We start from the raw sequence: 70,412 nt of genomic DNA on the forward strand, positions 1-70,412 counted from the left end.
CCGTGTGGGCAGGAGGAGAGGCGGGTGGGCCTCACAGGGCGCCCAGGGCCTTGGGAAGACCCTCGCGCCGCGTCCACGCAGCTGGTCCCGCGAGGGCCCCTGAGGCCACCGCCCACGTGGCAGTGACCCGGCAGGTCCCTGCTGGCCGCCCGTCGGCTGCAGCCTGCAGAGCCCTCGAGGACCAGGCGACTCGGGCTCCTCGGGTGCTTTCTCCCGCCCAAGGGGCTTTGAGGAGTTAACTGTGCAAATGGGGTGCGCTCGGTGCACGAGAGGCGGCTGGTGTCCGTCAGGCCCCTGGAAAGGAGCTGTCTACCCTCCCTGCCCCGCCCTCCCCACGGGGGCGCCTCCCCCCCCTCCAGGGCGTGGGGGCCGCGGTGGGCACGGGGCTCCTCTGCACCCCCGGGTCTCACGCTCCTGCCCCCGCCGCCTTCCTCCCCTGGTCCGGCTCCTGAGCGCCAGCCCTGTCCCCATCCGTGTGCCCGGCCTCCCGGCCTCCCTTCCTGTTTCTCCCTCGGGCATGTCCTCTGATTCATCTCCTGCATGGGGCCGGGGGCCAGCACGGGGGGCCCGTCCTCGTGGGGGGTCCAGCTCCGAGTCATGGACTGACTCCATGTACTTTTGATGGTTTGGTTTTGACGCTCAAGGAACCATCTCAGAAAGGGGGGAACCAATGGCTCCCACCGTCCGATGGCGTGAAGCTGGTGCGTAAGGCGTGGTCTGTGTGCGTGAAATCCACGCCGATGGCTGTGGTCGCTGGCTGCTCCGGCCGTGGCCGATCGCGTCCTGGGAGCTCTGTCTGCACCACGGCTGGCCTTTCCCAGCAACCACCTGCCTGGATTTTGTTTGTTTTAGAAGAATCAAATTAATATTTTATTTAGGAAAGATGGCCATTCTCAAATCATATATAATTCAAACTTTTCCAAAGGTAAGCGCTTAAATCCTCCAGATGGATCTGAGTCACTTCTTGACTGAAACTCGTGGCGTGGGGCAGTCAGGGTGCAGGTGGTGGTGGGTCACGGGCAGGAGCCAGCAGGGCCTCGATTCCTCTCTTCCAGGGCCTGTATGGAGGGCAGGTCCGCAGGGCTGGTGGGCTGTGGGGGGCAGGTCTGGGGGTCTGGTGGGCTGTGGGGGGCAGGTCTGGGGGGCTGGTGGGCCACAGGGGGCAGGTCCGGGGGGCTGGTGGGTCATGGGGGCAGGTCCGGGGGACTGGTGGGCCATGGGGGGCAGGTCTGGGGGGCTGGTAGGCTGCGGGGGCAAGTGTCCATAGCTGGCCTTGCTCAGGAGCTTGGTCTGGGAGTCACCGCAGGGCTCACTGCAGCCACACGGAGAGGCCTGCTCCTGGGGGCAGCGGCCTCTGAGCTGTGAGGGAGGCCCGGGCGCCCACCTTCCTGTGTCAACACAGGTGACAGGTCACGAGTAACAGCCACTAGGGCCACTCAGCCTAGATCCTGCAGCAGGGCTCCTGATGCTGGGTGGGGCACAGATGCCACATTTCCCTGTGCCAGTGTGTGTGTGGGGTCACACGAGGTGGGGAGGGCTGCTGCAGGTGGAGGGAGGGGCTCGCTCCTTCCCTCCACTTCCTATCCCATCACCCCCATGCCCATGTGTCCCCAGAGGGTCCTCCAGCCCCAGCCTCATCTCCTCGGCCTGGTGGTCTTGCTGGGCCCCCTGCCCAGGTGTCCTCAGAACAACCCTGCACCTGCCTTTCAGTCCTCAGGAGTCATAAACTGACCCCGATGATGAAGGCCTTGGGCTGGAGTAATTCGTGTGGCTGGGGAGCTAGAGGGGAAGGGGGGTGCTGGGGAGCTGGGGGTGGGGAGCTGTAGGGGAGCTGAGGGGGCCTGGGGAGCTGGAGGGGTGGGGAGCTGGGGTGGGGAGCTGCAGGGGGCTGAGGGGGGCTGGCGTGGCAGGGCACAGGACGGCGGCAGCCCGTATGAGGGGTGAGTGATGGAGCGCCTCGGGGTTTCCCGACGGAGGTCCCAGGAGTGAATGGGGTGGGGGGGAGCCACGAGCACTGGGGGGCCATTGGAGCCCCCGGGAGGTTGCTCGGGCTGCACTTCGGGTAAGAAAAGGTGTGGCTGTGGATGGAAGCTTCATGGCTTCAGGGAGCTGTGGCCGGAGTCTGGGGCCGGGGTCTCTCCGGAGCTCGCTGGGCTGCAGGGGTCACGGGGCGCAGGGCTGGGGGTGGAGCACATGACCCTGTTCCCAAGTGACTGCTGTTCTTACAAGAGGAGGGACAGATGCCAGGGATGAGTGGACAGAGGTGGCCGTGCTCATGCCCAGGACAGGCTGGGACAGGCCGGGAAGCCAGCCCCGTGACACCCCCGCAGCCGACTCCCAGCCCCCCAGGCCCCTCTTCTTCCCACCTTCAGCAGTGGGCACCTTGGCTCCTGCGCCCTGAGCCCCCGGGACACCCCCCTGCCCCTCCGACTCCCCCAGCCCCTTCAGCCCCCTCCCCTTCCCGCCCCCTGCAATGGGCACCTCAGTCCCTGGCCCCTGAGTCCCCAGACCCCCTTCCACCCCCTTGCCCTCCCCTGGCCCCTCCAGCCCCCTTTCCCACCCCCAGCAGCGGCACCTCAGCCCCCCTTCCTGGAAGCATCCAGGTGCGTCAAATATGTAATATCTCCTGGTTAAGTTGGATTCAGCGCTGTAGTGTTTATTGTCTGTACTTTGCTCTTTTGCTTATGAAATATTTAAGGCACATGAGAACAGTGATGTACCCAACACCCACAACCCACCACTCCTCTTAAGAAATAAAACATGACGATCACACATGACGCTCGTGTGAGCCCCGAACCCCATCCTCCTCCCCCCGGGGGGCAATATTCTGAATTTGGGGCTTAGCTTTCCTGTGCAGGCTTAAAAGATACTTTCAGTGACGTGTATGTATTCATAAGCAGCATTTAGGTTTATTTTGTGTTTTTCTGACATTTCCGTGCAGCCGCACTACGTCACACATCTCTCCCCCTGTGCTTCTTGCCCACCCACGGCTCCTGTTTCTGAGACTCGCACCCGTGATTCGCGCCTCTGGGCCTGGGCCGCGTTCCCGGGCAGGGGCCGCCTGCCTGTCCTCACGCCTCCGCCGTGGTCTCCTGCGTCTGCCTTCCCGGCAGCACGAGTTCCACGGCGGGGATACCAGGAGGCTCATGATTCCGGTTTCCACGAACGCCCGGCGTCACCAGAGGTCACCAGCGGTCACACCCTGTCCAGGAAGCGTCCCTGCAGGTGCCGCCGTCTCTGCACACACTGGCCATCGTGTGGAAGGACGAGCACAGTCCCGGGTCCGGTCCACGCGAGCAGGAGGTGGCCGCATGCTGGCGTGGGAAGCGGGTTCCCGTGGGCCGCTGTGGCGCCTCAGCGGTCAGGGGCTTGGCACTGCCCCGGTGCCCGGAAATCACCGGTGGTGCTGCGGGAGGACAGACGGCGTGGGGCCTGGGCCCGGGGACTCTGCGGAAGGAGCAGTGAGGTGGGAGGCCGGTGCAGCCCAGGGTTGGGAGGTGAGACGTGGGGCACGGGGAGGGGAGGCCGTGGGGCCTGTGGAGGCGTCTCCGCGTCAGAGCGACAGGAGCAGAGCCGCCCCCAGGATGGCCGTCCCAGGCCTGGGAGGGCGCCGTGGGCTTGGGCGGTCCACGTTTTCCCTCACCCTCCCGTCTTCATTGTTCTCTCTAACAGAGAACACCCTCTTGTTCTGCCTCCTGTTCAAAGGAACGTCCAGTAAATGATGCACGTCTTGAGGTGGCAGTTCTGGGAGCTTTGACGCGGGCGAGGAGCCAGGCTGTGTCCCCAGGCCCGATCGCGGTGGCACCCACACGTCTCCAGCGCCGGGTCCCGTCTCCCCGAGGGCGTCTACACGGGGGAGTCCTGTCGGGGGTGCTGAGGCTGGCTCAGCTCCCCTGCAATCGTCCCCGCGGACGCGAGGCCATGGTTCGTCCTGCCGTCCTCAGTCGCTGTGCCCTGCGTCGGGATGGACCCGTCTCCTCACCTGTTCGCTTGCGGAACAACTTTGGTTGTTTCCGGTTTGGCCATTAGGAATAAAGCTGCGGCGAACGGTCAGGACCGGGTTTGCGTGAACACTGGCCTTCACACCTTCGGGGTGCACGCCCAGCAGTGGGGTGGCTGGGGCGCGGGTGCATGTGTATTTGACTTTGCAGGAAACCCCAAGCCGTGCTCCAGGGGCTGCACCACGGTTGCCGACCCAGGGTCTGGCTCACCCACCCGCAGCCGTTCACCGGCTCCTGGGCACCTGGTGCTTGCACACCCGGGGGGGGGGGGGGATGCCAGCAGAAGTGCGGCCGAGCTAGGGCACCGGGCCTGGAGGCTGGGACTGCATCCTCCCGGGGCTTCTGGGCCCGCCAGCCCCCGCGCTGTGCAGCCATTCACGCCCTGGCAGAGGTGCCTCTGGGGTGCCCCGTGGGGCAGGCTGCATGGCCTCTCCTGTACTGTCTGCAGGATGCTCAGTGGGGGACCCCAGGAAGGAATGACCCTGACCCCCCCATCTGCTAGGAGTCACATCTAACTTAAAGTAGAAGAAACAAAGGAGTGTGACACTCCAGGCACCCCTGCTGCAGTCACTGCGTGGGAGCCGGATGTCCTGCGTCAGGCTCATGGCAGTGAGGCTGTGGATGACGTCAGGCTGAATGGCCTCGGCTTTTCCAGGTGCATTTCCTCATCCTTGCCCAGCCGTGACCCGAACACAAGCAGACGTTCCTGTGGTCGGCGGAATCAGGCACAGGTGTGTGGGGGCACTTTTCTGAGTCGTGCAAATGTGAAACCAGAGATTTCACCTGTTGGAAGAATGAGAGGCATCTGCAGAGGCAGAGGAGGACCTGGGGGAGGAGCCTCTGTTTCGGGGTGTGTAGCCGAGAGGCGGCCATGGCCTGGGCGCTCATTGGTCTCGTGTGTGGACATAGTGGGGGGGTGTCCTTCCCTTGCAGTGGACGGAGCTCAGGGGGCAGGGAGGGGCCAGCTTAGCAGCCACAGCAGACGGTCAGCACCAAGGTGTGCTCCAGGCCGGTGGGGCGGGGTCGGACACCAGCGCGCTCCCCGGTGGCTGGGCCCTCCCCAACCTGCGGAGGGTCCGCGGCTGGCTCTTTCAGGCCGGACGCCCCCACCTTCCCCCGCGTCGGGCATCGGTCCCCTGGGGCTCAGGCCTTCGGGGTTGGACCAGAACCACCCCCTCCCAGCTCTCCTGGATCGCCAGCCGGCGGACGGCAGACGGCGGGACCCGGGGCTCCGTACGGTCGCACATGTCGTCTGCAAGGGCCCTTTTGTCATGTAAGGAAACAGCCACAGGTCCTGGGGTCAGGACGTCGATGCCTCAGGGAGGCTGACGCCTGCAGACCACGGGCACGCGCTCCGGCCCCTCTGGAAACAACAGCTTTGGGGCGGACCACGGAAATGCCTTTCCTGGGAGCGGGAAACGGGGTCGGCGGAGGGGAGTCCGTGCACAAGCCGACTCAGGTGCCGCTGGGATGAAGCCACGTAGCTGGGTCGAGGCAGCCTAGGTCACTGCTGTCCCTTTGCCTCCTCGTCCTCCGGGCGAACTTGCAGCCGCAGCTGCTTCACTCCACAGGCTGTGTCGTGACAGCCGCAGCCCGCAGGAGGTCGTGGTGCGTGAACGCAGCCCACGCAGGGCTTGCCCTCCCCAGTCAGGCACACACTTAGTCTCGGTGCAGAGGAACCCCCTGGCCAGCTGCTCTGGAGCCTGGCTTTGTGCTTTTGAGGAAGATGCTTCCAGAAGGCTGCTTGACAGGCATCGGCCTGTCCGCCACCAGCCCTGCCCTGCGGGTTCCGCAGTCAGGGAGGAGGGGGCTGCGTTCCCCGCCGTGCACCCCCTACGTGCCCTCGGGTGGGATTCTGACCGCAGGCAGTGTAAGGACCCGGGCCCTGCTCAGAGGGTCCTGTTCCCCAGCCGTGGGGAGTGTGGACGGGGCCCTCAGAGCAGTCCTTTCCCGGTGGCCTGGCCAGTGTGGCCCCAGCCAGGATGACTGTGCGGCCATCAGAGCTCCCGGGGGCCCGGCCGTGGCCAGGGTTTGGGTCTGTGTCTCAGCTCCAGCCCCAAATCCTTCCCTCCCTCCCCAGATGCTCCCCACCCCCACCGGGTCTGCTTCCGGAGAGCCCAAGCGCTACCCACCGTAGCCGTCCCTCGATGGCCGTCACGGAGCCGCTGCCCTGCTCCGGCTGCTATGCGGGAGCTTGAACCGTAGGCCGCCCGCGGCCCCCACGGCCCCCGCTGACCCCTGCGGCCCCCTGCGGCCCCCACACTGTTTGCACATTATCTTGCTGGTTGCACCAACCTGAGGCAATATTACCATCCCTGTTTCATGATGGGAACTGGAGCTCAGGAAGCGGCATAGGCCGCACCGCGGGCCGCGGGGAGCAGGGCGGACCCTGCCTTCAGGCCCCAGTGCCTGAGCCCTCCTGCCTCCCAGGACCCCCTGCCTCTGGGCTGCTGTCACTCCCCGTCTGTACCCGCTGGGCCCCTCCCTCCTGGCACCTCGCCCCTTCTCCCTGGGCGCCCCCGCAGGGCATGACCTCCATGGACACCCCTGCTCACCCCTCATCCCCCACCCCTGTGCGCCTCGCCGACCCACTCTGTGAGTTGATTCTAGATGCAGAAAACTGGCTGAGCACCGTCCGCGTCCGGCTTTCCCGGCGTGGCGGCTGTGCGCTGCCTCCCCCGGCCCACGTGCCGCTGAGACTCTTCTGCCGCAGAACCAGGCTCCGTTAGAGCAGTCCGGGCCTTCCTCGTCATTCCCTTTCAAGGTCACGCTCCTGAAAGTCACAGTCGTGCTGCTACAAGGAAGGGCTCCTGTTCCCGACAGAGGCAGCGCACAGCACAGCAGGACGCGGCGAAGGCTCATGGACAGCAGGAGCAGGAGGTTTGCCCCAGGACCGGAGAGTGCGCACCTCTCCGGGAGCTGACCGGGGCCGGGCCGGGCGTGGGGAGGGGGGCAGGAGACAGGCCTTGCTGGGGGCAGGCGACCGGGTCCGCTGAATTCCAGCCGCGGGCACAGGGTCTCAGAGCAGGCCTGGCCCCAGAGCCAGGACCTGGGGCATTTACCCACCGGCCGCCCCGCGTTCACGGACGGCGGCTCTGGGGACCCCGACTCTGCACCTCTGGGCCCACCCGGGGCGGCGCAGTGACGCCAGGCTGCCAGGGGAGCCGCGCCGGGGTGTGGGCGCAGACGGTCCCGCAGGGGCCCGGCCTCGCGGGATCCGGGACGTGGGGCTTGCCCTCCAGGTCGGAGGTCTAGCTCAGGGCAACCATCTCACTCACGATTTCAGTAACTTAGATTGCTCCGGGAGGTCTTGATGAAGTCGGGAAGAAGTTCGGAACTGAGACGCGGTGACCACGAGGTCATAGAAATGAGATTTCAAAATAAACGAACAAATGCAAAGGTGTGAATGGGGGACGCTGACCCGCGGCTCTGGGGGCCACGCGGGGGCGGCGGGTGGGGTGCCCGGGAGGCTGGCAGTGCCCCCGCGGCCACCCCCCCCTGCGCTCGCCGCCCCCCTCCCCCACTCTAAGGGCAAAGTTCAAGCCGGACGGGACGCAGGTGGCGACTGGCTGGGTCGCCCCCGTCAGGGCAGCGGGCTGCCTCCTGCGCTGGGACTGCCGTGTCCTGCGTCACACTCGCCCTATCCTGACGCCCTCCTCCAGCAGTGGCTTCGCCCGCAGTGGGTCGCTGCGCAGTTGGGGGCAGCCACCTGCGGGCGGGTGGTCAGCGCCCGGGGCCTTCATCCGGGGCCCGGGGGCAGGATGCCTGAGAGTCGGCCCTCGGCCACAGCGGCGACCGGACGTGACCTCTGGCCAGTGCCCCTGTGCCCCGGGCTCCCTCGCCGTCTCCCTTACCGCCTGCCTTTGTCCCCGCACCCCAGGTCCCTGCACCCCCGTCCAGGGGAGTCCGCTGAAGCCGGCCCGCACCTCCGTGAGCACGGGGCACCCCACGGGGCGGCCTCCGGGGCACCGGCCTCATAAATGCGCTCGGGCCGCTCTTGCCGCCCCCGCAGGACGGACTGGGTGGCGGGGCCGCCGGGCACCGGGTGCTGCCCCCAGCGTCGGCGGGAAGCCGTGACCCACGCTCCCTTCTTCCGTCCGCTCTAGGGACGTGAGGGTCTTAGAGAACAGGGAGCGGCCGCCAGTCCGCGCTCTCTGGGTCTGAGGGAGAGGCCTGGAGCCGGCGCCCGCGACGAGCGCCCGATGGCAGACACGTCCGTGGGGCTCGGAGACCCGCGCTCGGCTGCCCGCGGTACAGAGGAGGCGATGTCCGTAAAGGTCACCAAAGCGGGATCTACTTAGATTTTGACCAGGGGCGACGTGATGGGGAAGAGCTGACGGGACCTCGGCGCGGCTTTGTAAAGGGGATGAGCAGGTGCTCAGGGCTGGTGGCTCCGTGGGGTCAGGGAACGGGCCTTACAGAGGGCGGGTGCCTGCTCCCCCGTGGCTGGCGCTGGGCCCCTGGGTCCCCGGAACTTCCAGGCCTGATGGTCACCCACCCTTCCAGTGAGGCCCCTCCGTGGTTCTCGCGTGGGGCCGCTCAGGCCAAGGGCCAGGCCAGGAATGCAAGCTCGGAGCTCTTGGCGCCGTCCCCGCGCCCCGTCCTCTGGGAGGGGAGGGTCCAGAGCTTGATGACGGTCCGTCGTGCCCAGATAATGAAGCCGCCGTGAAATCCTGAGCTGTGGGGCTCGGGGCTCTTCGGGTTCTGGAGCAGGTGGCGGTGCTGGGAGGTGGCACCCAGCCAGGGCGGGGGCCCGTGCACATGGCTGCTGGTCTTCGTCCTTTTCCACGTGCTTTTGTGAAGTGAGGTAGCGGTGAGGCCCGTGTGTCCCCGAGTTCTCTGAGCCACCCTAGCAAGGCACCGAACCCCAACAGGGGGCCACCGGGACCTTCAGTCTGCAGCTGCTGGGTCAAAGGCACAGGTGCGGTTGGGGTCTGACAAGGGGGAGGGGCTGTCTCCTGGGACCCAGCCCGTCACCTGCGAGGTCTGATGGCACCTCCAGGGGGACAGCGTCACCACTGATTCGGGTCGTAGGCACCCAGCTGCGGTTGCAGGCTTGCTTGGTGAGGGACAAGCAGGGGGCATTTCCTAGCCGGGGCCTGGTCCCGGGGAACCCACGCGGGCTCGCTGGCTGAGGCTGGGGCCCGTCCCCAGGTGTCGCTGGAGCACGCGCGGTGCTCTTTGGGTGGCCTTGAGCCTCTGAGGTGGGCAGTGGAGGGTCAGGGTCACCCTAGGGTTGGCCTTGAGCTGTCAGAGACGGTCATGCCTGTAAGGCCCCTGCGGAGGAGGCCTGGGAGCGTGTGGCTGGCATCTGGTCGGGAGGGTTGTCAGCGCACCCACGGAGATGACAGACGTGACCGGGGCACAACCTGGCTCCTGGGACGTGGGCCTTCACCGCCAGAGCCATTCGGCGGCTGAGCCAGGGAGGAGGGAGTCTGGGCCGCGAGCGTCCTGAGCGGGTCCTGGGGGCGCCCACCCGGGAGGGGGTGGCAGCCGCTCTGTCCCGGAGGTGACCGCCCAGCGGCCGGGCACCAAGCTTCCCGTGTCACCAGACCCCACCCCGGCGTCCTCACTGCCCCTCTGTCAGGGGAGGGGGCTGCGCTGGGGGAGGACGCGTTCTGGTCAGGAGCGAGCCCTTCAGCAAATGTCGCCGGGCGCCTTGTGTCCCCGGGGTGGGGTGCGCAGGCCCGGGCGGAGGACACCCTCTTCCAGGAGGGTGTTTCCCCGGGCGGGGAGGGGGCAGGCCAGAAATTCACGGTGAAGGGGCTGAAGGTGCCGCACAGACGGTGCCCCGCGATCGGCACCGGCGGCCGGGACGCTGACGGGTTGTTCCAACTTTCGGGGACACACCTTTCACGGGAGGGCGCGTCTAGCCGGGCCACACGGTCGGGGGCCCTGCCGTCCTCGGGGTGGGCGATGGATGGAGGCTCCCTAGTGGGGAGAAGCGTGTCCCCCCAGACACATGTCCAAGTCCTGAGCCCTGGTGCCCGTGGTTGACCTTATTTTCTCTCCTACGGATCCAGCTTCCCCGTGTCCGGAGCTGCCTGGGCCGAGCGCCCAAGGGCCCGGGCGCCTGAGCGCTCTGCACGTGTGCCCCAGCCTGGACGCTCAGCGGCATTTCAGGTAGGAAAAGGGACTTAGGTCAAAGTTAACAGCCGCGCTTTGGGGCAGAGCAGACCCCTGGAGGGGCAGGTCCTCCGCGCCCCGAGGAAGCCACTGGAAGTGCTGCTGGTGGTGGCCTCATCCATGTCACACGGGCGGAGGGCCGGGGGTGGGGGGTCAGACCACTGGGAGGGACGAGCAGGGGGAGAGCCGGTTTCCTGGGAGAAGCTGGCCGGAGAGATCTGATCTGGACAGAGGGAGGTCGGAGGGAGGGGAGCTGCCGCAGGTGTCAGGGCCCCTCAGTGCTCAGGAGCCTGCAGACGAGGCACGTGAGTCCTTGGCTTGGGGCCCGACGGCGTGCAGGGCCTCGCAGGGAGACAAGGAACGCGCGTGGGAGTGAGAGAGTGAGTGCTGGGGGTGTGCAGGGGGGCGGGGGCGGGGCCACTAGCATTTGCCCTTTCCTGTGGGCCCTGCCTCTCCCTGCCTCCATGACCCCAGATAGACTTCTTGGGGCCCAGGACACGGTGGAGGGCCCTGGAGCAGTGGGCGACCTTGGGCCCTGGGCGGGTAGACGGAGCACCAGCCGCGAGGGGACCAAGGGACGCAGCCAAGACGCAGCCAGGAGCAGCCAGGAGCAGCCAGGACGCAGCCAGGACGCAGCGCCCCGCTGGGACCATGAAAGGCTGCCCAACCCCCAGGCACCTTCTCAGATGTACCTCCCGCCCTGGAGATGCCCCCCGCCCCGTGTTTGGGCCACCTCCATGGTTACCGGAGAGGAACAGGCCTGGCCCCTCTGCGGCCTCCATGGGTGCCAGGAGACCAGCCCTCCCCTTTGTCAGACCCCACCTGCACCTGTGCCTTGGGCTCGCCCGCTGCAGACTGAAGGTCGGGACCCCCTGTGGGGCTGGGTGACCTGCTGGGGAGCCGCTGCTCTACGACTTTCCCGCCCTGTCTCCCTGCGCAGGCGGGAGAGGCCGGGGGCCTGAGGCCGGGCCGCAGCTCCCAGCAGCGTGTCCGTCCTGGGGCTGGGCCTTCCAGCCTCCTCTCCCCCGCCCGCTGAGCAGAAGTACAAACAGCTCATTTTCTAAGCTCATGTTTAGAAATCACACACCCGCGGCACGATCGTCCGTTGATCGCATCCACGTTTTCAGACGGCTCCGTACTCGCTGTGGCCCGCGGGCGGCCGGGGCTGGAGGGCACGGCTGTGAGCCTGGGTCTGCAGCCAGCCGCGCTTACACTTCGGGGCCGCGTGGGAGCGGCTTCCCGGGAGGGAGTTAGGAGCTTCCTCGAGGCTGAACCTCGGCTCACGGGGGGGGGGGGGGGTGCACGCCCGCCACGTGGCCGGCACCTGCAGCCTGCCCTTGGCCCGCGGCTCTCTGTGGCCGGCAGCAGCGCGTCCTTGTCTGCCCCGGGCTCTCCGGGGATCACCGTGTTGTCGTCCTCTGGTCTGGTGGCGCCGCGTCCTGCGGCGGGCTCAGGGAGGAGCGGCGTCTCGCGGCCCTGGACGGACTCGCCGGCAGAGTCACAATCACGCCTGGCGCGGCGGGGTGAACGCCAGCCGCTGAGACGTGTCGCTCGGCACCTGCCCTGGGCCTGATGCTGCACTTGGTCTGGGTCCAGGAGGCCTTGCCTGTGGGGTCAGGGGGCCAGCTCAGGGTGGGGGAGCAGGGATACTGGGGGGGGGTGCATGCCTGCACTTCCCAAGGCAGTGGCCGGCTTTCTCTGTAGAACTGAATATACAGTTAAGTGTGAAATTTTTTTTTTTTTTCCTGGAAGGAGCAGCTTGGGGAGAGAGACGGAATGGGGGACGGGGAGCTCGGGAATGTGGGGGGATGGGGTGCAGCTGGGGAGATGGCCAGGACCCTCCTACACACACCCCTGTGCACCCTTGCCCCCGATCTGTGTTGGGGGGATCTTGGGGGTCGAGACGTCTGCCTACAGACTCAGTTCAGCAGAGGCCTTAGGACTGGCCAGGGACCCCGGAGGCCGAGAGGACTCAGCCTTGTGCATGGTGCAGGCTGTGGGTCCTGACCCAGGGGCTCATCAGACCAGATGCGCTGAGCGGGCCTCTCCGGTGGGGGTGCCAGGGGTTCTCTGCGTCACATGTGCGGGGGGCCAGGGTGCACAGGGGTGTGTGCAGGAGGGCCTGGGGGCACAGCCCCGTGGGAGGACGGGGTGACCTCTGTCCCTGCAGGTCCTTCCGTCCCTCCTCCTCCCTCCCCCTCCCCCAGGCTGGAGCAAAGGTGAGCAGGACGGGGTTTCAGGAGCAGGGAGGAGCAGGAGCTGTGAGCCAGGGGAGGACGGAAGGGCCGGGCAAGCCCGCCTGACCCCCGGATCACCCGGTCTACGCCGCAGGTGAGCGCTGCACACATCCCCCCCCAACCCCAACCCCCGGGGACCAATGACAATCCTCCAAAGCAGAGGTGTGGGCTGGGCGGACTCTGCACAGACACACGGTGCCCGCAAAATCCAGTGCCTGCAAAGGGTCAGCTTTTGGGGTTTTTTTTTTGAGGTATTTCAGGAGTTTTTCCCCTTTAGATGTTTGGTCAAATGTGGACGTTGGGTTAACGTTCATCCGGGGCAAGTCCGGCGCCGTGGTTCACTATGATAATCCTCTGAGCTGGGACGAGCTTCCAGCTCATTAAAGACTCGTCCGTTCGTAGGAAATAATTGCTCATTCTCATGGCTGTTGCACAAAGAAACTGTATCGGGTTCGACTTTGAAGGTGGAACTTATCTTAAATTAGAAGATCAAATTAGAGCCTGAAACCCAATACCATTGTTTACTAAAGCCTTTCCCCCCCCAGAAATTCAAACTCGTGCCAGGCTTTTTCTAATCAGCTGGACGCCCCTTTTGGAGAAGGAAGGAAGCTTTGTTATTCAGAGACAGTTGGGGAGAAAGAACAAAATTTACATGAAAGTCCAGGTGATTTGATGAATATTCATATGGACAATTTAATCAGTGCCTGTTCATTATCTGCATTTCCATGGGAAGCAGGTTCCTAGAATATAAATAAAGATCGAGGAGCAATTGTTTTGACTTTCATTTCTGTCTGCGACGGGGGTTTCTGGCCTCCTCCAGGCCCGGCCTCCGTGTGGCTGCGGAGAGGCCACGTTGGGACCCGGGACGGACGCCGTGGTGGCATCCAGATGGCCCAGGTGCCAGGGTCCTGGCCCCCCACCGTGATGCGCTGGGCGGTCACCCGGCACAGCGTCCCAGGGGATGCCCCTGGTTCTTAGGAATGATCCTAAATCAAATGCGTGGAGAGCTTGGCAGGGACGGGGTTGACGACTCGCCCCCAGGGGGGCGCCCTGGGCTGGAGGTGATGATGTCGGCGGTGGGGCAGACGGCAGTTGGGGGACCCCCACCCCAGCAGCCGGCAGCCGTGGTGATGGTTGTTCCCGGATGTCCTAGACGGTGGGGGCCGAGGCCCTGGGAGGGTTTGGGGGCTGGACAGGGGACGTAAGCCCCAGGTAAACCAAGGCTGACGGTGGCCGTGGGTTCACCTTCCTCCAGCTGTTCGGGCCCCACGCAAATCCCACGTTCATGAGGGTGTTGACCTCATCAGGGGCCCCTAAGCACGATCAAACTAAAGTGACACCACGACGCTTCACTTGCAGTGGTGCCGACAGGACAGAAAATGTCATCCAAGGCCCGCAGCCCTCGGGGACCCCGCGGCGCACTGCAGGCTTCCAGGGGCCGTTTGTCAGGTCGGGTGCAAACTGTCTAACCCTGCGGGTTCCCTTCTAGAAATTGGTCCCAGAGAAATTACCAGACACCATTTTGCGTGGGACGTTAATTAAAAAACTGATTATGATAACGAAAAAAATTAGGAACAGTTTAAATGCTTGATGATCAGAAGCGGGAGAGCAGTATTAGGGCATCTTAGCAGATGAGCTGACCACATGGGCAGTGAGAATCGTGCGGAAGCTTCCTGCGGGGCCACGGCTCAGGCGTTGGCGGGGGCTCGGGCTCTGCCCAGGAGTTCTGACCTCAGCGTGCGTCCACCAGCCGCCGGGAGGCCGGGAGAGGGCATGCGGGGGGACAGGGCGGGCGCGGCGGGAGCAGCAGGTGCGCACCCGGATGGTGCATCCTCGGTGTCACAGGCAGGAGCTCAGAGACTCCAGGGAAGCTCGAGCGAACCGCACGGGGTGGGCCAGAGTCTAACCCTGCACCGGGGTCGGTGCCTGCAACCAGCTTTCCCCCCGCGGGGAGTCGCGGGTTTTCCTTCTTCTCCAGGCCTCTCTGAGCCTTTGCGGTTTCCTCCCGCTATGGCTTTGGTGATCTCCAAGAAATGCAGGCGATGGCACGCAGAAGCCCGCCCCTGTGGTGCGCCTACTTCTGTCCACCCCCCGCGCTTCCGCTCTGGCCCCGGCCCGCGGCCCCGCCGTCTCCCCCAGCTTCGGAAGAGGAAATGCGCCGCCGAACCCCTCTGAACCGGCTGCTCCTGGAAGGCGTCAGGAAAGATGAGCGTCTCTCCGAGCCCTTGCGTTGGGATTAGGAAAGAGAAATGATTCAGGGACTTAAAGATTTAGCAGCCTGGTTGTTACAGTCTTGGAGCAGAAAGATTAATGAGCTAGTAGCTTAACATATGTCACAGAAAAAGAACAGCCATTTAGTTTCTAACTTTGTAGAATGTGAACCAGCTCCCATTTTGCAAGAATAGCTATTTTGTAACATGATTTTTTTTTTGCTCTCAAATTAGCTGATTAAAATAAACCGGGGGAGTCACCCAGGGATAAAGAAGGTGGCTCAGGGACAGCGTTCCGGTGCATGCGCGGCCGGGGGAGCCAGGCCTGTGCCTTAAATACAGGACTCGCGGTTTCCAGGCCTCTGGGTGACCTCTCCCCTCTTCTGGGGTCAAGGGCAGGGAAACTCTGGAAATTTAAAAATATGCCCACGTGGGGGGGCACCTGACTGGCTCAGTCAGAAGAGCGTGTGACTCTTGATCTCGGGGACGTGCGTTCGGGCCCCACGCTGGGTGTAGAGATTACTTAAAAGTGAAATCTTAAAAAAATGTGTCCACAAATTTGTTAACACTCCTCCCTTCAAAGGTGAAGGCTGGTTCAGCGAAGGCCCCTCGGCGACCGGGCAGCCCCGGGGCAGACACGGGCCAGGACCCCCCGCAGCGCGGCCCCCAAGTTCCCGCGCCCGGAGCCGCTGTGAGGGATGCTCGCTGGCGGAGGCCGCTGAGTCCTGGGCCGATGGGCTTCGCAGAAGCAGAGAACACCTGTTGCCCACCTTGCTGCATTGACGCCCACCCCACCTCTTTCTTTCTTAGAGTTTTAAAACAGTCTATAGATATTCTAGATATCATGTCGTTTTGTCTGGAGATAATTCTATATCTTTTTTTTTTTTTTTTGCATTTTTACAATAAGAAGTTGAAGGACGTCATGGACGAGTGGGGCAAGTACCAAGTGCCTGGCACTCCCTACGAGGACACGGTGTGCTCCTTACCTCAGGCTTTTTAACCCACACAAGACCGAAGCCCTCTGTGACCCCTTCCTGGCCTCCCCAGCACCACTGTGTGCCAGGGAAACTGAGGCACATTCAGGCTGTGGTTGTAACTGCACATGGCACAGATGTCTGAGCTCGAGGGCGTGTCTGTGTTTGAAACCTGCACGTCTGGGAGTGTTTACGTCTTTCCCCATCATTGCCCCCTGCAGGAGGAAAACAAAACAAAATTAATTTAAAATTTTAATTAATTAAATTAAAATTAATGAAATTCATTAATTTCTCCCTAATGAGAGAAATTCAATTGCGCGGAATGAGATTTCTCATCTCCCTCTCCCCTCCCCAGAACGAATCCTTCCTCTCCGGGGGGCGATGCTGGCGTCATGCAGAGTGGGTGACGGGTGGGACCGCGTACCTCACCTGGCCTCTGCCTCTGGTGAAGGAAGAAGGTGGGAGAGGACGGGAGGGTGGCCCTGTCGGGCGGCTTTGTTTCCTGTTCTCCCACTTTATAGGGTGACACTGAAACACCCTCCAGGGTGGGAGCCTGCCATGCCCCCACATCCCAGCCCTCGTGGGGTCCGACACCTGCTTTAGTTTTCGCCACTCTGATGTCAGTGCAAGGGCATCTCTGTGTTTTAATTAATTAATTAATCAATCAATCAATTAATTAATTTTATTTATTTATTCCTGAGAGACACAGAGAGAAACAGAGACATAGCGGGAGAAGCAGGATCCTCACAGGGAGCCCGATGTGGGACTCGATCCCCGGACCGGGATTACGCCCCGAGTCAAAGGCAGACGCTCAACCACTGATCCACCCAGGCGTCCCAGCATCTCTGGGTTTTAATCTGAATGTCTCAGCACGTTCAGGCGGCCTCCCTTGTGAATGGCCTCATCACAGCCTTCGTGCGTTTTGTCCACCGCGCTCTTTCTTATGATTGATTTGCAGGAAAATCCTTATCCTTCCCAGACACTAATTACTCATAGGTTGCACACACTGCAAGCGATTCTTCTCCCAGCCTGTGCCTTAATTGTTTTCGATTCGTTTATGATTTCTCCTGTTACACCAGAATGTTACACTTTGGCGTGGTCACATCCATGAGTCTTTTCGTTCACGGGTTATGCTTTTCTCCTTTCTTTCCATGTATTCCATTAGAATGTTCTTGTATATTTTTTTCTAATCTGCTTTTCACGTTGGGCTTTTGATACAGTGGAGAAGTGGGCGCCTGTGATGTCCCCCAGTGTGGGGGGACAAACGTCTTGGAGTTATTTATCGAATGATAAATAGTCCTTTCTCCCATTTGATCTGCAGTGTCCCCTATGCTGTGTGGCAGCTGCTGTCCACGTGTGCACGGGGTCTGGTGGGCTGCTCCTGAGCTTCCTCATCTGCTCTGCTGACCGAGCTGGGCACGCTGGGCCTTTCCAACTCACATCGTGATGACTGCATCCTTATGACGGGTCTCCATGACCTCACGATGACGTTCCTTCTTTTTTTAGAATTGTCTTGAGTATTCTTGGACTTTCACGCTCTCATATGGATTTTAGAATACATTTTACTAGTTAGACAAAAAAAAATCTTTTAGGGTTTTGATTGTATTTGCATTGAGTTTATAGACGAATTTGGAGAGAATCGGCCTCCCCATGAATTTAGGTCTTCCCATTCGTCAACACCAGATGTCTCTGTACTTAGTCATGTCTTTTCTAATGTCCATGAGTAATGCTTTTTATTATAACTTTCTCCATAAATATCTGGAGTATCTTATGTTAGATTCAGTTTTAGAGGACTATAGTCTCTTTTATTTATTTGCTATTGTGAATGGGATCTTCTTTAAGTCATATTTCCTAATTAGTCGTTGCCGACGTGTAATGACGCTTTTATCTCTGTGTGTTGAGCTTAAGCAGTGGCCTTGCTGAACCTTCTATTAGTTGTAATTATAAATTTCCTTTTATCTTTTTTTTTGGAAAAAGTCATAAATATCTGCTAATGATTGTCTCATCTTTTATGATCTATGTACCTTATTTTTAAAAACGCACATATTTCCTTGGTGGGAACTCTGGTATGATGTTAACTGGTATGGGAGTTATCAGGTGTGTGTCTCATTCCCTGGCAAATCCCACTCCGTGGTCTTTGCAAATGCTCCTGGGTGGTCTTGGAGAGCAGGAGACTCCATCAATAAATGGAGGAAGAATGAAAAGAAGGACTCACCAGGCAAAGGAAGTAGCACAGAGGACCCAGATGTAGGGTATGAGGATTTGGAAGTGTTTACTGCAGCTGCATAGGGAGTGTGAGGTTCAGGGATGGGATTAAGGAGACACGTCCAGAGATGAGGTGGGAGGGACTGTGTTATAGGGTTTTCAGTCAGGAGTGCCAAGATAAATATTCTTAAATCATCCTTTCTATGATAAAATTTACATGAATAATTCACTGGATTAAAGTATGGAAATCAATGGATTTCAACAGCTATGTCCGATCACGCCGCCATCACGACAACCACGCCACAGAGCAGTCCTGTCGCTTCACCAAGTACCTGGTCCTCCTGCAAGCCCCAGGAAATCTGCCTTTGTAGTCTTTTGAGTCTGGGCTCTTTCACTTAGCATCACGGTTTCGAGATTAACCCATGTTTTTTGTCTGCATCCATAGTGTATTCTTTTTTATTGTTGAGTACTATTCTGTTTCATGAATAGACCGTCATTTTTTAAAAAGATTTTATTTATTCATAGAGACACAAAGAGAGAGAGAGGCAGAGACACAGGCAGAGGGAGAAGCAGGCTCCATGCAGAGAGTCCGAAGTGGGACTCGATCCAGGGTCTCCAGGATCACACCCTGGGCTGTAGGTGGCACTAAACTGCTGCACCACTGGGGCTGCCCTAGACCGTCATTTCTTTAGCTCTTCACCAGTTGATGAGAATTTGTGTTGGTCCCGGTTTTTGGCTACTATAAATAAAGATGTTATGAATATTTGCAAGCATGTGCTCATGGGGATATGTGTTCATCTCCTATGAGTAAATACTAAGAATGGGACCACCAAGTTACATGGTGAGGATATATCTAACATTATAAAGAACTGGCAAATGGAACTCCAAAGTGGCTGCGTCATTTTGCAATTTTACCAGTAGTGAAACATTTTAGTGGGTATATAGTGGTATCTTATTGTGGTTTTAATATACATTTCCCTCAAGACAAATATGTTGAGCATCTTTTCTCATGCTTACTGCCATTTGCATATGTTAGTTTGTAAAGTATCTGTTCCACTATTTTCTTAAAATAAAATAGTTTTCTTCTTGTGTTCTTATTACTGAGTTGCAAAAGAGTTTATATATTCTGATTGCAAGTTCCTTATCAGGTATGATTATGTAATACTCTTTCCTAGTTAGCTTGTCTATTAATTTTCTTAATAGTTTTCAAAGAGTAAAAGTTTTACATTTTGATGAATCCAATTATTCAGTTTTTATTCTCATGGCTCTGCTTTCTGTGTCCTATGTAAGACATTGTTGCCAGCCCAAGCCGAAAGACTATCACAGCAGTGTGATGGTTTTAGCTCTTCGTTCAGCTCTAGGATCCATTCTAAGTTATTTTCCTATATGATGGTGAGATATATTTGTGATTTGTTTTCCCAAGTGGATAATCCAACTGTTCCAAGACCATTTGCCGGATGTTCACTTTTGGATCTTCTTTTTCTGTGCTTCATTTGGGAACTTCATATTTCTAGTGTTTAAGTTTGCTAAAATTTTCTTTCAGAATGTGCAAACTGCTGTTGTTCCCATCTAGTGTATTTTTTAAATAAACGTTTTGTTTTAGATTTGGAGAACTACTGCAGAGATAGTTTGGAGAGGGATTGCTTGCTCCACGCTGTTTCCTCTACTCTTAGTGCCTTACATTTGTAATGTGCTATTCATGAACCAATAGCAATATGTGATTGTTAATAGAAATCCACACTTTATTCAGACCCTCCTGTGAAAGTCCTGATGTACAGCCTCTATGGGAGGCTCCAAATTTTTCAAAGCAAGATATTCTCATCTCTTCAAGAAGAAAGGCATCTTTGTCTGTTCATTTTGTGATGTACAGGTTATAAGTATAGCCATTTCTAAAATTGTGCCATCACTCAAAAGAACTAATTAAAGCAAGTTAATTTTAGAAAGGGAGATATATTAAGGAAAAGCTCTTGCTCAAAAGCATACAGATCAGCATCAAGGTAAGGACTTCCCCTCTCACCACTCCTTCTCAACATTGTACTGGAAGTCCTAGCTAATGCAGTATGAAGAAAAAAGGAAATAAAAGTATACAGGTTGGGAAGGAAGAAATAAAACTGTATTGCTTCATAGATGAGATGATTATTTATATGAAAAATCTGAAAACCGAAACCAAAACACAACTCCCGGAACTAGTAAGCAATTATAGCAAAGTTTCAGGATACAAGATTAGCATACAAAAGTCAATCACTTTCCTGTGTACCATTAATGAACAAATGGAATCTGAAATTAACAACACATTATCATTTACATTAGCATCTTCCAAAATGAAATACTTAGGGCATAGATTTTATAAAATATGTACAAGATCTAAAAGAGAAAAACCAAGCTGTGACGAGGGAAATCAAACAAGACCTAAATGCACGGAGAGGAATCCCATGTTCATGGATAGGAAGACTCCTATCGTCAAGACGTCCGTCCTTTCCAGCTTGGTCTAGAGAGTCAGCACGATCCCCATCCCAATCCCAGCAAGTTGTTCTGTGGGTGTGGACAGCCTGATGCCAAAGTTCAGACGGGGAGGAGGCGCAGGCCCAGAATCACCCACAAATACTGAAGAGAAGGACAAGGTTGGACGTCTGGCACCGCCCGACCTAAAGACTCTCTGTGAAGCTACGGGTGTCCAGACGGTGTGTTGTTGGTGACAAAATAGACCAATGTCCATGGATCAGAGCATCAGGCCCACGTAAATACAGTCGACAGATGTTTGACAGAAGAGCAAGACACTCTCTTTGGCAGGTGGTGCTGGAGCAGCTGGACATCCACTTGCAAAATAATGAATATAGAGCCAGACCTCAGGCCTTCACAAAAGTTAACTCAAAATATATCGCAGACCTAAATGTTAAACATGAAAGTGTAAAACTTTGAGAAAATAAAATAGAAAGTGTAGGTGACCAGGGGTTGGCTGGGGGTTTCTACATAGAACACCAAAGGTACACTTTATGAAAAAAATAACGAATAAACTGGACTTCATTAAAGTGACTCTGTGAAATATAATGTCACAAGAACGTAAGATAATCCACAGACTAGGTGAAAACATTTACAAAACACACATCCAGTAAAGGGCTGTTATCCAAAATAACCAAAGAACACTTAAAATTCAACAATAATAAAACAAACAGCCTGATTTAACAATGGCCAAAAGACTTGATCAGAGACCTTGCCAAAGAAGATATATGGGTGGCAGGTAAGCATTTGAAAGGATGTTGAATATCATACGTGATCAGGGTATTGTAAACTAAAAGAACGATGAGATGTTACTTCACCAACCAGAGTGGCAAGATCCTAAACAGTGACAATAGCAAATGCTGGTAAGGATGTGGAGCAACAGGGACTCTCATTCGTCCCTGGTGGGGATGCAGAATGGTTGAGCCAGTCTGGAGGCAGTTTAGCAGTTTCTTACAAAATATGATTTAGCGATCACACTCCCTGGTATTTGCCCATATGAATCAAAAACTTACATTCCCACTAGAATCTCGTGTTTATTCGTAGTTACCACAGCTTGGAAGTGACCAGGATGTCCTTCCGTCGGCGCATGGATAAATAAACTGTGATCCATCCAGACACTAAATATCATTTCTTGTTAAAAAAGAAAGAGGATCAAACCATGAGAAGACAAGGGCCATCCTAAATTCGTAGTGCTAAGCGAGAGAAGCCAATCCGAAAAGGCTGCATAGACATGATCCCAACCATACGACGTTCTGGAAAAGACAAAACTGTGGAGACAGTAGAAAGATCAGTGATTTCAGGGGTTGAGGGGAGGGAGGGGTGACTAGGGAGGGAGCACAGAGGATTTTTAGGGCAGCGAAGCTACTGTGCATGGTTCTGTGATGGTGGATGCACCATTTGTCATTACACATTTGTCCCAACCCATAGAGGGTACAGGCCGAGAGTGGGGCTTGTGTGAACTATGGGCGTGGGGTGATAATGGTGAGTCAACGTGGGTTCACCTGGTGTGGATGCGGGTAGTGGGGGAGGCTGTCCTGGAGGGGGTGCGGGGTGTGTGGGAACTCTCTTACTTCTCCTCAATGTTGCTGTGGAAACTGCTCTAAGAAATAAAGTCTATTAGTAAGTAAAAGACTCCAGGAAAAAAAAAAAAAAGTGTGCTGGAATTTCCATTTGGATAATGTCGTATAATAACTTTACAAAGTCACACACTCTTGAGCGATTGTTCTCAAGGATCTTTTTTGGGGGAGTGTTTTGTCTAGCCCACTTTTCTTCTTCCCAGTAGAAAGGTTTTCCTCCCTAAATCTGCTTAGAAGGATAGTGAATTAATTGAATTGCTTTATTTATACTGTCGTGTTCACTTGATGACTGCCCTGTTTTTTTAGAACTCCTGAAATAACTTAGACAAATTAATTAAGATGACAAGTTGAGCATGAATATTACATTTCCTTTTTAGAATCATGATTTGGGTAGACTGTAATTTGAATTTACTGCATTTTAATTCCTAAAATACTTTTTCAATCTCTGGGGAGGGGAAAAGCATCTTTTCAGGGATCCGTCCTTGTCTTGAGCTGCTAGATTTTCGGCCGTGGACGCGTCTGTCTTGAAGAGGCTCCAGGGTGGGTGGGGACGGGGAGGCCTACAGGTGGCCCCTGGTGCCAGCAGCTCCTGCTGCGCCTTCTCTTTGCAGGCCACTGAGCTCAGCCACCTCCTCCTACACGGAAAGGATGTGACAGGAGCCTCTGAGCCTGGACCTGGACCCGAGTGTCAACCCGGGCTTCTGGGGGTCCGAGGATCTGCAAACGCTCTGTGACGTTCGGGCAAGCACCACGGTGACTCCTTTCCCCCAAGAAGCTGACGGCCCCAGCACGTCAGTGAGCCCTTCAGAGGAGGCAGGAGAGGGACAGGGACCACCCCTCACCGTCCTCTGTGGGCAACACCTGCGGAGTCCCGCGCCCCTCTCGCGTGCGGGCTTCTCCTGGCTCTGGGTGGGGGGTGATGTGATGACGATGGTGGTGGGGGCCTGACTCAGGCTCCACAGGGGCTCCCGCCCGCAGGCTCCTGTTGCTGCCTCTCCTCTCAGGGCAGTCACCTCAGTGGCATTCGACGGCGGTCACCAGGTGAGGGGGTGGCAGGAAAACCTTCGTCGCTCTGCTTCTGTGTGAGGGACGAGGTGATTGCTGCCCGCTGCGTTCCGGCCCCACGAGCCCCCACAGAAGCCACGCGGCATCTTGAGGAACTGGCCTCGAGCCAGCGGCCTTGCCCAGGGACGGCCACCGCGGAGGGAGGCAGCTCTCAGGACTCCTCCCCGCCGTTGCCCCGGGGGCTCCTCTGATCCAGCACAGCGGACCTGGGCCCCTTGTCCACGCAGCCCTGCACGTGCACACATCCCCACGTGTGTCTCGCTCTCCCAGTCCCGTGGGCCATGGGGCGTGAGTCCCTGGGAGAGGTCCCGTCCTGCTGGGTGTCGCACCCCAGCACCAGCTCTGACGCTCAGGGGTGCACAGGGCCGCCGCCCAGCCCCGGGTCCCACGGCAGCTCCTGGCCCCCTGCAAACTGCTGTTCGGTTCTCAAAGTCTATTCCATTCCTGCTGACGGTCGATTGTTTTTAAGATTCACGGCCGTGGAGAAGGAAGCCTGTAGTTGGAGAGCAGACCCGTCCTGGAAGATGTGGCCCTCGGGGCGCTGCACGCGGGCCTCTGTGCGCAGCCGCGCCTCCTCCCAGGCCTGGACGCTCCCCTGCCGTCTGGCTTCCGCTGGGCCCCGTAGGAGCTGTGGGGGGGCCAGGACACAGTGTGTTCTCCACCGCTGCACGGGGCCTTTGCACCTGCCCCCACTCCTGTCCCCACTCCTGCCCCCTCCTGTCCTGGACCTACCCCTACTCCTGTCCCCACTCCTGTCCCCACTCCTGCCCCCTCCTGTCCTGGACCTGCCCCTACTCCTGCCCCCACTTCTGTCCCCTCCTGTCCTGCACTTGCCCCTGCTCCTGCCCCCACTTCTGTCCCCTTCTGTCCTGCACTTGCCCCTGCTCCTGCCCCCTCCTACCCCCCTGCACAGGCCCCCCTGCACCTGCCCCACACCGGCCTTGCTCCCCACCCCCAGCTCCTGGCCCCGTGGCTCTCTCCCCCAGGGTCTCCCCTCGAGCTCCGCCCAGCAGAGGTGACAGCCCTGCTGGGATGGTCTTGGCCTCCCCACGCCCGCGGAGCAGACCCCTTTCTGAAACCTGCGATTGTCCCCATTTGCACGCGCAGGTGCACACCAGGCGAGCGGGACAGGGCTTGCTCGCCGTGCTCACCGGGGTTGGCACCCTGGCCGGCAAGCCCTCTGCGCCTCGTCCTTGGCGGTGGCAGCCCGGTGCCAGCCGTCCCTCGCCCGGTTGCCCGGCTCCCTGCTGCCCGGGGCCTTTCCTGCTCCGGTCGCACGGGTCTGGCAGCAGACAGCTCGGGCGTCAGGGTGCACCCCGACTCGTCCACGAGCGGCTGGGGCGCGCGGGTTGCTGGGAGCCCTGTTCTACCCGCAGGTCTTCCTTCCTCGGTTTGTAACCGGAATTGCGAAAATCTCATCAAAGAGAAAGAGAAGCACTTTCAGCTTCTAAATTAGGGAATTTATGGTAATAAATCAAGACTGCCTACTGTAATAATCATAGAAAAACATGATAATATGATTTACTCTTCAAAGCATTTCTAATATAATACTAGAAAAATTATATTTCAGCTAATATCTGGTTAGCCTGTTGTGAGTGTATGAAAATATCTCTGGAAATATTAATATATACTGCCAGCTTCAGCTAATTAGAGAAATAGTTTTAGGAGGAACGGCCTCCTGATAATTTAATCATGGTGCGGTCTTTGCAGAAAATTATGGTATTTGTTATTAGTTCCTTCTGATTTTCCCAGGAATGAGAAATCTGATATCATCTCTTACCACGTGAGCCCAAAATCAAATTTTATGTAATTGTGAAAATGGTTCTGATCTGAGTGCTCTTGAGCCGGGTTCCGGGGTCCTCCCCGTCCCGCAGACCTGCCGGGGGGCGTTCTCGGGCTCCCCCCAACCCTGCTGGGCAGCTCACCGCTGCGGGCCACGACCGTCGCACCGACAGCTGGGAGTCAGGAACCTCTCAGGAAGGGTTTCTTGTGCTTCGACCTCAGGAATGGTCTTCTCACCAAGACGTATTGGGACTATTTTTTTTAAAAATGACATTAATCACAGCATTTTTTTCAAAGTAAAAAAGTGGGCTGAGCCCGAGCGTGTCCCAGCTGTGACCAGATGAGGGGCTGCACCCCGCGACCCACGTCCAGGGTGATCGCACGCAGGCTCTAAGGCGGGGGTTTGCTGAGTTCTTACAACAGGTGTGGTTAACTTTAAGCGAAACACGCAGAAGTCAGTCATTTGTATTAACGTGACCTCGGTTTTGGGAAAACCATCTGGGCCAGAAGAAGGGGGAGGGAATATTTCAGCCCAGGAGCACCCGTGTGGTCCGGGGGGAGCCCGGCTCGCAGGGCGACGTGTGGGGACCCAGCTCCGGTTTGCCGCCGCCGCCGCCAGCGGGACCAGGTGGGCCAGGCGTGGACAAACATCAGCGCGGGTGGGAGGCGAGGTCCGAGTGTGGATGCATCTCCCCAGGGTGCTCCTCACCCTATGAACCGGGAAGAAAGACAAGAGGAGAAAAAGAAGCTTCTGGCTCCGAGCCGGGGAGGGGGCGCCGCAGCTGCTGTCTGCCCTCGGGCCGGACCCAGCCCCACCCCGCGTGGGCAGCGGGAGAGCCCGAGCCGGGGCGCAGAATCACAGACGGCCTTTCTACGGTTCCCGTGTTCTAAATCTTTCCGTAGCAGGTGTAACTTGGGTAATGGGATGTTTGCCCCTTGCTGACACCCCCGCCCTAAGGCCCCCTGGATCGGATGTGGGGACGGGGTTCCCAGCAACGTGACGCAAAGCCCCGCCGGCCACCCGCTCCTCACTCCCGTCGGCAGGGACGCCCGTCACTACGGCCCGTGCGGCTGATGGTAGGTGAGGGGCAAGCCCCAGACTCCATCCAGGTCTGCTTTCTAGAACTCTCCATCTCTAGTACCGGCTGACTGAGACCGAGCTCCCCCAACAGAGCCTGGGACACGGGCCTGAACTGGGTTATCAGGCAGGTACTCGGGGCCCCGGAGAGCAGGAGTGAGAGGGAAATACAGATGCTACCACGCTGTGGCCGTGGGTGCCGGACTCCGTGGGGCCTCTGACGCCCCGTCTGGTTGGGGGCCTCGGGGAGAGCCCGGGCCACGGTGGCCCTGTGGTTGCGCACACACACGTGCACCTCCTACAGGCGACCCCCTGCCTGGTGGGAGGTGAGGGGCTGAGCCTGGGGTGTCGGGGGCCCAGTGCACAGCGCATCAGGGCAGGGCAGGCCCGGCCGCTGTGGGGTGGGAGCTGGAGGTGTCTGAGCGCTGCAGAGGCATCCCCGCCCCCCCCCCCCCCCCGGACCCGCACAGCGGGGGGTCGGCAGCGTGGGCTGCTGTGCACCCCGCAGAGGTCCCGGCGTAGGGGGAGCAGGCAGGGGCCTTCGTGCAGGGGAGGAGCCCCTGCCTCTGGGGACAGGCACGTCGTGCCGCTGAGCCCAGCCCGCCCTCCCCTCCTCTGGCCCAGGCAAGGCTACCAAATCCTCCTTCCCCCTTGGGCGCGGACCTGCCTCTCGAGCTTTCCGTCACCTCTACCTCCCATACCAGACGGGAGAGGTGGCTTCTGTCCTCTGCTCCCGCAGCTTGTTTCTGCATAAACGGTCATCACGTTAGATCCCAGGTACACACACGTCTGTTTTCCTCGCAGGCGGCGGGTTTCTCGTGGGCGGAAACTGGACCTTCATCCTCTGAGCGCCCGGCATCTGGCCCAGCGGCCGGTCCAGCCAGGCGGTAGCTGCTGCACAGAGGTAAATCGCCCTGTGCGGTCATGATAGAGAAATCCGTGCTTTCATATGAATAAGTACGCAGGACCCGTAAATATGGGCGCATGTGTGTTCTGTGCTCCTGCCCACCTACCGTCCGTGTCGCCGTCTGCCTGTGACTGCAGGACGTACACCCTGGCCCGTGTTCAGGACGACAGGACAAAGATGCGCTGCTGGCGTGACGTCCCCGAGAGCCCCAGACACGACCAGTCCTTCCTGCCCCGGGATCAGGACTTTGAGTCTCTTTTTTTTTTATTTTTTTTATTTTTATTTTTTATTTTATTTATTTATTTATTTTTTTAGGACTTTGAGTCTCAATCATCTTTTTTTTTTTCTTTAAAGATTTTATTTATTTATTCATGAGAGACACAGAGGGAGAGGCAGGCTCCATGCAGGGAGCCCGACGCGGGACTCGATCCTGGGACTCTGGGGTCACGCCCTGGGCCCAAGGCGGCGCTAAACCGCGGAGCCTCCCGGGCTGCACAGCTGAGCTTTTTCTGAAGGTGCCGGTATGTACATTTCCCCGGGGAAAATCTCCCAAATTTGATCAGATTTGTGAAATCCTCCGTGACCCAAACGAAGCTGAGAAATGCTGCCTCGAGGCTGGTGTCTAGGTTATGCCCGTCCCCCCGCCCCCCCCCCCCCAGGGATCCATAGTGAGTAAATCCACATATTTTACTGTTTTCCCCTAAAGGAATGAGGACACTTCCCTGGAAGGAGGCAAACTTTACTTTTTGGAACACGCGACCCCTGGTGGCGGCACATTTTCATCGCAGATCCGGACTTTTGAACAGTGACTGTATTTGGAAAAAGGATGGAGCCAGTGGCTTCAGCGGCAGCGGGGCCTGAGGGGTCCCCCAGAGCCCCAGGAAGGATGGCGAGCCCCGGAGTGGGCCGGCCCCCACGTCGCCCTCGCCAGTGCCCGGCCAGAGGCGGAGGCATTCGCACGGACTCAATTTGTTGAAAAAATCGTATTCTTTGAAAAAACACTGCCAGCGCTATCCTTACGGTGTTGAAATTCCGGCCTTAAAAGCCCATGTACAGGCACCCGAAGACTCTTTTTCTGGCCGAGCTTGCTGCCCGTTCTGGATCCTGCCCGGGGCCACACGCGCACAGACGTCGTGATCACCCCCAGGGCGCCTGACGGGACCCAGGAAGCCCTGGTCCCCCGTGGGGGCCGGTTGTGGAGGCTGCGCCGAGCCTCCGCCCTCCAACTGCCTCTCAGGGCGGCGCCGCTCACGCAGGAGCCATCCCGAACCTAAGACTTTAGGGAAAGGGAAGGGGGCTAACGTTTGCTCGTCGTGGGGAGGGCGGGTGGGTGGGGCGGAGGGTGCTGTCACCGTGGGCGGCTCACGGCGGGGCCCACCCGGGGACTGCGGCTCCCCCGCCAACCCCACTGGAGCTGGTTGTGAGCATCACCCCCGGGGACCCACACGGCCCTTAGGGAGTGAGGGCTCCCGCCTGGCATCGCAGCCCCCACCCCCGGAGCTGGTGCTGCCCCGTGGTGGTTGGTGACCCGGGCAGGTGACCCCCCGAGCCCCGAACAGTGACACAGCGAGGGAGCCGCGCGGCTGGCGGGGCGTGTGGTCACATCCTCCGAGGCGGGCCCTCGGGGAGGCCGTCTGTGTGCGGGGAGCCCTGTCCCCAGGGCTCGGGAGGGGCTGCGGGGGGCGAGGGGCAGGCCCGCTGGCTCCGCAGGAAAGGGGAGGCCAACGCTACCGTTTCTTCCAGAAGCCGAGCAGGATGAGCTCTGAGAAGAGACCCCTGAGCTTCGCATCTGATGAGCGTCCAGCGCGAAGACGACATTGCTCGCCCGCACGTCTCCACCCCAGGGCAGTCCACACGCACGCGGCTGTTTCCGGCGAATCCTCGCGTTCTGCGGGGCAGGGGGGCTATTGCTCCAGGGGCAGAAATAGCGGCGTGGGTACCCCGTTCTCCTGGGTGACAGAGCGGCGCAGACAGGGCCCGTGGGTGAATCAAGAGCAGGTGAGTGACCGTGGGGCCTTGTCCCCCGAGTGGACGCCTCACCGTCTCCAGAAGCAGACAGCTCTGCAGACTCGAACCCGGGGCTGCGCGGCCGAGCTGGGGCGCTGGGGCCGCCGGGCGGGGGCGCAGACCTGTTCCCAGCGCCCAGCCGGGCCAGGGCTCCGGACGGAGAGGGGGATGCCCCCGCCTCCACGAGGCCACGCCTGCCCCTGGGCCCGACGGGCGGCCTGCAGCTGGCCGGCCCCCAGTCACAGTCCACGTTGCTTCCACGTGGCTCAGTGTCCCTTCCTGCGTCCCCCACAGTCAGGGTCCAGGTTCAGAATCCACTGACGCCTGACTCCGTGGGAAGGCACCAGGCGGAGGCCGCTCCTGCAGAAGTGGAGCATCTTCGGGGGCTGTCAGGTGCTGCCCGGACCCCTGCCTTGTGTGCAAGCCCCAGGAGGGTCTGGAGGCCCCACGGCCCCTCGCGTGGGCCAGCGGCCACTCCCCGGTGTCAGGAGCTCCGCCTGCTGGCACAGGGTCATGTGTGCGGCCCCCCAGGGTGGAGGGCCGGAGCCCGGTCTCCCCTGGGGCCCTTCGCGTGGTCCCCGTGCCCCTCAAACTGGCTCTGACCCTCCCCGAGGTGGTTCTTTGGCAGCACCCGCCGGGCGACCTAGGTCAGAGGCGCCGGGCCTGCTCCTGGGCCGTCTCTCCCGTGTCTCTCGGGAGGGGTCTTGGCCGGGCCGTGTTGCACCTGGTTGTGCTCCCACCGACACCTGCTCCCTCCTGGGCCTGCTGTGTCCGGGGCTGCATCCTGAGCTCCTGACTCTGGGCGGCCCCGAGACGTCGAGCGTACGGGGGACAAATACCTACTGATCGAAGGATGGACGCACAATCCACAGCGACCAGCCCAGGACCAGCCCCTCACCCGGGGCCAGTCGGAAAGCAGCTGCGCCCCGTCACACTCGGAGGAGGGCAGCCCGGGGTCGGCAGCAACTGGTCCGGGAAGCCTCACGGCCACCCCTGTGTCGTGAGCCCCAGAGACCCGGCACCTGCTCGGTCCCGACGTCCCCCCTGCCCGTGGCCGCCGCCGCCCGCACGTGGCCCAGGGGCAGAGGTGGCCGCGGGGCCGGGGGAGAGCCGGGTGTGTGGGCCTCTGGGTGCGCGTCAGGGGTCGGAGAGGCGGGGCTCCGGCTCCGCTGCAAGGCCCCTTCCCCTCCGCGGGTATAACGTCGGTTCTTGGCTGTTTATGCCTCTGCTTTTGAGAAAATCAATAAAACGTAGGGGACGTATATTTAGTGGCGCCCTTATCTCCGCCCGCAGATAAGGCCGGTGCGTGTGTCTGGGTTGTTCTGGTTTCCTGCGAGTCTGTTATGAATTTTCTCTTGTGTCGCGGTGCTGGAACCGTCCAAATGTCTGTGAACGGTGGCATCAAAATGATGGTTCTAGAATATTGACTCTGACGTCCTGCAGGAAATCAGGTATATGATCTCATGAAGCCGTTCTGCGGAGAACGTGCTCTCCCGCTACCGTTGTAGAAGCCGCGGAGACGCTGCCATCGATCGCGTTGGCTCAGGCTCAAGGGGGCCGCGCAGAGGCCGTCGGGAGGTGCAGGGGCCGCCCAGAGCTCCTGCCGTGGGCCCGGAGCCCAGCCGTGCGCAGGTCCCCACCCCTCACGCGGTCCTGCCACGCTCCGCCCGGGCCCGGCATCCGTCCCAGGTGGTCGCTCCCTGCCATCCCCCCCGGCCCCCCCCCCCGGGTCTTCTAGAACCCTCCATCTCACCCGGTCCCCGGAGGGCAGGACGGACACACTCGGACCATCTGCCTTGTCTGGGGCAGGGGCCCACCCCGCTTTGCTGTCTCCCCCTCTCTGCGGGCGGTGACCCCGACCCCGACACGCGGCCCACGGCCCCTTCCCTGTTCCCTGCTTGTTTTCATGTAGGGCTAGTGTCACACTTTCCATTTCTTGATTTTATTCTTTTAAAAATTTAATTTTACGTGAGACCTCCCCTCCTGCGCTCTTGGCACAACGCGGCGCTGTCGGCTGTCGGTGTGACGCCGCACAGCGGAGCTCCGGGACGCGCTCATCCTGTTCAACGGAAACTCTGCGCCCACCGGTCAGGGACCGTCCGGGTCCCCTGTCCGCACCGCCCGGCCCCACCCGGCCCGGCTTGGGCCCTAGGAGTCTGTGTTAAATCCTTCCTGCGCGTGGCATCACTCACCTGTCCTCCCTGAGGACAAATGTCCTCAAGCCGCTGAGGACTTGCCCGGGTCTCTGGAGCGAGGACCCGTCTGGGGACGTTGTGTGCTCGCTCCCCACCAGCAGGCCCCACACGGGCGTGTGCGAGGGGGTCTCAGGAGCTCCCAGGCCGGGGTGAGCCAGCGAGAGGCAAGAAGCGAACCAGGTGAGGGGCCCCCACCGTGGGCCCCTGAGCCCAACCCGCGGGGCCTCCGCAGGGACCCCCAGGAGCGTGGGGCTGGCAGACTGGCCCCCTTCCCTGCCCTGCTGGCCCAGGGTGGCCCCCGGAGCACTTGCTCCTCGGGCCTCTATCCTGCCCCGCATGTCCCCAGAGAGGACCCTGGTGGGGACGGGCGCTGCTGCCCGGTCCTGGGCGGCGAGCCCCGAGGGCCTTGGGGGCACTTGTAGGCTTCCCTTCGCTGTCCCGGGACGTCTGAAGGACCTGAGCAAAGACGGGAGTTGGTTGGTGACCTGCCTGCATGTCAGCTGCTACCGGGGGTCAGCGCGCAGTCTGCGTGGTCGCTCGTGAGTACGAGGGCAGCGCCTGAGGATTGCTTCACGCATCCCCAGGGACCCCCGACTTCCCGCCAGTCCCCTCCCAGTCACGGTGGGGCCTGGCCATGTCCCCCCATCCAGAGGGAATCGCTGTGAGCAGGTTCCATCCTCCCCGGGCCCCCCAACCTTGTCGGCTCTCCTCCCCTGGGTGGACGGGGCTGCTCGCCCCCAGCAGAGCCTGGCTGTGGGCCCCGGGCCCCGCTGGGTGGGTTCACTGCATGCACACACATGTGTATGTGTGTACATGCGTGTGTATGCGCGTGTGTGTGCACTGTGAGTGGGCGTGTGTGATGAAGAGGTCTTCTGGGGCCCGTCCCCACCTCGAGAGCAAGTGACTGACAAAAGCAGCCTAATTTCATTGTCACTCAGAAGAAAAGGTAAACCCAGAGCTCCAGGGTGCACGGGCACCTTCGCGTGTCGATCCGAGGTTCCCTCTATGCCTGGTGCCCGCGTGCGGCGTCCGGAGTTACCGTGACCCCTGCCGCTGGATCTTCCGGGGACAGAGCCGGCTGCTGCGAGTGAATCAGAGAGAATCAGGAGCCAGGAAATTATTAAAGTATCGGCTTTGCATCTGCACGGGCTTACCCTGCGACGAGGCTAATTTAATTACCTGGCACCCTGCACGTGCGCTCTGTCAAGTGGACTCTTCCAGAAGCACCAGACGTCTGTGCTCTTGCTTTTGGAGGCTTTCAGGAGCTTATCTCCAGCTCCCAATAGGCCCTTAGGTTTTAAATCCCCAAACAAACAGAGTTGAACATCTGAGTCCGCACATACCACCCCCCGCCCAGGCTGAGCATCCCCAGAAACACAGGGTAGGTGGGGCTCCCTGGTGTGAGCGAGCCCAGGGCGCCTTCTGGTTTTACTCACAGGCAAGAGTTGGATCACTTGTCCCCGGTGTGGATGGGGAGTGGTACGGGACGCAGTACCTTCCAGAAGGGCGGCATGGACAGAGTGAGGTGTGGTCTGATGCTTCAGGCAGAGGAGGAGGCCAAAAGGTGGGCGGGCTGGGCTGGGATGCGGGTGCAAGGGAGGACTGGACTGACATGAAAGCTCTCATGTGCATCTGTGTGCATCTCTGTGTGAGCACTGGCATGCACCTGTGTGTGCATACACATGTGTGCATCTATGTTCACGTGTGTGCATCTATGTGTGAGTACCCGTGTGCGCATGTGTGTGCATGCACATGTGTGCATCTATGTGCGAGCACCTGTGTGCATCTCTGTGCATGTGTGAGCACATGTGTGCATTTATGTGTGAGCATCGGTGTGCACTTGTGTGTGCATGCAAATATGTGCATCTATGTAAGCACCTGTGTGCATCTCTGTGCATGTGTGTGAGCACATGTGTTCATCCATGTGCATGCATGTGCATGTACCTGCGTGCACCTCTGTGTGCACATATGTGCATCTCTGTGCATGTATATGTCTGTGTGTGAGTACCTGTGTGTGCACCTATGTGTGCGCACAAATGTGCTCGCGCTGACCTTCCTGGTTCAAGAAAACACTTTTATCCACGACAAATGCCAGTGAATTGCCTTTCTCCGAGGAGGGAGGGAGACGCGAGTCTCCATGTTTCTGTCTGGAGCGGCCTCCTGGCCTCAGTGCTGCTGACGCTGGGGCCACATGGCTGTGGGGCCGCCCTGGCCACCGCTGGCTGTTAGCAGTGTCCCTGCTCTCTACGCCGGGTGCCAGCAGCCCCTCCACACCCCTCCCCTGTTACCACATCACCAGGTGTCCTGGGGGCGAGACCGTCCCTGCCTGACGACCAGGGACGGAGAGGTGTACAGAGTGCACGCTCCCCAGTAGGGCCTATAGAGGGGTCTCCGGTGCCGCGCGGCTGTGCCGCCAGCAGTGACCCCGGGGCGTCACGGCCCACGCGGGGCTGTGGTCAGAACCTCGAATCTCGCAGAGGCCAGCGTTGAAACCATGACTCTGTACGGGGATTTGACAGTTAAAAAAAGAATCAGGCTGGCCTGTGAGGTAGCAGCGGAGACACAGGAAAACGAGTCCGCAAGCGGGGTCGCCCCGCGGTTCGCTGCTCCCGGACGCCCCTTCCCGTCTGGTCGCGTCTCCTGTTCACCGCCTCCCGTCGGGAGGGTGCGCACACCTGAGTCTAACTGCTTCCGTGCGGCTTCACTTCTCTGTTAGGCCTCCCGGCGCATACAACGAAAAACAGCAACATCGGAAAGTGCGCAAACCCTTTCTCCCATTACTCTGGTTTGGTCAGTTAATTTGCAGATGCTCAGAGCAGGACACGGCGGGGAGCGGACGGTTCTCCTCCCCTGTGCCCGAGCCCCGCTGCCTGATGCACACTGCGGGTTAAGAGGGCACAACGTCCGCTTGCCCTGGGTCCCGCCAGCCCCTTGGGTTTTGGGGGGCCCCATACGTGGGTACACGGGGACGAGCGCTGGGAGGCAGCAAGACTCCGAGGGGCTGCCGCTGGGCCGTTCCTGCGGTGGCTTGCTGTCCCCACAAAGGTGTCTGACTCAGGGTCTGCACCTACCTCGGGCCCTCGGGGGGACGGTGGCCTGCGGGGCTGGCTCTGCTGGACTAGGGTCCCTCTGCAATGTCACCTACTGACTGCAGCCTGGAAACGCACGTCCTGCGCCCCGGCCCGCTTTGGGAAGCCCACTTCAGCCGCTGTGCCCTCCAGGTCGCCCTGTGTTCTCGCGGCGGCGCCGTCAGGGACTCTGGCGGGGCAGGCAGGGAACCGTCTTTGGGGAGAGGAGCGCTGCTGCTGTGGGACCGCCTGGCCTGGCCGCCACCTGCACCACGAGGTCTGCACCTGCTCCATCACCTGCTCCATCTGCAGGGGCCTCGTTGGGGGCGGGGGCGGGACACGACAAACAGACGTGTCCCAGTCCCTGGGGGGCACAGTTCTCCTTCTCACCCCAGACTCAGCAAGTTGTTAGAAGTAGAGTTTCCACAACCCAATGCTGGGAGCTGGTGAGCTGTGCCCGATTCCTGGGAGCAGAGCGGCTGGGGGTGGGGGGGCGGCCGAGCTCACCTGGAAGGAAGGCCAACCCGACGGCCCCCCAGCCCCTGCGGGCCCCGCACTCGGGCTCCGGTGAGTCTGGCGGCTGGCCTGGCCCTGGCGGGGGAAGGCGGCCGCCCTGTGCGCCCCTTGCCTCCCTCCCTCCTGGTCCCGACACCCCCCCGCCCCGGTGCTGGGCCCGGGCATCACCTGGGCCTCCTCACCTACTGGCCTCAGCCCCCGGCACCGTGCGGCTCTCCGCACCAGGTTGGCCGCTTTGGGGCCCTGCCTCCTGCGCTTCTGCGGATTTGGGCTCGGGGCCTCCCAGGTACCGTCCCAAGGCCCTACCCCCAGGCCCCCGGGCCCTGATGCCAGCCGCACCGCCTCCCACCCCTGGCCCGGCCAGCTCACCTCTCCCGTTGCTGGAGCCGCTCCCTCTGCCTGGGCCCTGGCTGGCTCCCCTGGTCTGCAGGAGGGGGATTGGGTGCAAACTCACGGCCTGGAGGCGTGGCCCCCACAGTGGAGCTCTTTCCAGCCACACTCCTGCTGCCACCCTGTTCCCGTGCATGTTTGTTTTCCAGAAATACTAGCTCTTCCGTCCACCATACATGCAGGGGGGGGTCTGCCCCCCGCCTGGCCAGTTCTCGCCTCCAAACCCATGAGTATCCCCTGCCCCAGATCCCAGATGTCTACCGAGGGCCCCGGGGCTCGTGTGTTGTCGGGACGGTGTGTCCCTCCCTCGCTGAGCTCTGGGGGCAGGGGGTCCATCCCCATGTCCCTGCACCCAGCCCGCAGCCCGCAGCCCCCAGGGTGGCCAGGGCCCGTGAATGCCTCTGGAGGAAGGAGGGAGGAAGCAGTGCTTACAGGAGTCAACTGCCAACGTCGGAGACCCAGAGCAACGCAGAGTCCACTCCTGGCGAAGGAGAGACTCGTCCCCTCAAATGTGGGGCAGGTGGTCCGTGGGGGCCATGAGGGGAAGCGCAGGGGCAGCCTCGTCCTTCTGGGGGTGCACGGCCGCCGGCCGCCAGCGCTGCAGTGGGGCTCCGGGAGCCAGCGGCGGTGCGACTCCTGTGCCCCCAACTCCGACTTCGAGGCCACGGACGCGTGAGCTGTCCCTGGCGCCCCGGGCGGGGAAGGTGCCCCCAAGCAGCCGTGGAGGATGGCGCTCGCATTACCAGAGGGACAAAGTCACGTGTGCTTGGAACGACGCGGTAATTGAGGTTTACAGACAGGAATCATTGGTCCCAGCAAGTGGAGGGGTTTGGGGGGAAGAGGCGGGCCGACGCCCCCTGGGGGACTCCGACCTCGGCTGTTTCAGGGAGTGCAGCCGCGGGATTTTGGAGGGGAGGCCGGGATGATCGTCCACACCGGGCGGCCTTGCCTGGGGCGCCGCGGTCAACGCGCGTGTGGACGATCGATGAGGCTTCCCGCGAGCTCCATGCGCGGGGGTCCCACGCGCCCAGCAGCACCCGCACACTATACGGCAGCCGCTTCGTTAATACTGGGACCCCTTCGCCGCCCTCTCCTTTCTGAGCAGGAGGATGAGCCGGTTTGCAGAAGCTCCGGCCGCGTCCCGGGGAGTCTGGTCTGCCTGGGGGTGGGGCGCGGCGTCCCCCGGGGCTTGATGGGCACCGGGCCAGAGCTCCACACGCCTTCGGGGTTCCTCCGGCGTGAGATGAGGTGCAGCACCCGTTCGTCCAGAGAAAGGAGATCCGTGGATGCGCCCCGTGTTGGAAGGCAGCGAACACCCCGAAACACGCTCCAGACCCGCCTTCGAAAGGCTTCACGTTTTCACCACGGAGGCTGCACCTCTGGAATCAACTAGTACCTGCGGGACGCACGTTTGTACGGAGGGACTGTCCGCCGAGGCGCGGAGCTGCGCTCTGGTTGGAGGTGGGGGGGCCGACTCCCTTATACGTGCGACTGTGGCTGTTTACACACGCACTGCTCCTTACACACGCACTGCTCCTTACACACGCACAGCTCCTTGCACACACAACGCATTGCATATGCACAGCTCCTTACACACGCACAGCTCCTTGCACATGCTCATCTCATTGCACATGCACGGCTCCTTACACACTCACATCTCGTTGCACACATCTCATTGCATATGCACAACTCCTTACACACACATCTCATCGCACACACACAGCTCCTTATGCACATCTCATTGCATATGCATGGCTTCTTACACATGCACAGCTCATCCCATTAGCACAGCTCCTGTGCAAAGCTCAGCTCCGGGGCGCCACTGTGTGCAAGCCCTCCTGGCCGCTGGGCTCCCGCTGGCCCCCTGGGCTCCCGCTGGCGCCCTCTCCCACGAGGATCATGTATAGACCTGCCCTGTAGAACAGGACAAACATAGGAGGGCCTCAGGAATGACTCAGTAAGTACATGTTAAACAGAAGAAAATGAAACCAGCCTGAGCCCAGGATGAGGACAAGGGCTCCATGACGGTCAGGGGAGCCCCGGTCGGCAGGCAGGGACCCTCCTGGCCCCTGTGGAGGGAGGAGCTGGCTTCGCCCAGGCGTCCTCAGGGGTGGTGCCCATGGTCAGCGGCCAGCTGGCGTCTGGGGGACGGCGTCGTCCCTCATGTGTCCCCGGTCCAGATGCGGCGTTGGCTCATTGCAGAGCTTCTCCTCAAGAGGCACCAAGTGGCGTTCAGAACAAAAGAAGAGGTTTCATTTTTTTAAAAAATTTATTTATGATAGTCACACACGCAGAGAGAGAGAGGCAGAGACACAGGCAGAGGGAGAAGCAGGCTCCATGCACCGGGAGCCCGACGTGGGATTCGATCCCGGGTCTCCAGGATCACGCCCTGGGCCAAAGGCAGGCGCTAAACCGCTGCGCCACCCAGGGATCCCTAAAAGAGAGGTTTCAATAGCAAACATCTTCTCGGGTCCTCCGCCTTGCGCGCCTTTCTCCCGCTCCTTACATTTGCCAAACGGTAAGACGTGCCCTGAGATGAGGACGACATGGCCCGCGGCCGCAGATGGGACACGCAAAGGGAGGAGCTCTCCTCTCTCACACGCCCGTGACCCCAGAACGCCGCCAGCCAGGAGCAGCCCTGGAGCTGGCCAGGGGCACAGAGGTGTGGGCGAGGGCGCGGGGCCCTCCGTCTCCCGTCCTGCAGGCTGGGGGAGCCCGTCTGCTTGTGTGTGGCGCTCCCGTGGCCCTGCAGGACAAACCAAGCACGCCAAGGAAAGGAGGGAAATTCCTGGGGGATTCCAGGCACCCGGCGAGGACTTGATGTAAGTCCGTGACACTAATGGTCCCGCAGGCCCATGGGGCGCGGCCGGCTACACGGCTGTTTAGTACGGGACGGTACCGCCACGCAGAGGGGGGTGGTCACCCCGCAGGCGAGAGGCGGGGAGGGATCCAGACGAGTCCCTCATGAGCTCCCTCCGTCCTCCTTCCGGACACACAGAGAAAAGGAAGTGGTCTACGCGGCCCCGCTTACTGGTGGTTCCAGCAGTGGCCTCAGCGCCCCCCGCCCCCCACCGGCATCGGGGAGGCCCAGGGAGGGCTGACGCACCCCGTCCTTGTGCTGACATCCCCGGGGCCTCAAGCGCTTGCGAGCGCCCGGTGCCCCGGGGTTCTGGTGCCTGACGTCGAGGGCTCTGTCTGCAGCGGGGCCAGCAGCTCTCCCCGGAGTCGGGCTCCGAGGCAGAGGGCGACAGGCGGGCGCGGCAGGCGGGCCGAGCTCTGAGCTGTCGGCCTTGCAGAGAGAAGCCAGTAACCGGGGCTCCGCACCTGACCTGAGTGCAGCTGAGACCCCCCCGCAGTGGAGCCGTGACCCCCTCCACCCGGACTCGGGGTGGATACCAGCGGACCTCCAGATGGAGCCTCCCCTGCCCCGCGTTGGGGGGGGCCCTGCCTCAGCCGTGCTCACCCCGCGGACGGACTCCTTTAGGGGGCTAGGCCCTCTCTCGGCCTCTGCAAGCCCTGCTCCCCCGGCTCGGGGCCTCCCCCTGCCTGCCGGGCGCTGCGCCGCCAGAATCATGACGCACTTACCCCCGGCAATTAGACCTTCGGTCCCCTCGGCCCCATCCTGCGTCTTGACGCTCGTCTCTTGCTGGGGACTGGCGTCCCGTGCGGCGCACCCGTCCTGCCCTCCGACTGCGCGGCCGCCGGTGTCCCTCCTTGTCCGTGGGCTGGTCTGGAACTCCGGTACCCGCTGCCCGCGGGATTGCAGGTGGATTGTACCTGGGACACGGCTGGCTGGGCGTTGGCCACTTTTCACTTACTCATCCACACATTCACAATTCCTGATCGCACCGTGCGTGGGTTTAATTCTTTCACCCCTGTAATATCTTACTGGTTTCTTTATTAGTTAATTAGTTAAACAAAATCCCTGACACGTGGGGTGTTTTTTTTTAAACATTTTATGACAGGAATAATTTTGCCTTTATACAAAAATGTTATCTTCTAAAAATATTTGGATGAGAATGTTTTGAGTGTGTGTAATTCATCCCGCTCCTCAAATAAATGTCATCTAAATATTCCAACACATACTTGTAATTAGGGCCTTTTGTAGATTTTTTTTTTTCTTTTCTTTCTTTTTTTTTTTTTTTTTCGGTCACTGCCATTCTGATGGGGAGTTTTGCATCACCCTGACTGGGCTCTGGGACACCCGGATTGCTGGTCAAACGTTACTCCCAGGTGTGTCTGTCTGTGAGGATGTTTCTGGAAGAGACTAGCACGTGATTCAGTAGCGACAGAGGAGGCCTGGTCTCTGCAGCGTGGTGGGCCTCACCCAATCTGGTGAAGGCCCAGATGGAACAAAAGAGCCGAGGAAGGGCTGACTTATCCCTCTTCCTGCCCTGGGATGTCCGCGCCCTGGTTCTCAGGCCTTGGGACTGGGACTGAGTCCCACCACCGGCTTTCCAGGCTCTCTGCTGGCAGATGGCAGGTCCTGGGACTGCTCAGCCTCCATCACCAGGGCGCCAACTCCTACAATAAGTCTCCTCCTCCCTATCCCTCTGCATCCTGTCGTCTGTGTCTCTGTAGGACCTGGACCAATCCAGCTGTCCTCAGCGGGTAACACGGGGCCGTAGGCACGAACCACACGAGAAGCAGGAGGAAATGAAGGAAGAGCTGCCCCTCCTCCAGCTCCAGGGCGGCAGCGTCAACGCCTCCGGCGGTGACATTATGTGAGAGCTCAGCCGTATTCAGGGGGCACCTGCCGCACTAGTGCTGCTTCTCTTTCTTCTGTTAGAAATAGAATTAAATGCTCGTCCTTCCTCCCGGTCCTTCCTCCCGCGGGGTCTCAGGAGCAGTAGGTCCCTCCAACCTCCAGGGAAAGGGACCCAGGTTTGCAGCCGCTGCTGCTTGGTGCCTCCGGCTTGTTGGAGGGCCATGGGGTCCTGTTCCACGCTTGTGCCCGGGGCCCTCCATCCCCGGAGACGAGGCAGCTGTTCTCTGACCTGCTCCCACGGTGCTTAGGTGGGAACACCACGACGTTCGCGTACGTTGACTACTCGTTGGGGGCTGCTGGCATTTGGGATATTCCGTGGGCCGTGACTTAGAGCTTCAGGTACGATGATCAGAATGGACGCCAGAGGATTTAACTGCCGTGAGGCCATTAGAAATTGTTTTCCACCGGTGAACCGAGGGGTGTTCAAGATCATCGCATGGTGACAAGGAATGTGCAGACCCTGCCAGCCTTCGACGCGGTTTGTGGTCAGCGAGTCCGGGGGTGTGACCCCTTCAGTGCATCCGTTGGGGTCTAGACCCCGTGGGTCCTGCCCACCACGCCTCTCCGTCGCCAGCAGGACTCAGGGTCTTGACCCGACCGCACATTGGGTGCTGCTGCCAGGGGTCAATGCATCTACGTCCCTGTGGGATCCTTAGGCCAAGGGCCTGCTGGACTCTGCAACAGGGGGAGGCTACCCGCGGGCCACGGGGCAGGAGAGGCGGGGGTGTGTGCACGCGTGAATAAATAAATAAAGGTTTGCACACTTAGCCAAGTTTGCCTGCCGGGCGTCACCGGGCCGTTCCGCCTGGCGCCGCGGCGGTGCTCACGCTTCTGCAGGTCACGCCCCGCGGGAGGTGGCGGATGGATACTCTGTCCGCGGAGCCGCGGGCCGCATCATGTTTTATGTTTGGCCTCCTTAGGTGGGAGATCTGTAATGGCTCCTGATCACGTTCAGCAGAGATCAATAAACCTTTTCTTTAATGGTCCAGGGGAGAAATAATTTAGTCTGCGCAGTCCTGGGGTCGTCTCTGCTGCCAACTGCTCGATTCTGACGTGGGCGAAGCCCGGTCAGCGCGAAAACAGATGAGCGTGGCCTGATCGGACAGAATTTATCTATCACCCTGAGCTTTGAGCTCCCTGTAATTTTCATGTATAGGAAATACTATTTCTCCTTAGGTTTTCAACTACTTAAAGTATAATAATCAATCTCAGCTTGGCAGCCATACAGGGAGAGGAGGTGGGCTGGATCTGCCCCGAAGGCCGTGGCCTGCTGACCTCCGACGTGACCCGAAGCGCGGTCTGCTGACCTCTGGTCTTCAGGGCAAATTTCAAGCTCCTCATCTGGGTTCTCGTGTCCTTGTTGGTCGGCCGTGAGCACAAAGAGCCTACCCAGGAGAGCATCTAAGGACCCCATGTGTGGCCCCTTCTGCTCTCGATCTGTCTCCCGGCCCTGAGAGGGAGCCCGTCGGTCAGCAAGTCCCCGCACCTGTGCCCTGAGCCCCTCCACCACCCGGACGTTGGCCATGCGGCCTGGGAGCAGGTGACACGGTTTCACCCCCAGGGCTGACTCTGTCACTGGCTCCCCTTGCTTCCCGGTGATGGAGGGGAGCAGCCCAGCCCCATCCATGTGCCCAGGCCCCTCATCCCCCGTGTGTCCAGCTTCCGTGGTGGCTCCTGCGGGGTCTGCACTGAGGCCGGGGAGTCCTCGCAGCCCGGGGCTGCCGCCCCACAGGCGGGTGGGAGGGACCATGGCTCAGCTGTCTGCCGCCGACAAACAAGAGCCCTTGGAGGGTGTTACGTACCTTTTCGAGGCTTGTTTGGGGGCCTCCTGCAGCTCAGGGCACCCGGGAGGGTTGAACGCGGCCAGAAACGACAGGGCAGGGGGAAGGGGACCTACCTCCTCCAGTGTTAGCCTGTGCCTGCCCCCAGCCCCCTAGGCCTTCCTCAGCCCCCCCTGAGCGGGAGGTCAGAGGTCAGGGTCAGAGGGTGCAGACCACAGGGCGGCCTCTTGTACGACTTGGCGGCCACGGCTGTCCAGGTGGATGGCAGTCCTGGCACTTGCACAGGGGGTGGGACTGTTTCAGAAAACCAGGAAATATTGGAGGACACGTTCCCCTGCTCCCTACAACTCGCGGAGTCAGCATTCGGGAAGACAGTCACGGCCGGTCACGCCTCACCTGAGTTGTCCTTGTCGGAGGACAGATGCGGAGTGTCTGGGAAGGGGGCCAGTGGGACGGGGGAGGCGCCAGCTCCCGGGCACCGGGTGGCAGGTGGCGGCAGGAGGGCCTCGTCCGGCGCAGGCTGGTCCGGCCCTTTCAGTCACGCCTGCGAGAGCCCGTGTGCTGAGCAGCTACAGCGGGAGGCGTAACGTACCGTCCTGACGCTCGGTTGACGCGAAGGGGGCCTGGCGGGACCGGGGATGGGCATGAGGGCGGCCCTGGCACCGGCTGCCCCTGCTCCACCTTCCCACGCCGCGTGCTGCCTCGGACCCGCGGCCCCGTCGGCGTCGCCTCACCGGTCGGATCGCAGGAGCGCAGGGCTGCCCGGTGTCACTCTGGTCACCGCGTGTCCCAAGCTCCCGGGGCGCAGGCTCAGGACACAGAGGGAATTACGGGGTAAAGGGCGAGCAAACGCCCTCGGGGAGCGTGGGTGTGATGCCCAGGCCCCGAGGAACCCCCCACCCCTTCTGGCTTCCTCAGTGAACACGGGGACAGGGCCGCCGACAGGCTGGTGGCTCTGGAACCTGACGGTCGTGCCGGCCAGTCGGGGAGCAAGGGCTGTTCCGGTGGCCTGGGTCCTACGGTGCGAGGGCCCTGTCCTTGGGAGTGGACGCTCAGCCTCGAGGGCAGAGGCCGCCGTCGGGTGGGGGCGGCAGGGGCTGCAGGACTGGCTCCTCCGCCCTCAGGGGGCTGGGGGCTGGGGGGAGGGGTCTGCAGGGACAGGTGCTCCCCGCACAGCTGCTCTGACCGTCCTAGACACAAAGCAGCAGGACGGAGCAGAGGCCCCACCAGAGGCCACCCCCTGCCCGCAGAGTCCCGCCACCCTTGCCCACACTGCGCTCACCTTACCCACCCGCGGGGCCCGGCGACACTGCAGTGTGCCCAGCTGTGCCTCAGCCCCCATGTTCCCTCTGCTGCCCCCCCACAGGCCCCGATGGCAGTGTCCTTCCTCCAGGTCCCTTTCCCCTGGGGGCTGGCGTGTTCGGGGGAAGGGAACCTGGTGTAAGTGACATTGGTGTGTCAGTGTGTCCATGTGACCAGGTGTGTCTGTGTGACCGTGTGTGCCCATGTGACCGTGTGTCTGTGTGACCACGTGTATCGTGTGACCATGTGACCATGTGTGTTCATGTGACCATGTGTGTCTGTGTAACTATGTGTGTCATGTGACCAGGTGTGTCTGTGTGTTCGTGTGACCATGTGTGTGTCCATGTGCCCATGTGTCTGACCGTGTGTCTGTGACTTTGTGTCCGTGTGACCATGTGAGTCCATGTGTTCGTTTGATCATGTGTGTTCGTGTGACCGTATGTGTATTGTGTGACCATGTGTATCCGTGTGACCGTGTGTGTCTGTGTAACTATGTGCGTCCGTGTGACCAGGTGTGTCCGTGTGACCATGTGTGTCTGTGTGACCGTGTGTTCGTGTGACCATGTGTGTCCATGGGACCATGTGTGTGTCCATGTGACTGTGTCTGACTGTGTGTCTGTGTGACCATGTGTGTCCCTGTGCCCACGCATGTGCCCATGTGATCATGCATGTTCACACCTGGATCTTCACACTGCCTGGGTGTGGAAGGTGTGACCGGGGGTGGCCCCGTGAAGGGAGCAGGTTCTCTGTGTGCAGACTCAGCCTCCGCCCCAGGACACGAGCAGTCGGGGCTGCGGCTGAGGGTGGCTGAGCGTCCTCTGCAGCCGTGGCGTGTAGACCGCGCTGTTCCCGGCGTCCGTCTGTCCTGTGTCCTAGGCTCTCGCTGATGCTTGAGGTCTCGGGCGGGGCCTCTGTGTCTTCTTTCGGGCGCTAAGGAGCTGGGCCGGTGCTGGAGGCACGTGGGCTGGGGACAGTGGCGCCCCTCGAGCTCCCCCCTCGCTGGCCGTCGGGCCGCCGTGCTCTGGGGCTGAGCCAGGTTCGGGGGCACCGGTGCCCACAGGGCTGCATGATCTCGCTGTGCCGGCAGGTGGATCTTCCAGAAGCTCTCAGAGCAGCCGCCTGAGACCAGGCTTGACGAGTAAAGGACACGTTTGCCTCAATAACCGCGAGGGCGTGGAAGTTCCAGGCGCGCTCCCCACAGGGAGAGGCTCCCGCGCGAGCTTCTGGCAGGCTGGTGCAGGGGTGCGGAGCGCGGTGAGTCCCCCACATGACGGTGGGGCGGCGGCAGGTGCAGCCGGGGCCTGACGCGGGCTGACGTGGGCTGACCTGGAGCTGCGTCTCCTCCTCTGCCCAGGGAAGCTCTGGAACCTGTGGATTCTCTGGGAGCCCAGGAGGCAGCACAGGGGATGGGCCGGCCTGCACCGACCCTCCGGGAGTGACCGCGACAAACGCCCCGTGTGCACGCACAGCCTCTTGAACGCAGCACCGCCTCGCCGAGGGACTATTGTGGTTGGGCCCCAAGACAAACAGAGCTGCGGGCTCCACTGTCTTGAACCACAGGAGCTCCTTCCAGGATGGGGGCCTCGGGAGGGGAGGGGGACATGTAGCAGGTGTCCCCGAGGTGTGCTTACTGGAAGGAGGAGGAGGGAGCAGAAGGGCGCTGCGGGACGGAGACTCAGAGCCCTTCCTCTCGGGCCAGGGCGGGGCAGCCAGGCCCTTCGTCCTCGGGTCCCACACCAGGGCCGGGGTGCTGGCCACTGACAGGCGGAGGCATGCTGCGGAGGCCACAGTGTCCCTGGGGCTGCAGCCTCGGGCTGTGTTCTGTGGCTGCCCCGACGTCGGGCCCCCAGCCCCCAGCAGATGGTTCTGGACAAGGGCTCAGTAGCAGCAAGAGTCCATCTTAAAGTGAGATGCCTGGGTCGGGTGGTGGTGTGACCCTGTCCCCCGAGCCTGGCAGTGCCTGCCCCTGCTCGGGCCGTCCAGCCTCCAGCCTGTGCCCACCCACAATGACTGCAAACAAGGGGGTGACTGTGCACAGGCGAGGGTTTGGAGGTGGACGCCAAGCCCCCCAGTGAGCAGCTATGCAAGCACATGGCTGCTGAGGGCTGTGTGTGTGTGTGTGTGTGTGTGTGTGTGTGTGTGTGTGGTGCTTGTGAGCTGCAGGTCCGGGGAGGGCTCCTGGATCCTGCTGTCCAGCCGCACCTTGTTTGCCGCTCAGGGGTGTGAGTCGCTTGGGGCACAGGCCGTGGTCCTGGGTGGAGGAGAATGGCGCCTGGGTCCTGTTTCGGGCTGGGAAGCAGCTTCTCCTTCCCCTTCCTCGCTCCCCCCGTGAGCTCCGCAGGATCCTGCCTGTCGGTGACTTGGGAGGGGGCTCCTGCATCCTTGTAATTGGTGGACGGCTGCCCCTGGGAGCCCCTGCGGTTACCGAGGTGGAAGACACCCAGCGCCTTCCCCATCCTGCTCTGTCTTTGGTTGGAGTTTCCATGGAAACTCCCGTAGCAGGAAACACAGGCCCATGAAAGTTTTTCAACTATCATTATTTTAAAGAATCTCACTCCCCCTTTCTTGCCCTCATTCGGATGACTGTTTCCATGGAAACTGGAATAGAAACTGCTGGTAGGAGAGGAAGTCAAATCTGGCCATTTCCCACGGCTGGCTGTCGTGTCTGTCGGCAGGAGCTCGGGGATGGAGGGTGTCCGCGTGGTGGGGAGGGCTCGGTCCCCTGGTCGGGGCTGGCAGGCTGCACCCCGTGCAGTCCTGGGGAGATGCGGCTGCACCAGGATGGAGGCAGGGATCCGGGACGACCCCTGCTCCCTGAGGGCCCCTCTACCTAAGCCATTGGAAGGTGAGACTACAAAGGGAAAACTTTCAAAGAAGCCTTTTAGCCCGAAGTACCCTGGATGCTGACCCCCAAGTGCTCACAGAAGTGCCTGCCAGGTGCCCCAGGCACATGCCCCAGTCACCCGAAAAGCTGGTCCCCACCTGGGGGGTGGTTACTGGTACTAAACAGGTGGACTGTCATCCATCCCATGCCTAAGGAGACAGTCCTGGGGCTGTGGGCATGTCCCTCAATCAAACCTTGTATGTGAGCAGCAGTGCAAGTGAGCGTGTGCATCGATACGCAGAACACAGAAAAGAGCATCCCTCGAGGGCCTCACGTCCCAGGGCTCTGGCAGGTGGAGCCAAGAGAGGCGGTCGGGAGAGGCCAGGAGCAGGGCACCCGTTGCCTCCCAGAGCTGCACGGCAGGCGGGATCCTGGTTATTTGTGCGACGAGCTCGTTGCCCCCGTGGAGGGAGTGGAATGAAGAGTTCCCTCGCTCCCAGAGGTGCGTCCACCTGGTACCCAGGAATCCATGAAGGTGACCTCATTTGGAATAAGGGTCTTTGCAGACATAATTACAGTAAGGATCTTGCCGTGACTCCTGCTGGACTTAGGATAGAGAGAGGAATAGACAATTCAACGACAGTAAGCGGGGACTCGAGTGTCACGCGGTCGGAGTGGTTGGAAAACCAGACAGAAGGTACAGCGGGAGACGGATGACGTGCACAGCGCTGTCCGTGAGCTGGACCCAGCAGACACCTGCAGGACGCTGCAGCCAAGAGCAGGACGCACGTTCCTGTCCAGGGCACCTCGGCCGTTGTCCAGGGTGGGCCTTGTGCTTGGGCACAGGGTAAGTCAGCATGTCCTAAAGAGTGAAATCACACAAAGTATCTTCTCCGATGATAATGGAACAGAGCTAGGAACCAGTCAGAGAACGGAATCTGGGAAACCCTCAAATGCACGCAAATTCCACAACACTCTCTAAAGTAGCCACTGGGTCGAAGAAGCAATCCCGGGGAAATGAGGACATACTGTGAGATGCGTGGAGATGAAAACCAAACATACGCACACTTAGCGTGTGCAGCTTAGACCCTGCTTAGGGGAAAATCTGTAGCCGTAAGCACGTGTGTGAGGAAAGATTTCAAATCAATAACCTCACCTTCTGCCTTCAGAAAATAGAATAAAAAAAAGATAATTGGGGAAAAAAAAAGAAAGTAGGATAAGGAGACCACATGAATCTAAAGCAAGTGGAAGAGAGGAAATAGTTCTGATTGGAGTAGAAGCAAATAAAATGTAAAATAGAGAAAACGACAGGGGAAAAATAAGTAAGACCCAAAATTGGTTCTTTGTCAAGATTAACAAAGCTGACAAACCTTCCGTGGGGCTGGCCGGTGAAAGCAGGTGTGGAAGACGCAGGCTGCTGACTTCGGGAGGGAAGGAGGCGGCTTTGCTGCCACCTCACAGAGACGAAAAGGATCCAAAGCAGTTGCGTGTCAATTAATCACACAACCGAGACGAAACGGACAAATTCCTAGAAGGTGCAAATGATCAAAACTGACTCAAAAAGAAGTAGAAAATGAAACTAGACCTATAACAAGTCAAGAGATCACAGTGAAAATGCTTCCTCAGACGGAGGGCTGGTCCGCTGGTGAGTTCTAGAAAATACTTGCAGAAGTATCCACGCAAACCGTCCAGAAGCCCCTCCAGGGATGCCCAGGAGGGAGGCCTGCCCCACCTGTGCTCCGGCGGGCTGACCACAGCGGTCACCAGAGCGTTCCGGGAAAGCCACAGACGGATGCTCCACAACACGAGCACAAGACCCACCCACGCAACAGCAGCAAATGGAATCGGGAAACGTGTCAGAAGGACACGTGGCCACGTGAGGTTCACGTCAGAAGCGCGGGGCTTGGTTAACACCCGAGGGTCAGTTCCCGAAATGCAGCGGGGCCCAGAGTAAAGGAGGAAACCGCACGGTCGTCTCGCTGGGCGCGGAAAAGCCCTTTGACAAAATCCAAGACCTTTTAACGAGGAATACAGTCAACAACCACGTGGCTAAGGACCCGCCGGGCCCGGTGACGGCCGCTCACGGAGGCCCCCCAGCTGCCCTCAGACTTGGTCGGGCCGCAGGAACGTTGGCTGCAGGGGGGCAGGACGTGCTCTGCTCTCCTAGACGCCCCTCGCTGCCCTGGATGGGGCTTCCACCCGCAGGGGCTGGCGTGGGGGTGGCCCTGCCTGCCCTGGAGCCCATCCTGCTTTGGGAGGGAAAGAAATGACACTTACTGCCTCCGCGGGTCCCCAGGGTGTGTGATCCGTTGCTCCTGTGACCCCATCCCTCCCCGCAGTGACTCTGCATCCCGGATCCTCCATCTACCTTATCACCTGCACCTCACAGTTGGGTCAGGACGTCCTCTGTGTGCCGCCCTCCGCAGACGACGGGAAGCCAGCCCGCCAGCAGAGCGTCCCCGGCCCCCAGCCCTGCAGGTCACCCAGCGCCGGACGGTCCACCCCCAACAGCTGGGAAGCTGCGCTGGGTACGTGTCCATTGGCCGTCGTCCTACTTGTTAGGTGCGGGCGGGCGCCACGGGGTGTCCAGCAGGAGGCTCCTGTAGGCAAGGCCCCACTGGTCCTTTGTGTGCCGAGTGGTGGCCAAGGTCCCAGGCTGTGTGGCCAGCTCAGGTGCTGATGTGGTTGACCTGGGCCAGGACTCGGGTTTGTGTCACTTGCTGTCACGGGGTGATGGGACAGCCCGCGGACGGCTCTCAGCTCAGGGCCTGGCCAGCAGGAGGACAGCGCCGGTGGTCGTCCCCCGTCACTCGGCCTACGACTGCGGTCACACAAGCCCAGGGGATGCCGGGGACCGCAGTGTCGTGCAAACCGCGAGTGCCCGCAGGGACAGTGCTTGTCGGCTTCCTCCGTCAGTGGCACTGAGCCAAACCCGGAGTCTCCGTCGCTCTTGGTGCCTACAGGTTTGTGACGCGAGGCGGTGGCAGGCGGGGAGAAGGTGTGGGCGCTGCCAGGGCCATGACTGTTGACATTTCCCTCACCCCCGCATCACAGCTTCATTTTAATTTCAATGATCTGGCTTCCTTCCTGGTTAACATTTGAATACAAAAGCATCAACTGAATTTTTAAAATGTAATTAAGCTTCTTTTATTTCTGCTTAAGCACTTGAGGGATGCAGAGGGGGGGGGCTTCTCCCAGGAAAGCCTCAACATCCCCAGGTGCAGGTGGGGCGGGCGGGCCTGGCCCCCCCCCCCCAGGGCCGCAGCCCGTGACCTGTCCTGCTCCGCCCCCCCCCCCCGCCTCCCCCCCCTTGGCCCATGTGCGCAGGTTCCCAGCCCACCTGTCCTGCTGCGTAGCTGCGCTCTGCACCTGCCTGTGGGTCCCCTGGGGGCCTGCGCTCCCCTGGCCCGCCCGGCGCTGGGGTCGGTCTAGCCAGACCTGCGGGCACGGATGCCACCGCTGCGGGACCTCCCCGCCCCCTCCCACGCTGCCCTGCTCCCTTCAGACCCCGTGGGCCTCAGGTGCTCCCTCCAGGGGGGCCCCTTCCCTGTCCTGGGGCCTCCTGAACCCTCCTCTCCGGCCAGAGGCTCCCAGAGTAGCCTGGCGGCCCCCCAGGTGGCCCCCCACGCACCTCAGACACCACTTCCTCAGGACCCGGTGCACCTGCAAACACACATCTTTTTTTTTTTTTTTTTTTTTTTTTACATTTTTACTGATTTGGCAGGAAAAATGGCATTTGTTTTATGCCAACACCATATGACACACCTAACGGTGACTCTCCCGATGAGCTCGTCTTAGCGGAGCGCTCTCCAGGGGAAGCTGACTCGCCCCCCCCGCCCCCCGCGGCCACGCGCACACCCAGGCTGCCAGGGTGCCAGCGCCTACGGTCCCCTGGTCCCCTCCCGTCTCGAAGTCCGCGGCTGTGCCGTGTTCATTTCCGACGATGTAAGGTCACAGGGTCCTACTCAGTAAGACCTGGCTTGGATTCTGACTCAGACAGGGCAGCCTGCCCGGAACTGCGGAGCGACCTCAGTTTTGTGTTTTGGGTTTTTTTTTTCCCTTTTCCTTCATCTCCTTATAAACATGATGGTTTTTCCGCTGTGGCTGCTGTCACGGACGATCCCCAACATGGGTCTAGGAGGTCGGCAGCCTGAGCGGCGGGCGGGCAGGTCCTGGGGGGGGGCGGGGAGCTGCTTCCTTGCCCCCCACCCGCCAGGGCTCCTGGCCCCTCATCCCCACGCGGAGCCCACGGGGTGCAGCTTCCCTCCCTCCTCTGGCCCCGGGGTCTCTCATTTCCTCCCGTGACCCCGACTCTCCTGCTTCCGTGTCCCGAGGCCCAGGTCAGGGCTGACCCCCAAGTCACGATCGTCCGCTTGACCATGTCGGCGAAGTCCCTTCCTCTGTGGAGGGTGACGCATTCCCGGGTCCCGGGGAGCAGGTCGAGTGGCTCCGGGGCACCGTCTGTCCCTCACACGCCTGCGTCTCTTCCCTTCCTCTGACGCGTCTCGGAAGGTTTTAGAGGTTTCCCAGCGAGTGTCCCAGCTGCGTTGAACCCCCCCCCCCCCCCAAAACATTCGTGTTCTGTCGCTGTAGTGGAAGGTCCTGGGATTTCCCGCGACTGGTCATTGATCCTCGCCACCACAGAGGAAAGCGGTGGGTCGTTTACGTGGCCCTATGCCTGCCGCCTTCGCCGAAGCCTGTCCGAGTGCCCCGGCTCTCGCAGTAGGGCCTGGAGACGGCGCTGCACGCGGGCGGTCCCACGGGGCACCGGGGCCTTGTCACGGCTCATACCTGCTCGCCTCGAAGTTTCCTGGTACGCGTCAGGCCGGGCTGGAGCGCCAGGGCGTCCAGGTGGCGCGGGGGGACGTCCTGCAGGGCCTGTGCTCAGGGACGGGGCCTCCCGCCTTGTCTGCCTCCCTGGGGCGGCTCGGAGCCCGCCTCTCTGCGTTGTTGGGAAATAGGTGCACGTGTGTCGCCTTGTCACAGCCGTCCCCGACGGTCTGGGCCTCACCCGACGTTCGCCCTGCAGAGGCGGCCAGCAGCCAGGACGGCAGGGTGGGGGCCCACCTCCTTCTCCGGTGTTCCTGCTGGCACAGGGAGCCACCACGATGGCTGTAACCGAATCTCTAGGCGACGGGACATAAAATATTTATGTCTATATCAGGGAAGACGAATTAAGCCAATAATAAAAACAGTCTGGAGACCAGCGCCGGCTCTTTTATTTATGAGAGGCCCCCTTCCCCAGAGGCGGATGTGGGGACAGGGATCGGGGGCGGCAGGCCTTCCTGGGGCGCCCGGTCCCCGCAGCCCCCGAGCCCCCGAGTATCTGCAGCTGGGGACCCGCAACCCCCGCGGGCGGGCAGGGGGCGCTCGGCTCCAGAGGCCCTGGTCCTCCCGCCTGGCCGCGCTGGCCTGGGGCAGCCCTGGGGGTTGGGCCAGGCAGGCAGAGACCCCTGCGTCGTAAGAAATACGGGAAGGCCGGACGCGCAGCGCAGCTTCCCTGGGGGGCTGTTGGGAGGGGGCCTGCGTGCACATCTGTGTGTCTGTGTATGTGTGCGCACGCGTGTGTGTCGGTGCGAGCACGTGTGGCTGTGCCGCTGTGTGCACGTGCCCGTGTCTGTGTGCGTGCATGTCTCCCTGTGCACACGTGTCTGCGTGTGTCTGTGTCTCTGTGTGTGCACATGTGTGTGCATGTGTCCATATGCCTCGTGTGTCTCTGTGCACGCGTGTGGGTGTCTCCCCCCTGAGGCGTGGGGAGAACTCTGCGAGCTTGGTGTCCCGGCCGGAGGCGGAGGCGCAGACACAGCTCAGCCGTGGGCGCTGCCGTGTGCCGCCGATTTTGTCGTATTTGCTCCCTCGGTGAGTGCGGTGGCCCCACACGCCCCCGTGAGCTCCAGGGCCTCTGTCGGGTTGGGGAGCCCTCCCCACGGGGCCCTTGGTTCTGGCGCCGCTCCGGGCTCCCCCACCGGCCTGCCCAAGAAGTGAGGGAGGTGGACGGTGATGCTCGGGGTGCCCGAGGCTGTCACAGGTCTGCCCCGGGCTGGTTCGGGTGACAGGCGGGCGGAGGCACCCCCGGCGGTGGGGTTCAGTCAGGAAACTCTCGGGGGCACATTCTGCAGCGGCCGGGGTCGCTGAGGGCGCCGTGGTGGGGAAATGGCTGACAGGTGCTGAGTGTCCCCAGGGACCCTGCAGGGTCGGCCGCGGCAGGCCGGGTGCTGAGGTGAGCGCGGACGGTGCCGAGCACGGGTGGGCCCGCGGCAGCTGCGCCATCGGTCCTGCCCCCCAGCCCCGCCGTGCGTCCTGCCGGCCGCCCTCCCACCCACCTCCCCAGGGCCCACTCCCGGGGGCAGCAGGGGCGGTCCTGGTCAGGAAGGGCCTGGGAAACCAAGGAATCTCTGCAGCTCCCCGAAACTGGGCCATGGGGTGGGGTCGGGTGGGCCGCGTTCTCCACGGCCGTCGAAGCGTTTCTCCTTCCCAGAGATGCTGATGTGAGCGCACGTCCACACACGCAGCGCACACGCCCAGCCATGCACACGTGCACGATGCACACGCACGCACATGCACACACAACACAGTGCACGCACCATGCCCTGTCGCACACGCACACTCACCTGTGCACACACCTCATCCCCCAGCACATGTGCACACGCTCCCATCACCCAGGGGCCACCCTCCAAGTGGGCTTGGCGCCCGCTAGCTCTGCTGCCCCTCACGACCGCGCCCGAGTGCCCACGGCGCAGCACGTGCTCGGCTCATCGACGGCACGTTTGTCCGAGGGAAGCCACAGAGGACGGTGGGCGGTGCAGGGAGACGAGGGACCGGGGTCAGCACAGGGCAGTTGAGCAGCAGCAGCAGCAGCTTCATCCACGACGTTGAATTTATATTTTTAATTTGAATTTTGTTGCTCTTGTGCTTTGTGTTTAATTGATAAGTATGTTTTCTGTTCGAGGTCACATGGAAATAAAAGGAAAAGGAGTTTCTGTCTAGCTGAATATTTATACGTATTAAAATAAGACTGTGAGGAACTGTTTTGAGTCCACCTGGGGCTGGAGAGCCTGTTTCTGTGCCGCGTTGCCGCTCCTCGGCGTGACCTGAAGCGCCCTTCGCGGTTTGTGACGCTGTCGAGTCGGGACGGCCGCTCCGTCCTTGACGCCTCGCCTGCGGCGGCTTCGGGTTCTTGCGACACGCACTGCGCGGTCGGTCGGCAAAGCCTAACACGCTGGCCGGGGGGCCCGAAAGCGTTTGCTGCCCGTCCCTCCTGCAGCGGGTCCCCTGTCGCTGCCGGGCTCCAGTCACCGCGTGAAATCAGAAAATAAGACCCAAGGGCGGCTCCGGGCCGTGATTCTGACCCCGGGTTGCAGGGCCCCACAGCACCGAGCTCTCTGCGAGGTCTCAGGGGCACCACTGCCGCTCTGGTCCCCCCAGGGGACATCGAGGTGACACCTGGGCCCGACCTGACCCATGATCAGAGGCCCCTGTGCCCCCTGTGGGTCCCCGCTGCCTGCCGGAGACGCCCTGCTTCCCGTCGTGTGATTTGTCTCAATTACAAATTCATCACTTTATTCCCCGAATGTATTTGTATAACTGACCACCTCCCGAGTCACGGGGAAAGGAATTTAAGACATTTTCTCAGATTTAAATGGCAGTTTAATTAGATGTTGTTGAGACGCGGGCGGACGAAACTATACGATTTCTTTGCTCTTTTCTTACCTAGAAAAATAATAAAGCAGAACGTGTTTATTTGATAGAATGAAAAAGGTTTTCTCTGGACAAGAGCAGCCTCGGCTTACCTGGTGCCTGGAGACTCCGCGGTGACCGAGGGGCCTCCCTGGACGCAGGGTGAGCCTCGAGGCAGGCAGTCGGGACTGTGCAGGGCACGGCCACGGCCCGGACCTGCCCAGGACGGGGAGGATGGGGACACGGGGTGGCCGGCGGGAGGCGGGAGGCAGGACGAGGCCCCCAGGACGGATGCTGTGGTCAGGAGACCGCTCATCCCCGTCTTTCCTAGCCCTGGAGCCAGGACCATCCACCACAGAGGCAGACGGGGCCGCCCCTGAGCAGACTTACTGACCTCAGCCGTGAGAAGGGGGGGCATTTCTGGATGCTGGCGCGGCCCCCAGTCGCTCGATGAGAAGAGGTTCCCGTAGGGAGCAGCCCAGGGGAGCGGGTGGGACCCGCGGGAAGGGGGAAGGCTCAGGGCCCAGCTGGCCTGCTGGCGCCCACGGTGACCTCCAGGGGGCTCGGGTGGCCCAGAGCAGCCCCTGGGGCCGGGTTCCAGGGGCACCGGGGCCTGAGCCTGTGCAGAGCCTCTGGGTCGGGTCGGGCACCGCGGGAGGACACAGCGCTCACGGGACACTGGCCCTGCCTGCTGACCAGCGGTGCAGCGGGTTTGCTCGTGTGTGTGCCGACGCTCGCTCTCCGGAGCCCCGAGCCTGCTGACCCTGCCCTGCTGGCCCGGCCCTGCCGACCACAGCTCCACTGACCCCGGCCCTGCAGACCCCCGCCCTGCTAGCCCAGCCCCGCCAACCCCGGCCCTACCAAACCCAGCCCCGCCGACCCCAGCTCTGAGCGAGGCCTCTCCCAGGAGGGACCTGGCAGGTGTGTGGTCCGACCAGCCTCCTGCCCAAGTGGGAGTGACGGTGTCCTGTCCAAAAAGAAATACTTGTTTTGAGAAAAGTTTGATTTATTTTTAAGAAAGATTTAATTTATTTATCCATGAGACACAGAGAGAGAGAGGGAGGGACACAGGCAGAGGGAGCAGCAGGCTCCATGCAAGAGGCCCATTGCAGGACTCGATCCCAGGACCCGGGGTCATGCCCTGGGCCGAAGGCAGACGCTTGACCACTGAACCACCCAGCAGCTCCTGAAAAATGTGTGGTTTAAAGAAGCACGTCAAGGCTGCCCAGGCTGAGGCGTGAGCAGGTGATTGTGCTTTTCTGGCTGCTTGTGGGCCTTGCACCAGAGCCACAGGGCCGAGCGCCTGTTGTGGGCCGGGAATTCGGGCCCAGAGGTCCCGCCTCCGCCGGAAGGTCTTGTCCACCTTTACCCTCATCCTTAGAAGTGGCAGGTCCCCCTCGCGGCTGCAGGACGGGCCTTGCACACTGTGAAGCCGGAGAGCCCCACGGCCCTGGGCAGTCCCCTGGGGTGCGGGGACTTCTGTCATGCAGGTGGCTCCACGAGGGCAGGGGCAGGGGGCGCTGAGCTGAGAACTCAGCTGGGGTCACTGCCAGGCCACGTGCGGGGTTGACTGGGCGTGTGGGCGCAGTTTGTACTCGGACACGAGAGGCCGCCTGTTCTCCAGATGCCCCGTAGGGCGGGCCGGGGCAGACTCCCAGGATGCTCCATTCCCGGGGACCCGGCCTCGAAATTGTGGCCGCAGCGTCTGAGGCTTCTGTCCGGAGACAGGCCCGCCGCACCCGACACGCCCCGTCTTCCCAGGAGGTGCCCAGGTCCCGCGGGCAGAGCCGTTGGGCGGGGGGGGGGGGGGGTGTCCACCAGGGACCCGTGACGGGAGGAGAGATGTTTCCCGGGACCCGAGGACACAGGCGGGCCGGCCACGGTGAAGAGCCGCCCTCCGTCCCCCTGGGGGAGCGCGGTGGCCGGCAGTGTCGGGGGCCCGCGAGGTGGCCTCAGGGTCCCCAGCCCTGGTGGTGGCAGGAAGGGGCAGGAGCGCCGGCAGGTGGCGCGAGGCCAGGCTGAGCTGTTGGCATCTGTTCTGCGGCGAGAGACACAGGAGGTGGCGTGACTTCACGCACGTCCACGGGCCACCGATGGTTTTCGGGACCTTCTGCTGCTGGGCAGTGTCCGGGACCCTGATGGCCCAGGTGAGAGGGTGCGGGAGCCGGGAACGAGGCGGAGTTTGTTGCGTTACCTGAACCAAAGGGAGACCTAGGGAAGGGGCGAGTGGGGGTGGGACCCCGGGCCACGAGCCTCTTCTTTCCGTGTTTCTGCTCAGGGCGTAGATCACGGGCGCCTGGAGGCCTGCTGGGCGGCCGCGTGTCCCCAGCCGGGGGCTTCGTCACGGGAAAGGGCCTGGAGGCTTCGGCGCCTCCCGCCCGGGATGCCGGAGCAGCTCACCTCGACCGCGGGCCTCTCTGGGCTCCATCCCCCCTCGCAGGGAGCCCAGGTGGCCCCGGGGCCGCCTCTGCCTGCCACCTGTGCCCTCAGGGCCTGGGTGGCCGGCAGCAGCCCCCGGGTGGTGGGAGGGGCCGGCCAAGGACCCAGCCACCTGGCGGGACCTCACCTTCCACGTGTAGCGGCTCCTTTAGGAGCGTGTGTGCACACCCCTGTGCTCCGGGGTCTGGAGGACAGAGGATCAGACGTGGTCAGTGGGCAGGCACCTGGCCGGGCCCGTGTCACCTCCTGGGGGAGGACTGGGGGGACGGCACCTCCTCCAGGAGCCACGCCCTCTGCCCGCATCTCCTCCACCCTCCGACCGGCTGAGCCTGTTGTCCCACCGGCCCGTTGCTCTCTTCTCTCTGTGACTCGCAGGCCACTATGCTGGGGGTGGACACGCATGCCCACTCGGGGGGTGTCCTTCGCCCACGGTGCCCCCCACCAGCCAGCCCAGGCTCCTTACCCTCTGGGACCCCGGGAGGTGAGGGGTGGACTCGGGGCCAGCCGGCTCATGGCCCTCCCGCGTGACTCCTGTCACCCTGTGACCGGTACCTCCTGCCGTCCAGTGGCCTCTGTCCCTCCTGGTGGTGAGGGAGGGTCCTGCCCCGGGGTCACGGGGTGGCCGCACACAGGACACTTGGCGCCACTGAGGAGCTGGGCAGTGACTTATGAGTCACACAGGCTCCCACGCACCATGCGGGGCTCCCCAGGGTGTGCTCTCCCCAGGGGGTGCTCGGAGGCCGGCTTCCCAGCGACAAGGGCCGGGGCACCTGTCCTCACGGGAGGCGGCGCTGCGCTCGGCTGAGTGATTCCCCAGGATGGCAGGGACTGGAGGCTGTGGGGGGACCTGTGGGCGGGCCGTTGCCCCAGAGGTCACGGGGCACGAAATGCCGGGTCCTAGGCCCGGCCCGACAGCCCGCCGTGCCCCCAGCCCCCCAACTCCCGCCCTGGGTGTTCAAACGAGTCTTCCCTTTGGTGGTAGCACACATCTCATCTCAGCCTCAGCGTGCCCCGGGGACACCCGGCCGGCCCCCCAATCCCACCCAAACCGCAACCATGATCTGCGCCCCCCTTGGCGTGCAGCGGCCCCCCTGTGTGTCTGGCTGCCCGAGACCGCAGCTCGCAGAGGCTTGGATCTTCCTCATTCTCTCTCCTTGCAAGACATCCGCGGGCGAGTCCTACTCTGAAATGTGACCCCCTGTGCTCACCTGTCCCGTCACGGCCCCCTGACCCCTCCCCTGGCTGCGGGAAGGCGCCCGCCCCGATCCCCCGTGAGCCCGCCCCACGGCCGGCCACTGTCGGGCAAGGAGGCCGGAGGCAGAGCAGGTGTATCCGGGCGCAGGGGAGACGGAGGCTCTCGGGAGGTGACAGGAGGAGCGCAGGGAGGAGGCAGATGGGGATGGACTGGTGACAGCCGGGGGGCGTCTGCTGACGCTGGAGGGTGGCAGAGCCCCAGAGAGCTGACGGGAAGAGAGGCACACCCCGAGGGCCGGGATTGCAGAGGGAGGGCCGAGGGAGGGAGGAGGAGACAGAGACAGAGAGATAGGGAGAGACAGAGAGAGACAGAGATAGAGAAACAGAGATGGAGAGATAGGGAGAGACAGAGAGAGACACAGACAGAGACAGAAACAGAAACAGGCCGAGAGGGAGGGAGAGGACCTGACCACCCAGGAGGGGGCTGGCGTCCGTCTTGACCCTGAGGACACAGAAGGGGTCTTGCTGGGTCTCAGCGACGCTGTGTCACCATCAGGCTTCAAAGCAGTGCAGTTCAGGTGGGGCCAGGTGCCGCCGATGGAGCCAAGGCGTTTCCTGCCACATGGGGGCTCCAGGACACGGGTCTCCAGGCGCCTTCCTGTGGAGGCTGCGAGGGGTGTGCCCCAGCTGAGGGAGGAGCCCCAGGTGAGGGATGTGCCCCAGGTGAGGGAGTAGCCCCAGGTGAGGGATATGCCCCAGGTGAGGGAGGAGCCCCAGCTGAGGGAGGAGCCCCGAGGGCGGGCAGGTGGCCTGGGGCAGAGATGCGGGAGCAGCGCAGGGGCCCAGGGGGCCGATTCTCGGCAGGCCTCAGCATCGTGGAACAACGTGCCCCTGAGGACGAGGTGGGGACCAGCCACGGACAGGAGACCGAGAGCCATGACCGCTGTGCCCGGGAGGGGAGACAAGGCTTCTCCTCTGCTAGTAGGATGGGGACAGGCAGCTGGAAGCTCCAGGAAATCCTACAGAACCCTCTAGACAATAAAATTCCTGGCCAGGTGACGACCTAGGTGATGGCAGGATCCTGAGCTCCTGGGGGGGTAGGAGGGGGGGCCATGTGCCCCGAGCCAGGACCAGGCGTCCAGGTTCTGACCTCAGAGCCATGAAGAGGAAACAGGGGGGAGAGATACACCGTCACCACCTGCAAGTCCGTTTAGTCGTCCCCAAGCTTTAGAGTCACATGACAGGACAAGGGGACACTCACGGGGTGGGGTCCCCGGAGCTCCGTGATGAAATTTCCCCCCTGGTTTCCCACGGCAGGCATCCCAGTGGGGTGAGGGGTCACGGCCGGGGCACGCTGGGGCCCCCCCGCAGCTCCTCCAGTCTCCCCGGGACGTCCTCCTGCCTCCGCCTGGCACCCACTCATCCACCCGTCCCCAGGGCTTGTTCTTTTCCTTCGTAGCCATCACTGGCACCTGCGCCTCTGTCCCCACGTCCCACTGGGGTGGGGGACAAGCACGGAGCCCAGGACCCCGGGATCCCGGGACCCCGAGGCCAGCGATGGAGCTCAGCTGTGGGGCCGTCCAGCGTTCTCGTCTGGCTCACCCCCGAGGAGGTGCCGGGGTGCATGTCCTAACCGTCCGTTCCCCGCCAGCGCTTGTCCTCGGCCAGCCCCAGCCCGGTGGGCACCCAGGACACCAGCTCAGGGTGGGGGTGCCCGTGGCCCACGGGGCAGGCAGGCACCCCCGTGTCTGGCCAGCAGGCCGGCTCCTTTCTGGGGTCAGTGGCCTCCTGAAAGCCACGTGTGCACACACACGCACACGCACACGCACGTCCCACGGTGGGGAGCCTCAGCGGGAAGGGAGCACCGTCCGTGAGCGTGTTTTGGGCACCAGCCCGTCCCCCAAGTCCCGAGTCCTCAGGATGGAGCTAGCAAGGTCGGGGCTGTCGGGGCACAGCCAGGCGCGGGGGGCGCCGGCTCCCAGGGCCCGCGGCGGGAGCAGCGTCGGGCGGGGTTGTCCCCCGCCGGCTGGAGCCGCCTGCAGCCTCCCCGGGTCGGAGCCCGTAGGCTGCCCGGCGCCGTCAGAGGCCACTATTTATCTTCTGGGGATCAGTAAATTTTCCCTAATTTCCCCAAACATTACCGGAGTCTGTTTTCTTAAAGCACGAACACATACAGCATGTGCCGCATTTAAAATGTCATTTCCTTAACGGTTGGAACTGTGCTTGGCTGTTCCCTCCGGGCTGTGACAACCAGAGAGCAGCACACTTCACTCCAGGATCCGCGGCGCGGGCGGGGCTCGGGAGCGTCGCGTGGCGGGGAATCAGCCGGGCCGCACGCTCGTGTCTCCGCGGACCGCCGACACCCCGCTGGGGCCGTGGTGACCGCCGCTTGTCGTGCGGGCCCCAGCGCTGGGGCGTGGGCCCAGGCAGGTGCCGCCGACCGACCCGCAGCTCCGGTTCCTGGGGCGACGCACGTGCCTCCTCTGTGTGGGTCCTGGGGCAACACGGCGTCGCGGACACTGGTCACCCGTCTGGACGGGACGCTGTGAGGAGTCACTGAGAGACTCTCTGAGGTCCGGGGGGTCCCAGAGGGTCCACAGAGGGGCCCCGCAGGTGCCTGTGCGTCCGTCTGTCCCGCATGGCAGGCTCTGTCCCGGCGGCCCACCCAGCCGTGTGGCTGCACGTCCACTCAGGGCTCCGGGGCCACGGCCGGGGGCGTGGGGGCCGCCCAGGTGGGCAGCCTGTGGTCCTGCTCCCGGTGCCGGCGCCCCTCCAGCTCCCTCCTCCCCGAGGCCGCGGTTCAGGGCGCCGTGTGGCCTCATGTCCCCCCGGGAGGTGGGGGGCGCGGCCACTCGTCTGCAGCCTCTGGTCTTGGGTGGAACGTGCAGAAAACATACACGACATCGCTACTGAGCAAAGCCACAACCCGCTGGTCACTAATTGAAAAATTACTTGTGGACACAAGACAAATTTCTGAGCCGAAGGAAAGAACCACCGAGCGGAGCCTGGCCTGGGGCTGCGTGTGCTCCCCGGGCCTCTCCGCGCCCTCCTGCTCTTCTGGACGCGGCACCAGCACGGGGCTGCCCAGTGGGCGGCCGGGGCCTCTGCTGGGCTCTGCGGCTGGGAGAGGGGTCACCCTGCTGCTTTCCGGGTTCCCTGCCTGGGCGCTGCTGCTCCTCGGCCGTGGTCACTGCGGGGGGCAGAGCTCCTGCCCCGGGGCCCTTGCACAGGTCCCCCTGCTCCCTCCTGGACTCACGGTGGCCCTGGCCCCCCTGCTGTGCTAGGAGCCGCAGTCCCCGGGGTCACCCCGGCTGCCAGGCTCTCGGAGGTGGCCGCTCCACTGCCCACGGGAGCGCCGATCGCCAGGAGGCGCAGAAATGCTCTGTCTCCATGGTCGTTCGTCCCGGCGTCTCCCACGAGGTCCTGGGAGGGGCCTTCGCTCCGCTGCCCACGTGGGGGCAGGATCTGCACGACGCAGGGACTCACGAGTCTGTATCTCGTGCTGCCCCGACCCCCGCGGCCTGGCCTGTTTGCCCGCGCGCCGCAGGTGCTTCGCCTGGCTGGGGTGGGACTCGGGCTCCCGGCAGCTGAGAAGCGTGGGCAGTGAGGCAAGGCCCGGCCGTGGCTCCACGCACGTGGCTGACCGTCCTCGTTGGGTCAGGCCCCGGAGGGCCATGCCGGAAAGGAGGGCCTGGGGGCGCTGGTGGCGCAGGAGGCCCTGGGGGCAGAGGTGGGGCGGCTGGTCCCGCTCCCTCCTGCCTCCTGAGCTCGGGCGGAGGCCCAGACTGTTGGCCTCGCCTGCGCCCGTGCGGAGGACCGAGGACCCAGGGGCTCAGGTGCAGGGGACTCGCCCCCCCACCGGGTCTGTCCTGCGCCTCCGTGCAGAGGCTTCTGGCCTTGTCACCGCGGAACTAAAAACCCACAGAGAGACGACAGGAAAGCTTCCGAGCACGTGGGAGTTAACACACTGATGATGCGTAGGTCAAAGGAGACATTTCAGAGGAAACGGCAAAGGAAAGCAGAGACGATGAAAAGAAAACCACATCGGGAAATACGCGGGACGCAGCCAGGTGCCCAGGGCGACCTCGACGGCCTCTGCGGAGCCCCAGCCTGCCGCCAGCGCAGCGCAGCGCACGCACCTGCCCCCAGACAGCCCTGCGCCACCTGGATGGGGAAGGCACGAGGGCCTCGGTCTGAAGTGGGTCCCACTGGCGAGTTCAGCAGGTGTGTGTCGTCGCTGGTCCGAGGTGACCACAGAGGTGCAGATGTGTGTGCGTGTGCGTGGGTGCCCGTGTGGGTGAGTGTGTGTGAGCATGTGTCTGTGGTGTGTGCAGGTGCTCCCCTGCTCTGGGTGGATGGCAGGTGCTCCCATGTCAGGTGCTCCCATGCCCTGGGTGGATGGCAGGTGCTCCCACACCTGCCTGGCAGGGTGCAACACCCTGGGTGGATGGTAGGTGCTCCCACACCCTGGGTGGATGGCAGGTGCTCCCCTGCTCTAGGTGGATGGCGGGTGCTCCCATGCCCTGGGTGGATGGCAGGTGCTCCCCTGCTCTGGGTGGATGTCAGGCGCTCCCACACCCTGGGTGGATGGCAGGTGCTCCCCTGCTCTAGGTGGATGGCGGGTGCTCCCACACCCTGGGTGGATGGCAGGTGCTCCCCTGCTCTAGGTGGATGGCGGGTGCTCCCATGCCCTGGGTGGATGGCAGGTGCTCCCCTGCTCTGGGTGGATGTCAGGCGCTCCCACACCCTGGGTGGATGGCAGGTGCTCCCCTGCTCTAGGTGGATGGCAGGTGCTCCCCTGCTCTGGGTGGATGGCAGGTGGTCCCACACCCTGGGTGAATGGCAGGTGCTCCCATGCCCTGGGTGGACGGCAGGTGCTCCCACGCCTGCCTGGCAGGGTGCAACACCCTGGGTGGATGGTAGGTGCTCCCACACCCTGGGTGGATGCCAGGCGCTCCCACACCCTGGGTGGATGGCAGGTGCTCCCCTGCTCTAGGTGGATGGCAGGTGCTCCCACGCCCTGGGTGGATGGCAGGTGCTCCCCTGCTCTGGGTGGATGGCAGGTGGTCCCACACCCTGGGTGAATGGCAGGTGCTCCCACACCCTGGGTGAATGGCAGGTGCTCCCATGCCCTGGGTGGACGGCAGGTGCTCCCACGCCTGCCTGGCAGGGTGCAACACCCTGGGTGGATGGTAGGTGCTCCCACGTTCTGGGTGGATGGTAGGTGCTCCCATGCCCTGGGTGGACGGCAGGTGCTCCCCTGCTCTGGACACCCGCCTGCCCTGGGATGGACACACTCCTGGGCGAGAGGAACGTGGCAAACAGCAGGCTCCTGACCCCGAGTGAAGGCGCGGAGTCCCCACAGCTGTGCGCACTAGGACGCGGCATTGTCGTGGGTGAGGGGCTGCCCTGCCACTCGCTCAGGGAAGAAGGCTCTGGAAGGCAGTTTGCTTTAATGGATGGGAGGGTCAGGGTGGCTGTGGGAAGTGCCTGTTTGCCTTTCCCGGGCATTATGCTTTTAGGAAAAGTGTAATTGTAATATTTCCAGAATTGGCAGCGCGTGTGGAAGGCAGGGGCACTTTAACACTTCGTGCTGCGTATCAGACAGATTTTTTTCCAGTAATAACTTTCAATTTGACAGTTCACTTATCTATGATTATTAACTGTGATTTTGATCCGTGTGAACAGTGACAGACTGTCTTAAGGGTATATTTGTGTTCTCTGCCTTATAGACCAGGCCAAATTCCAGGCACACTTTCCAGTAAAACTTGGTCCGGGCCGGTGTGATGGCGTGGAATGAGGCTCCTGGGATAATGTGGGGGTGTCACGCCGTAATCACGGGCTCTGTCACGGGGTGGCTGCGCACCACGCATGCCATTGTGTCTGGAAATGGAAGGGGAGCACCGGCTCTGAAATATTCCCCACCAGCTTCCAGTAAGAGTCAACTAACCATGTTATTACAGCAGCTGTGTAAAATGATGAGCCGCTTGCCAAGCGCCTTTGGAAATCAAAGCTTGAAGATGCCTTTGTAACTCTCATTTGCATATTTTTTGGACTGTGATTCGGAGGCATTCGGTCTTGCTTCCAGTTGCTATATATAGCCGCTCGCGCTCATTATTTCTGCCCGGGAGGCTCGCACGGTGAGCGCGGCGCCAGCCCTGAGTAAGCGGCCCCGCCGGGACAGGTGCAGGCCGCCGCCGGCCCTGGGGAGCAGCCAGGGCGCCTCCCCGGGGAGCTGGCTGGCTGCACGGCCACGCCGCCCTCCCAGGCCCTTGGCGTGACCCGGGCTCTGGGTCCTGGGCTCCGTCTTCTAGCTGCTTCCACGTGATGCCCCCTGCAGTGCATTTAGCGCAGACTCCCCTGCACGCAGCCACGCGCCCCCGAGCCGCCCGGGGCCCATCCGGTAGAGGCTGCGCATTCCCGGCTCCACCCTGCTCCGACCCGGATCCAGCTTCCAGCCCCGTCCCACGTCATCGGGCTCCGTGCTCCCCGACGCCCACCTCCGAGGCAGGCTCCCTGTCTGGCTGACCTCAGCTGCGGCTCCGGGGCTCCGGGGCTGGCCCGGTGTCCACAGGTCTGGCCGGCCTTGTCCTGGGTGCGGAGGCCAGGCCCTGACGTTGGCTCCGGTGCTGATGCTCGCAGAGGGCATCCTGCGGACGGTCACAGGACGCCGAGGTCTGCGGGGTCCCACCTCCTGGGAGATGCAGCGTGGTGACCAACGTGGCACAGTCAGCCCTGGCAGGCCGCGCCCCAAGCAGCTAGGACGGGATTTGGGATTTGAGGACAGTTCGGCAGAAGGTCGCACAGCCGCGCTGTGGTTTCGGGGAGGCTCGTGTTCTCAGGGGGACAGTGGAAGTGTTTATGGACCGAGCACTGCGAGGTTTATGGGCGACCATCACGTGGCTTGACCAGAAGCACACACACGCACACGCGCACACGCACACAGACGCCAACCGCCGCGAGCTCCCCGGCACACGAGCCCCCAAGTGGGTTCTGGGCTGTGGCTGGAAGTGCTGCCTGCAGGTCGGGGCACGGTGTGCTCCCCGCCGGAGGACGCGGCCTCCTGTGTGTGCAGCTGTCGCAGCTCCAGGGTCGAATGTCCCGGGCAGGCCAAGGTCGACTGCTACGTATGTCGTGAGCACGTGCTGTCCTCGGTGTTTTCCCAACATCCGGTCACTCGATGTTTAGACGGCCCCGGGGAGTTCCACAGGGAAAAGCAGGTGCCCAGATTCACGAGGGTCCTCGGGACCAGCAGGGAGCATGCGGGTGGCCGCCGGTGCACCAGCTCAGCAGGGATCGCCAGAGCACCCGGGGGTTCCACCCCCTGGCCCCACAGGGGAGCCACCGGCTCTGGAGCGGCTCAGGCTCGGGTGTCGGGCACTGCTGTCCCCGACCGGCCGCACCTGCCTTCCTGGGGGAGGTGGCAGGCCTGGCGCCAGCCTCGGCTCTGGCCAGGGCTCAGCGGCATTCCGCAGTGGCCCCCAGGCCCCTCCTGCGTTTCGCTCTCCTGTTTCCTCACTGGATTGATTTGGGTCCCAGGCTCCGGCCGACTCTCCACCCACGTCCGTGTGATTGGGCAACAGAGCTGGTCCTCTTGATCATAAAACCAGGGAGCTCTTAGACCACTGACTGCTTCACTGAGCCCAAAACGACTGCGGTGAAAAATGCTCATGACTCCTTGTGGGAATAATTCATGAAAGTTTAAAAACTTTCTCGTGGTGATTTTTTTGAGCTCTCAGTTTTGTGACAGGGGACAAAAAATGACCTCGTTCCGCAGCAGCCCACCTCCATCCTGGGTGGACGTCTTGGCAGAGCCATCTGAACGGTTGGGGAAAACAGCCATGTGGGGGAAAGGCGGGATCCCAACTCCTAGTAGCTTCCTCCTCACGCTCACCAACCTGACGGCCAAGGACAACGTCGTATTCAGATGTTGCAAGCTCCTGTCTGCGCAAAGAAATCATTCAAATGGATAATATATGGGAAAGGGCAAGTGGTATCGATGGTGTTTAGGGTGATACTGTGTCAAATGTGGGGAAACACAGGGAAGGTCAGCTGCAGGGCAGCAGGTGCGTGTGTGAGGGCCGCCCAGCAGGGAGAGGAGGCGGGAGGACCACCCCCACCCCACACACCTCGGACCTGCAGGCCCACCTCTTGCATTCCTTGTGCGCATGGGGCTGACCGGCCCAGCCTGGGTCCTTAAGAAGACGGCGCCTCTGTCTTTGCTCTGTGGCTTTCCACGTGGTGCCTCCAGGTCTCACGTGAGCAGCTCTTCCCTCTGATGTCCTTCCCATGTGAAGCGGTTCAGCCCCCAAAGCTGCCCACGTCCAGATCCCCAGAGCCTCTGGGCATGCTAGCTTCCCCAGCAGGAGGGAGTTAAGGCTGCAGATGGAATCAAGGTTGCTGATCAGCAGGTAGGAAGAGGAACCTTCCAGAAACCAAGGATCGCAGAGTAAAGCCTCAACATGATACCGCTTCACACCCACATGACTGGCAGAAGTAAACAAGTCTGTCGATAACAAAAGGCGGGAACTTAAATAGGTCCTCTCATCTCAGAGATGAGTTGGAGATCTATACATAGCCTCCAATTTCCTTCTCCCCTGCCAGCTCACCCTGGAGAAGCTCTTACAAATGAGAATACAGAGACACCAGCAGGACTGTTTAATAGACATTGCTCCCAACAGTGAAAACCCAGAAAATCCTAAATGACAATCAATAAGAGAATGGAGAAGACATTTCTGGGGGCATTTGTACATGGACCGTGCTGTGGGAATTAAGGCGAATGAGTGAGAGTTGTATGCATGCGTGTGGATGGATGAACCACAGAAACAATGCTGAGACGGAACGACAATCAGTGGAACGTGGCTTCTGACCACAAAATTCACGGGTAATGTACCCCTGGAGAGAGGGAGAGGCTCAGCTGGGGTTTCCATCAAGTCTGCGATGTCTGATTTCTTCAGAAAATCTGAGGCTGACGAGAGAGTGTAAGATTTGCTAAACTAAGTAGTACACTATTCCACACATTTACTGAGTGTTTGAAATATTTTATTATAGAAAATTAAAACTGCAATCGTTTTTAAAAAGCAGGTATTGGTGGTGGCCTCTGGGAACCATTCTGAGAGTTGACTATTTGTGGGGCTCATTGAGAAGACGCAGAAGGGAGAAGTGTCAGAAATGGGACCGTGGCCAGCTGAGTACTGGTTCCCCAAAGATATCCACGTCCTAATCGCTGGAACGTGTGCATGAGTCAGCTTACATGGCAGAGGAGACTTTGCAGATGTGATTAAGATCTAAGATAGGGGCAGCAACACAGCAGAAATGCTGTTCCTGACTTCAGTCCCACTCACAAGAAAATCACAAACAAGAATCCATAGACAAGAAGCCTTTGTGAAAATACCCAAATTGAGGGTGAGGCCGAAGAATCTCCCCAACACAGAATAACAAAAAAAATGCACCAGAAGGATAAGAAGAGCAGTTTCACTTTGACCCCATTGCTCCACCCCCAGGCTGGCACAGGGTCCTCCTGGTGCTGCAGTTTCTACAGGCAGAAAAAGAGCCGAAATGAAATAATGCTGATCAGCAATGCAAATCAGTGTGAGGATATAAAACGCACTGGCAAAAGTAAATATATATCAGTGGTCAGATTCCCAAATGTTGTAATGGTGGCGCATAAATCACTTTCAACTATGGCTTAAATGTTAAGAACAGATGTATTAAAAATAACTATAACTGCAACAATTTGTTATTGCATACACAATATAAGGAGGATAACATCCTCCTTACAATGTATTATTGTAACATCAATAACCCAAAATGTGAGGGAAGAGGACAGCCCTAGTGGTTCAGCGGTTTAGTGCCGCCTTCAGCCCAGGGTGTGATCCTGGGGGCCAGGGGTCGAGTCCCACATCAGGCTCCCTGCATGGAGCCAGCTTCTCCCTCTGCCTGTGTCTCTGCCTCTCTCTCTCTCTGTGTGTCTCTCATGAATAAATAAATAAAATCTTTAAAAAAAAATGTGAGGGAGGGCAAGTAGGGCTTTGGTATGCTATCAAAGTTAAGTTGTTGCCACCTTAAAATAAAATTTTATAACTATAAGATACTATATGTAACCCTCATGGTTAAGAATCAAAAATATCATCAGAAAAAGTCACCAAATCACCAACGAAGACAGGGAGAGAGGAAGGAAGGAATGAAAGAACTATAAAAACAGAAAACAATGAACAAAGTGGCAAGGACAGTCCTTACCCTTCAGTAATTACTTTAAATGTAAGTGGATTAAATTCTCTAATCAAAAGACAGAGTGATAAAACTGCAGATCCAATGATATGCTGCCTGGACGAGACTCACTTAAGCTTTAAGGACACACATAGGATGAAAGTGAAAGGATGGAAAAGATATTTCAGGAACGTGGTACCCAAAAAGAGCAGACCTCACTGTTCTTATATCAGATAAAATAGACTTTAAGTAAAATAGACTTTCTGCTATGGTGCTGACCTATAAGAGACAAAGAAGGTCATTACATAATGATAAAAGGATCAATTCATCAAGAAGAAATACAATTGTAAATAGTTTTGTGCCCAACATATATTGCTAAACATACAAGGCAAATACTAACAAAACTAAAAGGAGACATAATCAGCAATACAATAATAGTAGGGGACCTTAATGCCCCACTTTCAACAGTGGATAAATCATCCAGACAGAAAATCAATAAAGAAACAGCAGATTAGAACAGCACTATAGACCAAATGGACCTAACAGACCCATTCAGAACATTCCAGACAACAGCAGCAGAGCGCACTTTCTTCGCAAGCACATATGAGACATTCTCCAGGATAGATCATGCATTAGTCCACAAAGCAAATCTAAAGTTTAGGAAGATTGAAATCACATCAAATATCTTTTCCAACCACAGTGGTATGGAAACTAGCAATGAATTATAAGAAGAAAACTGGAAAACTAATGAATATGTGGAGATCAAGAAACATGCAACTGAACACACCAATGGATCAATAATGAAATAAAAAAAGAGGGGGGTACCTGGATGGCTCAGGGGTTGAGCATCTACCTTTGGCTCCCAGCATGATCCCGGACTCTTGGGATCAATTCCCACATTGGGATCCCTGCAGGGAGCCTGCTTCTCTCCCTGCCTGTGTGTCTGCCTTTCTCTCTGTGTCTCTCATGAATAAATAAATAAAATATTAAAAAAAGAAAGGAATCAAAAGGGAAAGAAAAAATATCTTGAGACAAGTAAAAATGGAAATGTTGTGTACCAAAATTTATGGATTGTAGCAAAAGCAGGTTTAAGAGGGAAGTTTATAATGATAAATACCTTTGTTAAAAAATAACAATCTCAAATAAGCAATCTAACACTACACCTCAAAGAACTACAAAAAGAACAAATGAACCCCAAAGTTAGGAGAAGGAAGGAAATAACAATGATCGGGGCAGAAATAAATGAAAAAGAGAATAGGAAAACAATAGAGCAGATAAATGAAACTAAGAGTTGGTTTTTTTTTTTAAAGATACATAAAATTGACAAGTCTTTAGCCAGACTAACCAAGAAAAAAGGTGTAGGATTCAAATAAATAAAATTATAAATGGAAGAGGAGACATTACAACTTGTATCACAGAAATACAAAGGATCATAAACTCTATGAATGATTATGTGCCAACAAATTGGACACTCCTGAAGAAACCAATTCTTAGAAACATATAACTTAACAAGACTGAATCATAAATAAATAGAAAATCTGAACAGAACAAAAATTACTAAAGAGATTGAATCAGAAATCAAGAAACTTCCATTAAAGAAAAGCCCAGGAAAACATAGCTTCACCTGATTCTGCCAAACATTTAAAGAATTAACACCATCCTTCACAAACTCGACCACAGAGTTGAAGAGGAGGGAACACTTCTGAACTCATTTTCTAAGCCCAGGATTATCCTGATAGCAAGTCCGATAAGCGCACTAAAAGAAAAGAAAACTATAGGCCAATATCCTTGATGAATATAGATGCAAAAAATTGCAACAAAATGCTAGCAAACTGAATTGAATAGCACATTATAAGGATTATACACCTAATCAAGCAGAATTTAACCCTGGGATGCAAGGATGGTTCAACACCTGCAAATACGCCACCAGTAACAAAATGAAGGATGAAAACCGTATGATCATCTCAATAGATGCAGAAAAAGCATTTGACGAAATTTAGCACCTTTCACTATAAAATCTCTCTGCAAATATAGAGTATAAAAGAAACATATTTAAACTTAAAAAGGCATCTATGGCAAGCCCAGAGCTGACATCATACTGAATGCTGAAAGGTTGGGAGCTTTTGCTCTAAGATCCTGAACAAGATAAGTGTGCCCACTCTCAGCATCCTTATTCAACGTGGTACTGGAATTTCTAGTCAGAGCAATCAATCAAGGAAAAGAAATAAAAGGCATCTAAATTGGAAGGAAGAAGTAACCCTGTCTCTGCAGATGACATGAATTTATAGACAGAAAAAAAAAACTCCTGCAAAAAAATGTTAGAACTAATGAACTCAGTAAAAAAGTATTGCAGGATAGAAACTCAACATAAAAGATCAGTTGTGTTTCAATATGTGAACAATGAAACATTTTGAAAAAATAAACCAATTTCATTTCTAGTATCAAATACAATAAAATACTTAGGAACAAATCTAAACAAGGAGGTGAATGATTTTTACATTGAAAACTATAAGACTGAACGAAAGAAATTGAACAAGACACAAACAAATGGAAAGATATCTTGTGCTCATGGATTGGAAGAATTAATACTGTTAAAATATCCAGATGACCCAAAACAATCAACAGATTCAATGCAATCAAAATTCCAATGGCATTTTTTTCACAGAAATGGAAAAAATGCTAGCATGCATATGGAATCACAAAAAATTCTGAATAGCCAACATGATCTTGATCAAGATGAACAAAGCTGGATGCATCACATTTCCTGATTTCAAACTGTATTACAAAGCTATGGTAATTGACACAATATTGGCATAAAAATAGACACACACAGACTCATGGAACAGAATCCAGAGCTTACAAGTAAACCCACACATATATGGTCAACTAATATTTGACAAGTACACTGAGAACACATGATGGGAAGAGGATTATCTCTTCCATAAATGGGGTTGGAAACACTGGATATTCACAAGTAAAAGAATGAAGTTGGACCCTTTTAAAATACTACTCACAAAAATTGACTTTAAATGAATTAAAGACTTAAAGACCTGAAACAATAAAATGCCTCGATGAAAATACAGAAAATGGGATCCCTGGGTGGCGCAGCGGTTTGGCGCCTGCCTTTGGCCCAGGGCGCGATCCTGGAGACCCGGGATCGAATCCCACATCGGGCTCCCAGTGCATGGAGCCTGCTTCTCCCTCTGCCTATGTCTCTGCCTCTCTCTCTCTCTCTCTCTCTCTCTCTCTCTGTGACTATCATAAATAAATAAAAATTAAAAAAAAAAGAAAATACAGAAAATCTAGAGTAGACATGAAAGAAATGGAAAATATTGTCAAAGAATTACCTCAATTAAAACACCAGATTCCCCCTCCGCCATC

This window comes from Vulpes lagopus, chromosome 2 (assembly GCF_018345385.1).
Source record: "Vulpes lagopus strain Blue_001 chromosome 2, ASM1834538v1, whole genome shotgun sequence".
Taxonomy (NCBI): Eukaryota; Metazoa; Chordata; class Mammalia; order Carnivora; family Canidae; genus Vulpes; species Vulpes lagopus.